General features: G+C 49.1%; 4 protein-coding genes across 10 annotated transcripts; 3 read left to right on the top strand and 1 right to left on the bottom strand.

Annotated features, from left to right (window-relative positions):
• The first annotated feature begins 9,386 nt into the window (after positions 1-9,386).
• Positions 9,387-17,472, top strand: ZBTB39 (zinc finger and BTB domain containing 39). 3 transcript variants are annotated; one of them, XR_006819721.1, is made up of 3 exons: positions 9,387-9,499; positions 10,991-16,215; positions 16,657-17,472. XR_006819721.1 is itself a non-coding variant. In XM_046013241.1 (2 exons), the coding sequence occupies exon 2, from the start codon at positions 11,035-11,037 to the stop codon at positions 13,168-13,170; it is 2,136 nt and encodes a 711-aa protein (XP_045869197.1). In that variant the 5' UTR covers positions 9,387-9,499; positions 10,991-11,034; the 3' UTR covers positions 13,171-17,472. The 3 variants fall into 3 exon arrangements, 1 of the variants encoding a protein (XP_045869197.1); XR_006819720.1 differs by having other exon boundaries at positions 16,504-17,472; XM_046013241.1 differs by having other exon boundaries at positions 10,991-17,472.
• Positions 17,473-18,407: 935 nt separating this feature from the next.
• Positions 18,408-21,930, bottom strand: GPR182 (G protein-coupled receptor 182). The gene is made up of 2 exons (XM_046010788.1): positions 21,800-21,930; positions 18,408-21,279 (listed from the first exon to the last, which is right to left on the bottom strand). Exon 2 carries the CDS (start codon positions 21,261-21,263, stop codon positions 20,118-20,120), a length of 1,146 nt encoding a protein of 381 aa, XP_045866744.1. The 5' UTR covers positions 21,264-21,279; positions 21,800-21,930; the 3' UTR covers positions 18,408-20,117.
• A 9,359-nt stretch (positions 21,931-31,289) lies between these two features.
• RDH16 (retinol dehydrogenase 16) lies at positions 31,290-39,488 on the top strand. Its single transcript, XM_046010775.1, has 7 exons — positions 31,290-31,544; positions 31,684-31,782; positions 33,915-34,249; positions 36,247-36,505; positions 37,981-38,144; positions 38,670-38,905; positions 39,273-39,488. Exons 1-6 carry the CDS (start codon positions 31,534-31,536, stop codon positions 38,885-38,887), a joined length of 1,086 nt encoding a protein of 361 aa, XP_045866731.1. The 5' UTR covers positions 31,290-31,533; the 3' UTR covers positions 38,888-38,905; positions 39,273-39,488.
• A 172-nt stretch (positions 39,489-39,660) lies between these two features.
• SDR9C7 (short chain dehydrogenase/reductase family 9C member 7) lies at positions 39,661-49,946 on the top strand. 5 transcript variants are annotated; one of them, XM_046013977.1, is made up of 6 exons: positions 39,661-40,833; positions 40,924-41,076; positions 43,041-43,247; positions 46,585-46,843; positions 47,506-47,669; positions 49,281-49,946. In XM_046013977.1, exons 2-6 carry the CDS (start codon positions 41,073-41,075, stop codon positions 49,496-49,498), a joined length of 852 nt encoding a protein of 283 aa, XP_045869933.1. In that variant the 5' UTR covers positions 39,661-40,833; positions 40,924-41,072; the 3' UTR covers positions 49,499-49,946. The 5 variants fall into 5 exon arrangements, 4 of the variants coding, with proteins under 4 accessions (XP_045869933.1, XP_045869932.1, XP_045869934.1 ...); XR_006819774.1 differs by lacking the exons at positions 39,661-40,833; positions 40,924-41,076 and adding an exon at positions 48,131-48,299 and having other exon boundaries at positions 42,428-43,247; positions 49,281-49,316; XM_046013976.1 differs by lacking the exons at positions 39,661-40,833; positions 40,924-41,076 and having other exon boundaries at positions 42,428-43,247.
• Positions 49,947-69,066: the final 19,120 nt, after the last annotated feature.

Raw genomic sequence — 69,066 nt, 5'->3', positions numbered from 1 at the left:
CTGCCTACTTGTGATCTCTCTCTCTCTCTGTCAAATAAATAAATAAAATCTTTTAAAAAAAATAAATGAACAAATTTGGAAGAAGGTTTCTAGCACTTACAGTCTTTCACAGACTAACTTCAGATAAAGGAAAAACGTACCCTAAATGGCTTGTCCGTATTTCGAGGATGAGCCTAGGAGATGTCAATCCCTGAATCTGACTCTACTTAGAGAGGGGCGGAGGGTGGGGGTGGGAGGCAGGGTTGGGCAAGGACCCAGCCCCAGAAGAGGACGAATCCATAGAGCCGCACCATTTCTCTGTCTGTAAATGTCGAGCAGGGGTCCTGTAACAGGCCACAGGAGGAGAGGGTGACCCATATACAGTGTTTATTGTGTAGCAGGGCTGCGGGCAGGCAAACAAAATTTGGTCTTGCCAGGATGGGGTATGATTGAGGAAGTTCCTGCAAAGACCAGGAAGGGAGCAGCTAAGCTTCAGTGTTAACTGGCTCTCTTAGTTATTTTAAAGGGAAAACATTTGTTTCAGATTCCTCTGCCATGCAACCATACTAGACCTTGCAAGGTTGGTCTAGCAGTCCACAGGATCTGGAAGGCACTGAAATGAGGTGTGTGAGTGTCTTTTATTTATCTGATGTGCCACCTATCATAGACCAGGGATCCCAAGGGGTGTTCTGTATCCTAAAGGAACAGCCTGAGAAATTCCCAGATTCCTTAGTTCAGCTGAGTGCGGAGCTAGTGCGGAGCCTGGCCGTCCCCTTAAACTGATACTGCACTGTCCCGAGGCAATGTAGAGACAGCATCATGGAGCCAGAGGTGGCCTCCTACAGGTCCTTCACCCCTGCGAAAGTTCTCTCTTCCCAGAACCCGCATGGGGCAACTTTGGACCCACAGCTGCACCGAGGGAATGGGGGAGGAGAGAAAGTTCAACTCAGTGTCCCTTGGGTCAGGTTTTATTGCTAGAGGTCAAAGAATGTTCTTACCCGAGCCTCAAGCCTTTCTTCAGTGAGTCATCGTGTTGGCTTTTCAAAATTATCTATCTAGAGGGTTTAAAAGTAGGGTAACACTTGCAGAGTCTGGGGCATGTATTTGGGTCATGGAAGCTTCAAGAGTTGGTTCTGCTCAGACTTGGGGGATGGGCGAGCCTGCGGAGATGACTCAGGGGCTTTGCCAAGTAGGAGCATAAATGCAGAAAGGTTGCTCTCTGGTGGGACGGACAAAAATTGCAGGCCTGGGGCTCACAAGAAAAATGAAGCCAAATTTTAAGCTGCAGTCCTGTTTTTGTGCTTGAAGGATGTGTAAAGGAATCCCTGCTCTCCTCTTCCTGCTGTAAAGAAGTTGGGGCCTAAGGAGACCTAGCTAAAAAGAATACCTTGACCGAATTTCTGGCCCATCTGCATTTAGCTTTGTGTGTGTGTGTGTGTGTGTGTGTGTGTTACTGGGATTGCATGGCGATTTACTTTATTTATTTAAAAATATTTTATTTATTTGACAGAAAGAGAGAGAGAGCGCATGGGCACACAAGGGGAAGGGGAGCAGAGGCAGAGGGAAAGGGACAAGCAGACCTCCCGCTGAGCAAGGAGCAGGATGTGAAGGCAGGGCCCTGAGACCAGGATGTGAGCCAAAGTTAGACAACTGAGTCCCCCAGGAAGCCTGCACAGTGATTTACTTTAAAGATTTCAGTCTTAGAAGTTCTGGACTAATTCTAATGTGTGCAGAGGGTTGGTTTCACCACTCAAACAAGCAATTCCGTGATACTATCTACCCAGAGATGATAACAGACTCCACAGGGGAAGGGCTCAGTCCTGTGAGGCCGCGCCTCACACTTCAGACGCTGTCTCAAGTCCAGATTATTTCCTGTGCTTCTGACCTACCACTTACAGACTGGAGGTTCCCATGCCTCCCCCTTTAGGTTTGATTAATTTGTGAGAGTGGCTCACAGAACTCAGGAAACCTGCTTACTTCCTAAATGACCAGTTTATTATAAAAGGACACAACCCCAGAACAGTCAGATGGAAGAGATGCATAGGGTAAGCCACAGGCAGAGGGGTGTGGAGTTTGTACATTCTCTTTGAGGGCACCACTCTCCTCTCCCCAACCCAGCACATGTTCATCAACCCAGAAAACTCTGAGATTCCCATCCTTTTGGGTTTTTATGGAGGCTTCATGACATAACTGGGATTGATTAAATCACTGGCCATTGGCAATTGATTCAACCTCCAACCCACATCCTTAGGTGCTGCCCCACAGCTACTCAACAACATGACAAAGGACACCTTTGTGATAGTCATCACTTAGGACATGCCAATGGTTTTAGGAGCTCTTTGTCAGAAATGGAGATGAAGACCAAATATATATTTCTTTTTTTTTTAATTCTTTTTAAAAATTTATTTATTTGACAGACAGAGATCACAAGTAGGTGGAGAGGCAGGCAGAGAGAGAGGAGGAAGCAGGCTCCCCGCCAAGCAGAGAGCCCGACGTGGGGCTCGATCCCAGGACCCTGGGATCATGACCCAAGCCGAAGGCAGAGGCTTTAACCCACTGAGCCACCCAGGCACCCTTCAAATATATATTTCTTATTGTAAATCACATCACATGTAGAAATGTATGAATTTTACACCATTGGTGGGGTTTCTTAGCACCTGAAGTGCACGTGGTGGGGTCATCATTCCAGAGATGGTTAAGACAGTTGGCTAGGAAGGTGGGGAGGCCCACGACTCCTGTAGCCTCACGTCGCGGAGTCATGCTGGAGGTTTTGAGTCTACTGGCTGTGTGAGGGTCCACTTTGGGGCACACTCGGTCACTTCTTCCAGCTGTGGGGGTTGGGCCTGCCGTTGGAACAGGTATCAGCTTCTAAATGACCCTTTCATGAGAGAGCTAAGGGAGATCACCTGTCCCCCCAAACTATAAGGAAGTCTGTTTTTGTATTTCCTTGCTAATAAATATTACATGATCGGCACGCTTTGGTGTAACGCTTGCTTTCACTCTAACCTACCACCTATTAGTGAGGTTGTAAAACCGGGGACTCACAATCTCCCAAACGCATGAAGATAACTGATGGTTGCCAAATTGGCAAACTGTCTTAGATCAGTTGGCAACATCCTGTGTGTCTTCTTCCCATTCTCCGGTCAAGGAATTACTGAACGCTACTGTGTGCCTGCCTTGAGGGTTTGTGCCTGGCCACCTTCTATCACCCAGCAGGGATCAGAATGTGATGGGAGAGAGGCTGAAGCAGAAGCACCCCTTCTGAGAGTGGGGTGACTGTGACTTCTAACGTCTTTGGTGGCTGTGGTGGTGGGAGTGGGTTGCAGGTAGGGCCTGTATTTGTGGTTTGATGACGATCCTTGGGCAGGAGCATCTGAGGATAGGATCTGGAGGGTCACTGCAGTGCTATGGGAGAAGGGTGGGGAGAAGCAGCACAACCGAGGTCTAGAAACAGTTGGTGATGTAAGGAAGGAAAAATAATTTTCCCTCTATCCTTCTTTTTTTAATTAATTAATTAATTTGACAGAGAGCGAGTGAGAGAGAGCAAGCGCAAGCAGGGGGAGCAGCAAGCAGAGGGAAAAGGAGAAGCCGGCTTCCCACTGAGCGTGAACCAATATAGTCACCCAGGCGCCCCTACACTTTTTTCCCCCTTCCTTCCTTCCTTCTTTCCTTCTTCCTTTCTTTCTTAAGATTTATTTATTTACTTAAGAGAGAGCATGAGTGTGGGGAGGAGCAGAAGGAAAGGAAGAGAGAGGACCTCAAGCAAACTCCCCGACCATCATGAGTGTGGAGCCCTATGTGGGGCTGGGCCCCAGGACCTGAGATCGTGACCAGAGTCAAAACTGAAACCAAGAGTCACACGCTTCACTGACCGAGACACCCAGGTGACCCCCCATACCCTTCTAAGTTGTTGGCTGTGACCAAGCCATCATAAAAGACAGATTAACTAGAGGAAAACAAACAAGTTCAGTAACAAGTATACTTCCTGCAAACACAGGAGAAGCTCAGGACAACCGAGTAACTCCCTAAAACCGCCTGAGCCACCGCCTTAAATACCATCCCCAGCGAAAGACAAAAGAAGTATTGGGGGTGGGGAGCCAGTTATGGGGGGTTTTCAGGCCAAGCCCGGTAAATAAGGGGGTGACTGTTATGCATATTGAAGTCCCTGCCTTCTCCACTGATGAGAGTTTCTGGAGATTTAAGTCATCCTTGTCTTCCTAGTACAGAAAGAGACACCCGTGCAGATAAACGTTTCCCTTATAAATGTAACTTCTATGTTTCCAGAGCTTCTCCCGTGTCTCCTGTTTTTTTTTTTTTTTTTTTTTTTTTTTTATTTGACAGAGAGAAATCACAACTAGGCAGAGAGGCAGGCAGAGAGAGAGGAGAAAGCAGGCTCCCCGCGGAGCAGAGAGCCCGATGCGGGGCTCGATCCCAGGACCCTGGGATCATGACCTGAGCTGAAGGCAGAGGCTTTAACCCACTGAGCCACCCAGGCGCCCCCCGTGTCTCCTGTTTTAAAAAAATAAGTAGCCGGGTGCCTGGGTGGCTCAGTGGGTTAAAGCCTCTGCCTTCGGCTCAGGTCATGATCCCAGTATCCCGGGATCGAGTCCCATCTCGGGCTCTCGGCTTAGCAGGGAGCCTGCTTTCCCCTCTCTCTCTGCCTGCCTCTCCGCCTACTTGTGATCTCTGTCAAATAAATAAAATATTAAAAAAAATAAGTAGCCAAGGGGGTGCCTGGGTGGCCCAGTGGGTTAAACATCTGCCTTTGGCTCAGGTCACGATCATGGAGTCCCAGGATACAGCTGGGGGCATGGGGCTCCTTGCTTAGTGGGGTGTCTGCTTCTCCCTCTGCCCCTCATCCCACTCTTGTGCTCTTTCTCTCAAATAAATAAAATCCTAAAAAAAAAAAAAATGCAACCTAAAATAATCCTTATGCCAAAGAGGCATTTGGGGGTGATAAATTCTGCTCCCCTTCAGGGACAACAGGCTGTAGGAAACAGGTTGGGCTCTCAAGGTGTAGTGGGAGCCTGTGAATTCCTCTCTCTGGCCACCCAGGTGGGCGGAGGGGCAGCAGTGATTTTTCAGACGGAGTGTACGGGATAGGGGGGGCACAGACCTCAAATACTTGTTTATACATTTGTTCATTCAGTCAAGCAGGCTTTATTTTATTTTTTTTTTCAAGCAGGCTTTATTAAGCACCTGTCACAGGACCAGGTAGTGTGTGGTGAACCATGCCAGAAGTAGAATCAAGAACCACAGAGCCCTGTCTTCAGGAAGCCCTCAGCCCAGAGCGCTCAGAAGTTCACAAACAACCTGACTTCATTTTTACCTTTTTCTGCAACATTTGGAGAAGCTTCTGGGATGATAAGACGTAGGACAGTTTAGAGTCGGGATGCCATGCCCCAGGGTGAGGAGGGGATGGCCCTCCACCCAGTGGATGAGGGCAATTCAGAAAAACCGGGACTGCGGGGGTTGGGAACGTCCCCGCAGCTGCTCCTGCTGCAGCCAGGCCGGCGGTCCCCGGGCCACGTGGGAGTGGTGTGGAGGCCGAGAAAAATTAACGCCATCCCATCTCAGGTTTAGCCTTAGCATAAGTACAGCCATCTTAGCTCTGGCAGCCATCTCAGACCCCTGTGCCCAAGGGCTGAACTTTCCCTTACTTTACTTTCATTCTAAGAACCCCCACCCTGCTTTGGTTCCAGAGACCCCCACCCTGCTTTAGTAACAGGAATTCCCACCCTGCTTTAGTAACAGGAACCCATAAATACCCCTGCCTTAACTAAGCTCGGAGTCCAAGTCCCTACTCCGCTGTGTCGGGTATACATGGGTCCAAGCTTAAGCTTGTCGAATAAACCCTCGTGTGATTGCATCGGTGTTGGCTCCTTGGTGGTCCCTCGGATGCGAAAACTCGGGTGTAAAATTTGGAGGTTCCACCGAGACCTGGGAGACTCCCGGGACCCCAACCCGGGTTTTGCGCCGGTTGGTGAGTGCATTCGTTTTTATCTATTTGCACGCATACTTTGAGAGCTCCAATCTGCATTTTTACCCATAGGAATTCCAACTTGTATCTGGGTCGACATTGGCTCAAGCGGATGCGTGGCGGGCCGTCGACCAGGGGTCTTGGGAGACGTCTCTTGCCCCTGCCGGGGGTTCGAGCCCCCTGCCATTTCAGGGTGTTGGAGTCACCAGGGGTTTGCAGTCCCCCAAGGCAGCCAGGGGGTTCAAGTCCCACTAGGCGGTCATGCGTCTTGTTTTTGTTGTCAGTTGTGCTGTTTGTTAAATGTATGGGGATTTTGTCTGTTGTGCTGGTTGTTAAGTTTATGGGAATTTTTGGAAGAGGTGTCGCTTACTCCCACCGGGAGGACAAGATCCTCATCTGTGAGGAGAGCCAGCTACCATTGCAGTCGGATTCTCCCTTAACTTCCTTTCAGTTTTGTCTTTGCGGCCACGCGGGATCATTTGTCTGTGTGAGTGTGTTCTTGTTAATTGTTGTTACGTGTATGTGCCTTGTTGTGGACTGAAGGCGTGATGGGACAGACACAGGCTACCCCTCTGTCCCTGATGATTAACCACTTCTCGGACAGGGAGAGAGTTCATAATCTGAGCACAGATGCACGAAAGGGAAAGTTTCAGACTTTTTGCATGTCTGAGTGGCCAGCTTTCAATGTAAAATGGCTCCGGGAGGGAATCTTTCAACTGCTTATTATCCTACAGGTTAAGGCCGTCATCTTCAGAGAAAAACCACACGGCCACCCTGACCAAATACCTTATATACTGGTCTGGTAAGACATGATAGAGAATCCTCCCTCCTGGCTTAAACCTTTTCTCCCTCCTGAAGCAGGACCTACACCCAAGATCCTGGCCCTGTGGAAATCAACTCCTAAGTCTAACAAGAAAGTGGAGTCCGAACAAAGACTCCACTTTGCCTGGTCTTCCAGGACACTCCCACAGAGGACCTGATTTTTCCACCGCCCTACCAGGTCCCCCCCACCCCTGGTCTGCCCCTCCAGCAGAGGCATCAGGGGCTGTTGAGGGAGTGCCACCCCCACTCCCAGATGGAGGGGCCCCCATGCATGGGCCGGTGGCAGGGACACGTGGACGGATGCATCGAGCTGCCCCAGCCTCAAACCTGGGACCCGCCAATTCCACTGTCCTTCCCCTCCGTGCCATGGGACCCGCCGATGAAACAGAGGGACGACCAATGTTATACTGGCCATTCTCTGCTAGTGATTTATACAATTGGAGAACTCAACATGCAAAGTTCTCTGATAACCCAAAAGATCTGATTGGTTTTTTGGATACTGTTCTTTTCACCCACCAGCCCACCTGGGATGACTGTCAGCAGCTCTTGCAGGTCCTCTTCACCACTGAGGAAAGAGCGAATCCGAAGTCCATCCTGGATGACGACAGACAGCTATCTCAGAACTCTGATCTCATAAATGCAGCTTTCCCCTTGTCTCGCCCCGCTTGGGACTACAACTCAGCAGAAGGTAAGGAGAGGCTCTGGGTCTTCCGCCAGACTCTAATGGCAGGTCTCAAGGCTCAGCACACAAGCCTACCAATCTGGCCAAGGTATATGATGTAAAACAGGGTAAAGATGAGAGTCCGGCGGCATTCCTAGAAAGGATCATAGAGGCGTTCAGACAGTACACCCCTATGAATCCAGAAGCCCCAGAGACCAAAGCTGCCATAGTTATGGCTTTTGTTAACCAAGCCGTTCCGGACATTAAAAGGAAATTACAGAGGGTAGAAAGACTAGGAGAGAAGAGCCTACAGGATCTGATAGTGGTGGCAGAAAGAGTCTACAATAACAGAGAGACCCTGGAGGAGCAACAGGCTAGGATAAGTGACCGTCAGACTCAGAACCTGGCTAAGATCCTACTGGCTATGACCATGGATGGCCCACATGAAAAACAGAGACGTCTCAAGAAACTGGCTTCAGGAGAAGCTTGCCCTTGGCCCCAAAGAGCCAAGACCTCTTCGCCTTTGAATGGGCAGACCAGGAGAAGGGCATCAATGGCCAATTCACCTGGACTCGACTACGGCAGGGATTCAAGAATTCGCCCACCATCTTCGACGAGGCACTGCACGAAGACTTAGGTGAGTTCCATGCCTAACACCCTAATCTGACTCTATTACAATATGTAGATGATATCCTGTTGGCAGCAGAGATTGGGTGACTCTCCTCCCCTTCGCCCTATATAGGGTGCGAAACTCCCCATATAAGATGGGACTTGCTCCCAATGAGATCATGTTCGGTATTCCTCCACCTATTATTCCCAATTTAAAACCTGAAGTGCTTGCTGAGTTTGATGATCACCAACTCCTTTTCTCCCTCCAAATGTTACAACGAACCCATGAATAGGTGTGGCCTAAGCTGAGGGCCCTCTACAAGACTGGGCCACCCCCGGACCCCCATTGATATCAGCCCGGTGACTGGGTGTACGTTCGGAGATACCAACACCAGACACTTCAGCCACTCTGGAAGGGACCCTACATCGCGATCTTGACCACTCCCACTGCTCTCAAGGTCAACAGGATTACTCCCTGGGTCCACTACACTTACGTCCAGTCAGCTGACCCACATGCCGTTCTCAAGGACTTCATCCCAGAATGGAAAAGTCAGCCCGACAAGGACAATCCCCTAAAGCTAAGACTGCGCTCACTTACCCCACTAATGTTGCTTGCTTTTGTCAAAGACAGAGTCAGTACAGTTCAGCTCACGGTACTCAGACAGCAATACCAACCACCCGACCTTGTTCCTGAGACCAGCCTGGACCCATGACTGGGTCCTTCCTTAGGTTCCTCTGAGAGGGAAAGTGTGGAGGCCGAGAAAAATTAAGGCCATCCCACCTCAGGTTTAGCCTTAGCATAAGTACAGCCATCTCAGCTCCGGCAGCCATCTCAGACCCCTGTGCCCAAGGGCTGAACTTTCCTCTACTCTAGTTCTAAGGACCCCACCCTGCTTTGGTTCCAGAGACCCCCACCCTGCTTTAGTAACAGGAACCCATAAATACCCCTGCCTTAACTAAGCTCAGCATCCAAGTCCCCACTCTGCTGTGTCGGGTATACTTGGGCCCAAGCTTAAGCTTGTGGAATAAGCCCTCATGTGATTACACTGATGTTGGCTCCTTGGTGATCTCTCTGATGAGAAAACTTCGGTATAATAGTGGGAGGTGGGGCCTGGGCGGGGGTCCCCAGGGGCACTGGAGGAGGGCGGAGTCGCCAGACTCTGGCCCGGCCCACCCAGCTCCCAGCCCTGCCGTTGGGGGGCGCTGCCTCCTCCCCGGCGGCTGGGGGCGCTGCGGCCAAGCGGCGGGGGGCGCTGCCTCCTCCGGGACGGCGGGGGGCGCTGCGGGCCGGGCGGCGGGGGCGGCCCGGGCCGGCGCGGCGAGCGGCGCGGCGGATGGAGAGTCTGGCCGCGGCCGGCGGCGCCGCCTCCTCGTCGGGCCGGGCACGGCGGGCCGGGGCCTTTGTGTGAGGCGGCGGTGGCGATGGTGCTCGGGCCCCGCGGAGCCGGGTAAGCGCGGCCGGGCCGAGGGCTGCCCCCGGTCGAGGCCCGACCCCCGTCCCGGCCTTTCTCTCGCTCTCGCGGGGCTCCCTTCTGCCCGCTCCCGTCTGCCGGACCTATCGTACCCGGCCGCGCGCCGACCTCGGCCGGTCCTGCCGCCCATCCTTTCGCTCCCGTCTGGCCCGGCGCCCCCGCAGACGCCCCGGGGGGATCCCCTGCCGCTTGGGGATCGACCGAGCTGCTCGGTGGCCCCCAGGTGGAGCACCCCGGCCCGATCCAACGCCCTTCTTGCTGGGTTTGACCCTCCAGAGGGGAGACTGCGGCACCACGGGATTCTTGGGGTGCCTTCTCGGAAGTTCCCAGTGTGCCCCCCCTCCCACCCTCCACTCAGGCTTGCCAGTGCCCCGACCTGATGTGTGGCCGCCAGGGCCCGGGAGACGCTTCCCTGTATCCCAACAAAGCGCAGAAGCTTCTTGGACCCCAGAAAAAGTTGGGAGTTTGTAGAGGTGGTGAGGTGGAGAAAGGGGCTGTGTTGCGCGGGGCGAGTGCTGAGACTGAAGGTGAATGCAACTAGCTTGTCTTCCTCACGCATGCAGGACTTGAAAAGGCGGGGAAAGTGGGATCCAGCAAGCCTTTAGGAGTCTTGCCTGTATAATTAGATGCCCTCTTAGGGCATCAAGTAAGTCTTTTCGTTCTGATCAGCATATGCATAGATCCCAAAAGGGTGATTTAAAATAAAAGGCATATATAAGTAATAGTAAATGCTACAGTGTATCCTATTTTGCTTTATTTCTTTGGGTCTTGAGTGTTTTAGCTTAATCTTAAGCATGCAGAGGAGGAGACAGCAGTATCTGGATGGCTCTGCGTTTCGGTAAGACAAGAGACTAGGCAGGTGGCTTAGGAAGGGAGAGATCAGAACTCATTAATGAGCAAGAGGTCTATTTACGGACTGGAAGGACAGAGCATTGATAAGAAAATAAAAGAGCAACCTTCTCTTGCCCTCAGCAGCTAATGGAACTTTGGTAATGATGTTCAAGTACTTTATGGCGTTTGGTGTTGTAAGAGAAGTGAAAATACTGAACGAGATAGGAAAGCTTGTATTGGGGAAAAAGTTAGGAGATTCATCTGAGCTCTCCGTCTGGTAATGAAGTGAGGGATTGTGTCCGAGAGGTTGTCTCTGACTTGGCCCTAAGGTACTAGCTTCTGTCCCACCAGGGTTACTCCCCTTTCTTATTGACTCTCACAGACAGTGCTATCAGATTTTTTTCAATACTTTCAGGTTTTGTTGTGACTGTTCTGTCTTTGGGAACATGCAGGGGGAGAGGTCATTGTCCCGTCACTTGTCCTTGCTCCCAGCAGCATGGAGCAGCACGGTGTCCCTTGGCTCCTGCTCCCCGCCCAGGGCTCGCAAACACTCAGACTGGCGGTATTTTCTTCTGCCGAGCTCCTCGAGTGCAGGGATGTGTTTGTCCATCCATCTCTTCCGTTTACTGTCCACAGGTGAACCGTGCTGATACAGAGGCAACGTCCTAGGAGCTGCTAAGATGGGCATGAGGATCAAACTGCAAAGCACCAACCACCCCAACAACCTGCTGAAGGAACTCAACAAGTGCCGGCTCTCGGAGACCATGTGCGATGTCACTATTGTGGTGGGGAGCCGCTCCTTCCCAGCCCACAAGGCTGTGCTGGCCTGCGCGGCGGGCTACTTCCAGAACCTCTTCTTGAATACAGGGCTAGATGCTGCCAGGACCTACGTGGTGGACTTCATCACCCCCGCCAACTTCGAGAAGATTCTGAGCTTTGTCTACACGTCAGAGCTCTTCACAGACCTGATCAATGTTGGGGTTATCTATGAGGTGGCCGAGCGCTTGGGCATGGAGGATCTCCTCCGGGCCTGTCATTCGACCTTTCCTGACTTGGAGAGCACCGCCATGGCCAAGCCCCTGACCAGCAGCGGGGAGAGCCACTCCGGTACCCAGAGTTGTAGCTCAGCGGAACCTGCCTATCCGCTTGGAGACCTCCGGGGGGGTGGGGAGCACTTCGGTCCTGATAGGAACTATGTGTTACCTAGTGATGCTGGAGGAAGCTGTAAAGAGGAAGAGAGAAATGTCACCGGTGACACTAACCATAGCTTGCCTCTGTCGCAGCAGCCCATGCCGCCGAAGACGGAAGATCACGACGGCCCTGCTCCTTTCACCCCCGTCCCTAGTCTGGTGACTCAGCCGGTCCTAGGCGCTGTCAGCATGGGCATCCAAACCAGCACGAGCTCCTGCCAGCCGTACAAGGTTCAGAGCAACGGAGACTTCAGCAAAAACAGCTTCTTCCCCCCTGACCGTGCAATTGACATTACCCCTGGGACCAACTCGTGTCTGAGCAATAGCGACCACTCCAAAGATCCGGGCTTTGGGCAGATGGATGAGCTCCAGCTGGACGAGCTGGGGGATGATGACTTGCAGTTTGAAGACCCCACCGAGGAGATAGGCACCGCCGAGGAGGTGATTGAGTTGAGTGACGACAGTGAGGATGAGCTGACTTTTGGTGAGAGTGACAACCGGGAGAATAAGGCCATGCCCTGCCAGGTGTGCAAGAAAGTTCTAGAACCCAACATTCAGCTCATCCGACAGCATGCTCGGGACCATGTGGACCTGCTGACGGGCAACTGCAAGGTCTGCGAAACCCACTTCCAGGACCGAAACTCCCGGGTGACCCACGTTCTGTCCCACATCGGCATTTTCCTCTTCTCCTGCGACATGTGTGAAACTAAGTTCTTTACCCAGTGGCAGCTTACCCTCCACCGACGGGATGGGATATTTGAGAACAACATCATCGTCCACCCCAACGACCCCCTCTCTGGGAAGCTGGCTCTCTTTTCTGGGGCAGCCGCTGCAGAATTGAAGTGCGCTGCCTGTGGGAAGGCACTGGCCAGAGATTTCCATGCAGTCCGAGGACACATCCTTGACCATCTGCACCTGAAGGGCCAGGCCTGCAGCGTCTGTGACCAGCGCCACCTCAACCTCTGCAGCCTCATGTGGCACACGCTGTCCCACCTGGGCATTTCCGTCTTCTCCTGCTCCGTCTGTGCAAACAGTTTCGTGGACTGGCACCTTCTAGAGAAGCACATGGCCGTGCACCAAAGCTTGGAGGACGCCCTCTTCCGCTGCCACCTGTGCGGCCAGAGCTTCAAGTCGGAGGCCGCCTACCGCTACCACGTGAGCCAGCACAAATGCGGCAGTGGCCTTGACGCCCGGCCCACCGCGGGGCTGCAGCACCCCGCTCTCCAGAAGCGGAAGCTGCCGGCGGAGGAGTTCCTGAGCGAGGAGCTGGCTCTGCAGGGCCAGCCCGGGAACAGCAAGTACAGCTGCAAGGTCTGCGGCAAAAGGTTTGCCCACACAAGTGAGTTCAACTACCACCGGCGCATCCACACGGGCGAGAAGCCGTACCAGTGTAAGGTGTGCCACAAGTTCTTCCGAGGCCGCTCGACCATCAAGTGCCACCTGAAGACGCACTCGGGGGCCCTCATGTACCGTTGCACGGTCTGTGGCCACTACAGCTCCACACTCAACCTCATGAGCAAGCACGTGGGCGTGCACAAAGGCAGCCTCCCACCCGACTTCACCATTGAGCAGACCTTCATGTACATTATCCATTCCAAAGAGGCGGAGAAGAACCCGGACAGCTGACTGGGTCCCTGCGGAGCCAAGGGCAGCTCCCAGGCGGCAGCCAGGACGTTGATTTTCTAATGGCTGTTGGGCCCTCCGCAGCCGAAGTTTCAATTTGGCCTTGCTAGGAAATTCTGTTCTGTCTTGTGTTGAAAGAAGAAGAAAGAGCACACGAGCTGTTACTGTTTTTGAGAAGCAACGGCCCTATCATGTTTACCTCCTTACCTGTTCTTGCTCACGGAGGGCTGTGTTTTTGAGTCTTCGGAGGCCGGGCTTGGGATCTGGTCAGGCAGTTGATGCCAACTAGATCCCCTGACTAGATCTCCTCTCCGCGCCTCTCAAGTTTTAGTTTACTGATAGGTATTTATGCTGCTAAGAATCCAACCAACAGCCTCACTGAATAGAGGAGGTGGAGAGAGGTTTTCACTGTGGGTATTATTGCCAGATTTCCAACTGGGATGCCCAGCAGTGAGAGAGATTTGGGGAATGAGGTCTTTCAGAAAAGACTAGTCTGCAGGGCAGCTCACTTCAGGCGCCAGGCCCGGCCCTCAGCAGGGAAAAGGCAGATGAGACAGCAGCGCCTGCTCATTTCCACGCTCTGATCTGCTGGGGGGACAGGAAAATCTTTTGGCAGCTAGATCCAAACTGGGGGCAGAGCTTTCTGTTTAGGTCAGAAAGCTTTGGGATGAATCCTTGCTGGTCAGAAGAGGTGTCCTCCAGGGCCACCGGAAGTGGCCGCCTGGATGGACAGGAAGGGAGGCTTCTCTTTTCTCCTCGATTCCAAAGAAATGCGATTTTATGGAGTTGTAGCCCAGGTGGTTGGTTAGGCCTTCCCTGTGGGGTAAAGAGGACAGGGAGCCACTTTGATACAGTCATCTGTCATATGGCTACCTCCCTCGACCTTGAGTTTCCTGGTGGAGAGGTGGGGATGTCTCTGACAGCAGCAACCTTGCCTTAATTTACATCCAGTCTCCCACCTAGAAGTGTGTTTGACCTGTGGTGTAGATGAGAAGACCCCACGGGGTGGCAGAGTGATGGACTCTGAGCCCTTCAGGATCGAAGGGACCCGAGTGTGTAGCGGGATGTGCGGTCCGGGATGTGCGGTCCGTCTGTCCCAGTCAGGTAACCTGTTGTTTACTTTGTGCTAATTGGCCAGGAGCTTTGGCAGCTCACCTTTGACCTGCTGGAATTTATCCTGATCTGTCATTGCATCGCCACCAGGGGGCGCTATTGGACGGCAGCTGGTGCAGGCCTGCCCCAGGTGGCTGGGATGCAGTCTGCCCAGCCCTTGGGGCTGGTTGCTCCATTCTTTGTGGCTTTTGGGGGGTTCTTGCCCAAAGAAGGCTTGAGGGAGAGGGCCTTTGGATCCCGCATATTCACAAGGTAGCACCTCAGTAACTCATACTACCTCAGCCTGCTCAGGTGAGCTCTGGGAGTCCCTGGCCTCCGCCCTGACACTGCCCTTGAGGGGGACTCAACAGCACCCGGGCTGTTTCACAAGCGAGTGGTTTTAATTAACTCACAGAGCCTTTTTGGACATTGATATTTATTTATTTTTGCTTTTATATACATAGTACCCAGCATCTCTTTTGGATAAGTGACTTAAGGAAAATGAGTTTCTCCCCAGAGAGTAGCCATGGTCCAGGGGACGGTTCTGGCCAGAGGTTTGGGAAATGGGGGCTCGGACTCAGGGAGAAGGTGTCTAGCCTTTAAACAAGCGACTCCTTTTCTTTCTGTCCAGATAGTCTCTTTCAGAATAAGCCCAGGGAACCCTTTAGGTGATGGATGTGAGTTCTAGGAAGTTGGGGCTTATTAAATTCCTCGGCCTTTCCTGCATGTGCTTGAGTAGATAGGGGACGGGGTTGAGGGGAACAAGTTAAATGAAGGACCTTTTTGCACATTTTCTCATCCTTCCTAAACTTGGAAAGCTATATTAAGACACACAGGCAAGCCAAAGTTCCGTCCCTGTCGGACTTGCTGCCTCTCTCTCTAGCCCTAAATTGGTAAAGCCTCCCAGTTGGAGTGCCTGGCTCTCTGGTGGGGTGACTGTTACATGAAGGGATTTGTACCAGTGGCCACTTTTCACCATCGAACTTGTTATGCGTCCCCTCAGGTCATTCTTGTCAAGAAAGCAGTGCTGAGACTTTCTGTCCCTGACTGGCTTCTCCCTTTCTTTTCCCGCACTGACTGTTGGAAATTTAAGAAGGCAAATGTGCGGAAGGCCGCCGTCAAGTATTTGCTAAGCTTTTGAAGGCTGAGTGATCCCTCCTAGACTGTCAATGAGGACCAGTTTCTGAACGGTCAGATTTGAGAGAGGTGGTACTTACTGGAACTCAGCCAGCTGGCCAAGCATGGATCAGTGTGCTAGAGAAACCCTTTTCCTTAACGGAGGGCATCGTGGATGCTGGGTAGTCTGTATACCTAACCTGAAACTGTGAAGTTTTCCCTTTTTGCCAGTAAACCAAAAAGCAAATCCTTGAACCTTGCCCCTGAAACACTAAACAAAAAGCTGCACTCACTGATCCTCCTGAGGCCAAGCACTTGATTGGGGGGTGGGGTGGGCGGGGGCGCTGGTTGGTTGCGGTCAGACGTGTAGCAGGGGTCAGTAGCTCATGAGGCTCACTGACCAAACCCCATTCCTCTGCTTGTTCCCATATTCACACCTGACCCCTCCCCCTGTTTAGAGTCATGTTTGCGGCCTCCACCTCCAGCTCACCCTTTTCCGAACTGTTTTACTTGAAACTCTGTGTTGTGGCAAAGGGCACTCTGGGATCCCTGGTCGAAGGTATTCATTTTATTTTGAGTTTTTTAAACTTTTTTTCCGCCTTCTGTTTTGTTTCCCCTCTGCCTTGGAGCCCAGTTTAGCAGTCTGCTGTAATGTTCTGAGGTTTTTTCTGACCCCTGAATGTCTTTTCTCCTCCCCCTTCTTCTCTGTTGTTCTGTACTCAGGACCAGCTACATAATTTGCAGAGTCCTTTGTTTAAAAATGAAGAATTTCAAGATGGCGACTGTAGAGCATTAAACCAGGCACGAGGCTATTCCTGACCTGTTTCTTAAGGGAAGAAGGTAATACTTGCATAGCACGTCAGAATAAACAGCAGAGGCTGCTTTGGCCACAGGAAGGGGTCCATCTCCCACCTCTCCTGTGAGCCAGTGCCGGCTTGCTGATGCTGTAGTGCTTGCTGGGAAGCTCTGCTACATTTTAGTATTTGGTCCTACATTTTAAGACCCCAGGGAGTCTCTGTAGTTTATGGCTAGGTGGAAAGAAAGGAGGGGGTTGGGCCCCGGGTGACCCCTAAGGACCAGGAAATGGGTAAAAGTTTTTTTTTACTTTCTTCTCTTCTGATCCATCAGCACCCCTTTGTCTCCAGGACAAACCTTTGGGCCTAAATACCTTCTCCCCAGTCAGGTTTTGCTACTGATGAATTTTCTTCGTCTTCTGGCCTCTTACTGTGCCCTGTTCCTGAGACTACTCAACTTTGGAAGTGAATTTAAGTCCTTTTCTAGGTGGACACTGATTTTGTTGGTGTGGGAGTGGGCTGTGGAGAAGTCTGCCCGTCCGGATGTCCCCTCACGTTCTTTTGCTTCAGTCCTGCCCTGAGTCGTCAGGAAGCTGGGGGCACACAGCATTCATTTCACTGTCATCACTCATCGGCAGACTTAACATCAGAATGAAAATGAAACTGTTTTGATTTTGCTGTTTCTTTAACATCCTTCCCCTGTCCAGTCCACCCTTCCCTCCCACCTCTGCTAGTGAAAGTCTCTTATGAAACCGAGAAGAGTTGTTGATGCCTAACTTCCTTCCATTAAATTAATAAGTACTGACCTCCTAATATTTAAGTGTTTACTATCTATTGCTGTAAAGTTTTGTATATTTTGTAAACTTCTTTTCCCAAATAGTAGATGTCTAAAATCGTTGTACATCTGATTCTTTTATATTCCATTGTTCGGCACAAAGTGTGGTTTTTATTTAGAATAAAAAAAGGAAACTTGAAACAGGAATTCTTTTCCTCTTGACTGGGGTTACTCTGTCACTTGAGTTCAGAAGATCGGGGCCCAACACCTGGTAGTGGCAGCATTGTGCTCAGCAGATGTCAGGATTCTTTTTAAAGGGTTTTCTTTATTAGAGAGAGCACGAGCAGAGGGGAGGGGCAGAGGGAGAGGGAGACTTCCCGCTGAGCCCAGAGCCCAACTTGGGGCTCAATCCCAGGACCCTGAGATCATGACCTGAGCTGAAGGCAGAAGCTTAACCCACTGAGTCACCCAGGCACCCCCAATGCCAGGATTCTTTTGGGTAGCACAGTTTCTTTTCCTTTTTTTTTTTTTTTTAAGATTTTATTTATTTGAGAGAGAGAAAAAGCACAAGTTGGGAGGGAGGCAGAGGGAGAGAGAGAAGCAAGGTCCCTGCTGAGCAGGGAGCCTGACACAGGGCTCAATCCCAGGACCCTGAGACCATGACCTGAGCTGAAGACAGAAGCTTAACCAACTGAGCCACCCAGGCGCCCCCACAGATTTCCTTTCCTGAAGCTGGAATTCCCCAGGATTAACCTGTTGACCTGTTTTTAGTGGCAAACAAGTCAATAGCCCAACCTTTCCAGGGAAAACCTCCCCGGGGGTATCTGTTGGCCCAGAGAGTAATGGACTTTGCTCATGGCTAGTTGGGCTAGGGGTTCAGCCTCAGATGGTCCTGCCAGTGCCATCTGATTCACTGATGTGGCATGTCCGGGCGGACAGAGGCAGACTCAGAGGAGGTGAAAGTTTGGCACGGTCTCATGGGGTCGTTAACAAACGTACCTCCACAAGGCCGGAGCTAGACATCAGAAGTTGGGGCGTGACGCGCTCCATCTGGTCTCCACACGTGGGTCAGGAGTAGCGCCGGTCAGGGCTCAGGGAATGCCGAACGGAGCAGCCTTGCCGCTGTCAGCACACCCTGGGCTCTGGCCTCCCAAGCCCCTAAGGAGGTATTCCTGCCGCTCAGGGTGACAACGTGATGCCAAAGAAATCCTTGAGAAGAGTGAGCCCCTGAGGGGCTGGTGTCCCAGGTAACCCAGGAGGTGACAGATGTGACATTGGGTTCCCTTTAGGAAACTTGTGGAGCCTCAAGTCAGCAGAGGCAGTGATAAGGGCATCAGATTTGGGCTTGGTTTTTATTTTTATTTTTATTTACTTATTTTTTTAAAGATTTTATTTATTTATTTGAGAGACAGAGATCACAAGTAGGCAGAAAGGCAGGCAGAGAGAGAGAGGAGGAAGCAGGCTCCTGACCAAGCAGAGAGCCGGATGCGGGCCTCCATCCCAGGACCCTGAGATCATGACCTGAGCCAAAGGCGGAGGCTTAACCCACTGAGCCACCCAGGCGCCGCTGGGCTTGGTTTTTATATGGGCACAAAGGTGGAAAGTCTTTTTTAATGCACTTTGTGTATTGTTAGGTTAATCCCTTCCTACAACCCCAAGTCACGACCCGGACTGTCCTGGCTGAAAAAGTCTTCAGCTCTGTGCCACAGAGTAGCTATCTGTCGCTTAAGACCCTTTCGGATTTGGGTTTGGCGAGTGGGACTGCAGCCGCATTTCCCTCTGTGGCCCTGACAGACAGGTACATACACTATCGGAGCACGTGTTGAGTGCATCAGATAAACGCGGTTCTCAGATTTCTAAAAGCGGGACGGCGCTCCAGGTCAGTGAATGGATATTCCAAGTGAAACATTCCAGAAATACTGAGCTCTTGAGCAGAGCAGAGGCCCTCAGTGAGTATGTTCACAAGCCCTTTATTCTGCTCGGGTCGGGGTTAGGACACCAAGCACTTGGAACTAGTGGACTGGGGACAGGTTCTTAGACTTTTTCTTCATGGACATGGTCCTAGATTCCCAAACTGATAAATGAGTCTTTTCCAGAAGACCTACTTGTCAACAAGAAGGCTTAGGACAAGCGTGAATAGAAGTAAGTTGCTGGACAGGAAAATTATGGAAGACCTGGCCAGGGAGAATGAAGTTTAAGGGTGAGGACTGACTTAGAATACCAGAGCTCTGCCTTGTGACAGAATCGGAAAATTTCTACTTCCCCATCCCCTACTCAGGGGACAAGGGCTGAGGGACAGAGCCTCCGGGAGCGTCTGCCACTGCCTCTCCCAAGGTCTGCTCTCAGAATGAATGTCCCTTGATATTTTCCAAGATCTAGAGAGAAAGGGAGGGATGGGGGCGGATTTCTGATAGCATCTCTTCCTAGAAGTCTGGAAATGTCCTACATCTGAAGGCGGGAGCAGGTGGGCTCCGAGGAGCATTGACTCTGGGATGGCTCCCTGCTTCGTGGGGAGGGAAACAGGATGGATGAAGGCGAGAGTATCAACAAGGAAATGGAGCCACTTCCTGGATGGTGGGGGTGGGGCACCAGACCTCTGCTTCACCCCCTCCATCCATCATATCACCGAGGATGCTAGGAAACTGCTGAGGCCTCCTGGTTCCTTGGCCTCTGACCGCTTGTCCTCACAGCCTGCACAGTGTGCAGGGGTGGGGGGTGGGGGAATCAGCAAGCACACAAGCACAAAAGGAAAGTTGTGTGAGGTCCCCACAGAGCACACTCTTTCCGGCCAGGGTGATTGTTGAAATGAGTGTGTCGAGTTTCTGCTGAGCCTCTCTTTAGCCTATCCCAGCTGGAAGTACAGATTTTGGAAAGAGCCAGAGTCACGGCTGTCTCTGTTACTTATTTCACCATTTTTCCCGAGTGTCTTCTTGAGTCCCAAGGATTGAAACGAACAGGACACCACCAAAGACCTATTCTCTGCCCCTCCCTGCCCCCCGCCTCCTCCCCATCTCACTTTTATAAGACACACTCAAAATTGGCGGTGAGCATTTTGGCCCTCCCCCCACTCCCCCCCAATCTCTCACCTACACCCGCAGCTTTCTTCTTCACTGATGGAGAGTGGAATCTACACTGGGGTGCGGAGAGGGGTGAGGTTGTTGGCGCCTACCGGTTCAGGCTTGGTGGTTCTGGGGGCCTGCCGCAGCAGGCTGGGCGCCCTCCTTGGTGATGATGATGGAATGCTGAGTGGAGGAGGAGGACGACGAGGAAGCCCGTCTGTCCGCCCTGGCCCGGGCCTTGGGAAGGTAATGGACCACGGCGCTCAGCAGCTGGTCCCGGAATCTTGGGCTGAGGAAGTTGTAAAGGATAGGGTTGACCACACAGTGGAGCATGGCGAAGCAGTCGATGACGTCGTAGAAGAAGTACAGCAGGTGGACCAGGTAGCAGTGGAGGACGATGTGGGTCCCGTGAAGTGTGAGCAGGAGCAGGGTCACGTGGTAGGGCAGCCAGCAGATGGCGAAGATGACCACGTAGGCGCACACCAGTATGCAGTGGCGCCGGCCCTCGGGCCATCCCGCCTGCCGAAGTCGGCAGGCCGTCAGCACGTTGAAGACCACCATGAGCGGGAAGGGCAGTAGGAAGCCCAGGATGGTGGTGCACATGGCCACCGCCAGGGCCCACGTGCTGTAGGTTTCAAAGGGCGCCATGAAGAGGCACATGGGCTCGGAGCTCTCTACCAGCTGGATGTGCACCACCTCGGGCAGTGGGATGATGGCCGAGAGGACCCAGACTCCTGCGCACACGGCCCGCCGCATTCGGTGCTGGTGGCGCTGCCAGGAGGGTGACGTGCTGGTGAGGGTGACGTAGCGGTCGATGCTGAGGCACACCAGGAAGAAGATGCTGCTGTACATGTTGGCAAAGTAGAAGTAGTGCGTGAAGCGGCAGGAGAAGCTGCCCCAGAGCCAGGTGTAGTCCAGCATGACCTCCAGCATCCACACGGGCAGAGACAGGACAATGCCCAGGTCTGCGATGGCCATGTTGAGGACGTAGAGGTTCATCAGCCCCGCCCGGCCCAAGCAGCGCCAACTGACCCATATCACCAGGAGGTTCTCCACCAGGCCCACCACAAAGATGGCCAGGTAGAGGACAAAGAGGATCACCTGCTTGGTGTCCTCTCGGAGCTCCATGTGGCACTCGGGCAAGGTGTGGTTGAAGAAGGAGAGCAGCTCATTCCAGTTGTGGATCTCTCCAAAGTCACTAGCAGGTGCCGTGGTGAAGCCTTCTGTGGGGGCAGGCGCCATGTTGTCCTTAACCGACATTAGCACTGGTGTACGCCTAGTGGGGAGAAGAGAGGGTTGGAAGATAAAGGAGACCTCGAAAGCAGCCTTAGATCTCAAGTTAGCGGGCCACAGCGACCAGGATGCTTTGGGAAAGGATTCTGGGTCTGAAGAGGCAAGAGAGAGAGTTTTAAATTCAGACTGTGGAGAACTAGTACGCAGCTCCCTTGCCCGCCTTGACCTGTGAGCAGAGATGTTTTGTTAGGACTTGGTGGCTCGAGAGACTAGAGCTATTTGTGCCCAGCCAGATTCCTTCCCAGCCTGGGGGGCCCCAACATAGCTCGGGCCACAGGCTGGCTCCGACCTCTACTTCTCTCCCGAACCTCACCTTTTAGCCCTTTCACCTGGGCCTTCCTTAGGAAGTCTACTCTGTCTCACCTTCGGGCTATGGATGTGGGACACACACACACGTACACACACCCCTCTCATTTATCCCCGGGGACATCTGTGGGTCATGCACAAAAGTCAGTTTGTCTTCAAGCCCTGATTCCCTTCTTTCCTAAGAGGGAGACACCCACCTGCGTTTCTGTCAGGAGCGCTTCTGGTCTGGGCTGTTGCAGAGCCGTGAGGAGACTGGAGGGCCGGTGGCCGTGGGGCTGGCTTCGCTGTGGGCTTCAGGGCCGTCCTTCTCATCCGGGAAGCAGTATCACTGGCTGAGGCTCCGTGGGAGAGGGTCAGGGTTTTTCCTGCCTTCCCCCAATGCAGATAGAGGGGAAGTCACAGCAGATGACCCGTGTGCCAGTGGCAGGGAGGAGTCAGGCTGCAATCACGAAGATCCCGACTCCTAACTCACCAGCTGTGTGAATTTACCTCTTTAAGCCTCAGTTGTCTCCTCTGCAAAATGGGACAATACTGTCTACTAATAGGGGTATTGTGAGAATTCAGTGAGCCCACAAGGTGAAGTGTTTAGCACAGGGCCAGGCCTGTGGTAAATGCTTTACCTACGTATGTGTTTTCCACTCTGAGTGGGCTTGGAATCCTGCTCTCCCCTGTCTGTTGATTCCTACTAAAGCAAAACTGGATGGGGGTGGGCAGGCGAAAATAAATCCGAAAATCAGCCAGACTTTCAGTCATGCTGCCTTTCCCCACTGCCTTGCACCCACCCTGCATTTGGGCTCTGAGGGGGAGAATCTGGAGAGAGAGGGAAGACTGAACGGGGGGTAGGGGGTGGAAAGGGGGCTGCATTGAACTTCAGGGAGTTTCCTAGGTAGGGGGGCAGGGAGAGCAGCATCCTTCCCCTGCTGCTTCACACTTCTCATGAGGTGGGTGGGTCAGGAGAGGCAGGTAGACACCACGCTTCCCTCCTTCCAAGCCACGGGCGAAGGCTCAGAGCCCGTGGGTTTGTGTTGTCTTGTGCCAGCAGAGCTTCCAGCTTCTCGGAGCATTTTTGCTGCTGTTAAGCATTTGATCTCTGAGATACCTTGTTGTACCCCCTGTGGGGATGAGGGGTGGGCTTCCTTATCCTCTGTTTGTTAAGCACAGAGAGGCCACCTGTCACACACAGGCCCACCGGTGCAGAGGGCAGAGTCCCCTGGAGCTAGGCCCATGCTCTGTGGCCTGTAGGGCTGAGGGTGTGCTGGCCCGAGGGGACTAGGTGTGCATATTTAATCAAAGTGAAGTTCCCATACCAATGTCAACCAAGAATACAGTTCAGCGGCACTCAGTACATTCACACTGTTGTGTAACCACCACCTCTCCGTAGGTCCTCACGTTTTCCCAAAAGAAAACCCCACACCCATGAAGTACTCCCTGTTTCCCTCTTCTCCCAGCCCCTGGCAGCAACCATTCTGCTTTCTGTCTCTGCGAATTTACCTGTTATGGACATTTGATAGAAGTAGAATCATACAAAGTGCGACCTTGATGTCTGTTTCATTTTTCACTTGGCAGTGCTGGGGAACTTCATCCACACTGTGGCAGGTATCTGCACCTCCTTACTCTCTGGTGTGGCTGAGTAATACTCCATGGCCAGGCTACACCACATTTTGTGTATCCATTCAAGAAGGGGATTTCTTTTTCAGTTTAATAATTAATTTTTTATGGTGGTTTAATAAACATAACATCAAATTTACCATTTTAGCTATTTTTTAAAAGATTTCATTTATTTATTTATTTATTTGAGAGAGAGCAGAAGCAGAGGGAGAGGGAGAAGCAGGCCTCCATGTTAGCTATCTTTAATTATACAGTTCAGTAGCCTTAAGTAAGGGGTGCCTGACTGGCTCAGTTGGTAAAACATGCAAATTTTGATCTTGGGGTGTGATGAGTTCAAGCCCTACCACTGGGCATAGAGATTACTTAAATAAATAATAAAATATGTATGTTCAGGGCGCCTGGGTGGCTCAGTCACTAAGCGTCTGTCATCGGCTCAATTCATGATCCCAGGGTCGTGGGATCGAGCCCTGCATCAGGCTGCCTGCTCAGCGGGAAGCCTGCTTTCCTTCTCCCATTCCCCGTGCCCATGTTCCTGCCCTCGCTCTATCTCTCTTGCTGTCAAATTAAAAAAAAAAATCTTAAAAAAAATACATATGTTCACACTGTTGTACAACCATCACCACCAATCATTGCCATGAGAAGGGATATTTTTAATTTTGCAGTTTTCCTAAAGCCTCCTATAGAAAAACAGGTTCTCTACGCACAACACTTCGGACACCAAACATGTAGGGGTAACCAATTTTCCAACCCCCTCCCCCGGACACCAAGTGGGTATCCTGAAATTTATCATTTCTGACACCAACCTGAAGTTAGTGTCAGACTCCACAAGTTCAAGGGCTCAGTCCCACACAACTGTTCTCATTTCAGAGGCCAGTGACAAATCATTGGTCCCTAAGGTACTCACAATTCTGTCCAACATGGTTACAAAGTTCCCGCAATCCCTCCCCACCTCAGTTTCAATACTTGGTTGGAGTTTTTCACAAAACTCAGAGAAGCGTTCACTGTGTTTACTGGTTTATTGTAAAGGATACAAATGAACAGCCAAATAAAGAGATATATAGTGTGAGGCTGGGAAGGTTCCTGAGCTTTGTCCCCGTGGAGTTGGGGTATGTTGCCCTCCTGGCATGTAGATATGTTCATCAACCCAGGAGCTCTCTGAACCTCATAGTTCAGGCATTTTTGTGACTTCTTCAACACATAGGCGTGATCTATAATTAATTTAATATCTAGTCTCTGACCTCTTCCCAGAGGATGGGAGGTGAGGTTGGAAGTTCTAAGCTTCTAATCAAGTTTTGGTCTTTCTGGGAACCAGTCCCCATCCTGAAGCTATCTAGGAAATTTCCTAAGGGATTTAGGAGCTCAGGAATTGGGGGCAGATACATTTCTTATTATGTCACACTTCTCCTCCCACATCAGATGGCCCCTAGATCAAGAATTCCGTCATGATGAGCTCTGATGACGTAAAATGTGGTTTACTTTGATTTTTTAAAAAGATTTTATTTATTTATTTTGCAGAGAGAGAGATCACAAGTAGGCAGAGAGGCAGGCAGAAAGAGGAGGAAGCAGGCTCCCCGCCGAGCAGAGAGCCCCATGCGGGGCTCGATCCCAGGACCCTGGGATCATGACCAGAGCTGAAAGCAGAGGCTTTAACCCACTGAGTCACCCAGGTGCCCCTACTTTGATTTTTTCCCCAACAGTTCTACACACACTCTCTCTCTCTCTCAGATCTCAATTTCTATCCTATAGGTATCATTTTTCAATAGGAAGTCTTCTGAGGATTCTCCTTTCCTTCCCCATACCTTTGAGCCATGCAGAGGGAGGCTCTGTTGGACCAACCCTCCAGGGAGACCCTAGTTCTTGTCGCTGCTCTCTCTACACATTCTGACTCATCGCCATTTCCAGTCTTCTGAAGACTACATTTTAGTGGCTCCTGTCTCCGGGGTCTCAGACTCTTCCACCCCCCGACCTTTTCCCTCCCATACAGAGACATCACCCCTGCAGCCTCACCTCCACCTGCTCCCAGGCCCCCGGCCCTCACATCACTGACTGTGTATTTGCGGCAGGAGGAAATGCTGGCGGTGCCTTCTGGCAGAGGCTCAGAGGGAAAGCTGCTCCCTCAGGAAGAGATAAGTGACAGCTCTGCAGTTTTCATGGCCTGTTTTTCTTTGGAGGGAGGAGGTGTGCAGCTGGAGAGAGAGAGATTGGAAGGAAGGGAAAGACAGAGGGGGAGGACCCAGGCTTTTTGCCAACCTGAGGAGGAGGGGGGTGGCAAACAGCTTTGCTCCAAGTAACAGGAACAGCAGTAGCAAAACAATTCCTGGAAATTTGCTCTTTCTCCTTCCTACCCACCCCCCCCCCCAGTTTTTTTTTTCCTTCAAAAAATGTAGACAAGACATTGTAATCAACAATCAGAAAGGAAGGAAGGTACCAGGGAGGAGTTATTGGAGACAGAGATAAAAGCAGGCAGCTTCCCAGGGTCAGGTGGGGGCCAAGGGCTTGTGCCTGGACCCCAGAGGAAGGGGCTGGGCAGGCCAGCCCAGGCATTCCCCCATTGGGCTGGCTTGTGTGGCTGAGAACCTCACTTCATGTGTGGAGGGCAGATGGATTGTGGATTGGTCCAGGCTGAGGAGTTTGGCCAGCTTCCCGGAAGTCCCCGGGTGCAGAAGCCCAGCCCAGCAGCAGAAGCCCTTCTGCCCTCCTCCCACAGCTTCCCCATGCCAGAGAGGCAGCCTTGTCTGCCCAACAGCACCAGATAAGGAGCTCCCCAAGGTTCCGCAAAGAAGGATGTGGTCCGGTGGCCCTGTCCTTGGTTCTGCTCAGGTCCTTCCTGCTCACTCACTCTTCACTGAGACACGGTGGAGATAACACTTTCTTGGAACCAGACCTGGCTTTGACACCTGTTTCTCCCACTTAGGAGCCATGTGACTTTGCACAACCACTTTACCTTTCTTTTCTCTCTCTCTCTCTCTTTTATTAAAGATTTTGTTTTTGGGGCGCCTGGGTGGCTCAGTGGGTTAAAGCCTCTGCCTTCAGCTCAGGTCATGATCCCAGGGTCCTGGGATCGAGCCCCTCAGAGGTCTGTCTGCTCAGCAGGAAGCCTGCTTCCCCCTCTCTCTCTGCCTGCCTCTCTGCCTACTTGTGCTCTCTGTCTGTCAAATAAATAAATTAAAATTAAAAAAAAAGATTTTGTTTTTATTTATTTGACACACAGAGAGAGCACACAAGTAGGGGGAATGGCAGGGGGAGAGGGGGAAGCAGACTCCCCACTGAGCAAGGAGCCTGATGGGGGGCTTGATCCCAGGACCCTGAGATCATGATCCAAGCCAAAGGCAGATGCTTAAGCAACTGAGCCACCCAGGCAGCCCCACTTTACCTTTCTGAGTCTCAGTTCCTTTATATGAAGTGAGGATAAGTGTTATTGTATGGGAGGCCAGAGATGAGATATGTACAATGTGTGGCATAAGCATGTCCCTTACCCGCTTTCTAGGGGTGAGGAAGAGGAGATCCCTTCTTGTGGAATTACCTTGAGATACCTCTCCTTGGTCCCACCACCATTTTTCTTTGCACTGGGTCAACACCAGCTTCCTCTTTTATTTAGTTGTCTGGTGTTGTGTTTCTTACATAGAAGGTCAAGAACATCCTCAATGGTGCTATGAACTACCACAAAAGAGATGTAGTAATAGTAACAGTTAAGATTTATTGAATACTTACCATTTACCAGGCATGACTGCGAGGTGCTTGACGTCACCAGGTGCCGCCTTTAATCCCCGTAACAACGTAAGGAGGTGGCTACTACGAGAGACAAGGCTTCTACCATAGCGTGAGGCACAGGGAGGTCAGACAACTTGCCTGAGTCCCACTGCTGTAGTATTTCAGTAAACCCGTATTGCGGGAATTCTTGACCTAGATTCCTGGCACCTAATGGCTTTAGGTGATCTGGGAACCCCCTGAAAAGTATATTCAAAATCCCATATGTTTTGTTAAGTCATTTTTATGGGGATTTGAGTCTTCTTGGATTCTTAAAAGGGTCCATCATGTCAAAAATGACTGCCCTGAAGCACCTCTCATGGATGGGGCTGGAATAAAAAAAAATAATAATAAGTGGGGTATGCTATAGGCTTCTGTGGAGGTGACTCAGCCTGTGAAATTCTGGGATATTTCTTGAGTGAGGGTGAACTCTCCTTCATGGGATGACCTGGGGAGGGGTTGAGAAAGGGGAGGAGAATTGTCTTTGCTTCCACAGGATGAAGAAGAACAACCATTTCCTCACTGTGGTTTCCCAAGAGAGTGTATGTGGAGGTGTGTAAGGTTAGTGCAAGGAAGAGGAGAGACTGAAGGCTGGGAGGTCCCCAGGGAACTGGGACCCCCCAGCAGCCTCCAGGCATGCCTCAGCTCTTCCCTGCTCTGCAGTTTCTTATCCATCTCCTGGCTTCTGTTCCTCCCATAGAATCCCCCCACTTCCTGATCTCCAGCACCTCCCCTGGGGGGCTCTGTAGATGTCCTGACAGTCCCTTGCTGATTCCAGATTTCTTCTGTTGCGCTCACTTTGGTTGAGCGCCTGATGGGTGCTGGGCAGAAATGCCCCTTGAATTCTCCACTGTTTCCAGAGGCCTCGACTTCCTAGGATTCCGTCTTGATGACAACATAGGGGTTCTTAAACTCATGAGACCCTCCCAATCCTCCTCCCTCGTTATAAAGAAGAGGGGATGGAGGTTCTGCAGACTCTCACATGGTTAGACACTGTGAGAAACGCACTGTGAGAATGGAGCACGAGGTGGGGTGTGGCAGTCACCTAGCTCTGCACACACTTCTCTTGCAGGATGTGGGGCACTGCCGGGGGCTAGACCCATCCCTGCCCCCGAGGGGCTGCAGTCCTCAATGCTCTAGGGGTTTAGCACAATGGGGTGCAGCCCACATTGCCTCATTCACATGAAGTCATTGTGTCAGGCTGCACCTGGAGCTTCCGGATTTCCACCATTTCTCTCCCCCTCAAACAATGATCATCCAGCCATTTTGTGGCCCCTTGGGGAAGGACGTTCAAGAGGTTGGGGAACCACGTCTAGATGTCCTTTCCGGAGTGTCAGGGAGCTGTACACTGGCTAGGGGGTCTTATTTCTGCTAGTGCTTCCTGAAGGACACAAACACTGAAGCTTGCTGAAGGGCCCTGCCCAGGGCTACAGCTCAAGGGCCCGCCATGATGGCAGGACAGCTGTGTGGATAAAGACAGCCAAAATGAGCCAGGCTCAGTATTCTTCTGAGCTTCTGCATGACTCACCTCCCTCCCAGGTCTCTTTTCTGGGGGAAGGTGGCTGGTGTAGTCCTGTGGACGTAGGCATGGACCTGAGCCCAATCCTGTCAGAGGCTACTGGGGTGCCCTGAGGAAGCTGCTCAGCCGCAGCTCTGTCCACTCTCCTTTTGTGGAAGTGGGGTCCTCCGCCTCACCCTGAACCCCCTCCATGGACAGCTGTTCTGACCGGTCTCCAGTCCCTTCTTTAGTCTGCTGAGGGGGCAGTTACCGCCTCCTCCCACCATCACCCAGACACGCACCGAACGAACGAACATCTTTGCGGTTACACAGGCTTACAGCCCTGCCTGCTTCGGTGGGGTTTAGGACACCCCCTCCCTTGGCCCCTATGCAAACCGGTCTTTTCTGTCTTTGGAGTCTGTGTCTGGGCTGGAATCTGGCTGTGGGAGGGCAGAGCACAAGGCAAGCAGGCGCCCCAGGCCAGGGACGGGGCATCTCCTCGGAGTGAGACCCGCTTGGCCCACGTGTTTCCTTTCCACCCTCCTAGTGACTGGGAGCCGTGTCTCTCCTGCGTGTGCTCACCCCCATTCCCTTCTCCCATCTCCTCGCCTCTGAGGTCAGATTCCCCTTCAGGGTCCTGAACATCTTTCTGCCTCAGAGAACTAGTGCAGCGGGAGGGGACCTTCTACTCTGTGCCTTCTCCTTTCTGAGGACTGAGTTCTGTATCCTGAGCCCAAGGAGGAAACCCGGGCTCAGGGAACATGTTGAAGGCAAATATGTCTTTTTTTTTTTTAAAGATTTTATTTATTTATTTGACAGAGAGAGATCACAAGTAGGCAGAGAGGCAGGCAGAGAGAGAGGAGGAAGCAGGCTCCCAGATGAGCAGAGAGCCCAATGCGGCACTCGATCCCAGGACCCTGGGATCATGACCTGAGCCACAGGCAGAGGCTTAACCCACTGAGCCACCAAGGCGTCCTGGCAAATATGTCTTGAATCAAAGTGTAGCTTCCTTACATTATATGTTAATTTAAAAGAACAACACCCCCACCCAAAAAAAGTGTATATTCCTAGTAAGAACCTTCCTGAGCTGGGGAATCTCCAGGTTCAGCATGTCAGCAGACAAGTGAAACTGTTCTAAAGCTGGAAGCCAGAGCAAAGTGGTCCGTGTCACTCGGTGTGGTCACATGGGTCCCGAGAGCAGAGTGCAGTGGAAGGGTGAGGGGGCACTGCACTCGCCATGTTTCCTTTCTGGGCAGGACTGGGGCTTTTCAAGGACATATGTCAGCACTTATAAAAGTAGTCCAAAGAGCAGACAGGTTGGGGGTAGGGAGAAATGTTCCAGAAAGACAGTGATCAGGAGGGAAATGAAAGACTTCAAGATGCCAGAGAGCCAGGAGGCCCGACTGCCTTCACAGCCATCTGGATTGAGGAGGCCAGACTTCTGATCAGAGCTTGTCCATCTGTTCCCCACAAAGCCGTGTGCTTGCACCTGGCAGCCGTGTGGGCCTCTACTACCTCCTGGGCTTGTATCTCCGAGACAAGTACATCGTCATCATGGGCTGTGACTTGGGCTTCGGGAACCTGCTGGCCCGGCAGTGGGACCTGCGAGGCTTGAGGGTGCTGGCCTCGTGTCTGACGGAGGAGGCAGCCCAGCGTCTGAGAGGCCAGACATCAGACAGGCTGGGGATGGTGATCCTGGACATCACCAAGACAGAGAGGATCTCTGCAGCCGCCCGGTGGGTGAAAGAGCGTGTGGGGAACAGAGGTAACACCCAGATTCATTTGTGTCCCTTCATTGCTTCTCTCTGTGCAAGAGAGACCTCTCTTCTGCTAACTGGGAAGATTCCCAGCATGTTTTCCAGAACTTGAAGTCATACTAGCTTTCTTCACCTCACCCAGCTTATCAGCAGAACCTCTTCTCTCCCCGCTGCCCCCCAACCTCGAGACCTTGGAGCTCTGGACTTTTGGGGAGAGTGTGACCTGATGAGGATTTGCCTTCCCAGAATTCCCCGTTACCGTGCCCTCTCTCTCTCAGCAGAAATTCTGGATTTCTTGATGCTGAGTGTCTAGGGAGGCTCACTTTCTGGAGGAGTTGCTGAGATAGGGGACCTGGCCTGAAGGTTGGCATCGGTGGCTGGGGACATTGCCAGGGCTGGGTCCTGCTCTCAGCACTTCAACAGTACCTCGTGGTATGCTGTGAAATTGTTTCTGACATTGTATTCATCTCATTCAATATACATAATGTCTTGGTAAACTTCGTTGTTGTGTTTGTCCCCAAGGCCTCCCAAGTCCTTGCCCCTCTGCCTGTCTGCCTTGCAGGAGGGAGCTCTCCTACTTCGGAGTGAAGATGTGATTGAGCCTGGTTAGTTCAAAACTAGTATCAGCAGCCCTGAGAAGATTTCTAGGGCCACCCAGGAGGCATGGGATCGGGCCAGCCTGGAGGTGAAGGAGATCTATAGGGAGAAGTTCCTGGCGTCTGGTGAGTGAGCTGTGCGCTAGGGAGAGGGAAGCAAACCTTTGTGTGGCTGTCCTGGGCCCATCCCTAGCGCCTCCTACCCACCCCGGCTCCTCCTCCAGGCTCGGAGTCCCCCACACAGAGGGGACATTTCTTACCATCCCCATGGTCCCATGTGGTTACCTGGTGACCTCAGGGAAGACACAGACTTGTTAGACCTGGGACCGCTGTTTCCTCTAATGCCCTGGTTGTTTGGGGAGGAACCCGAAGCCAGAGAGGGAAGAAGACAGACATTGATTCCTGGCAAGCCGGCATGAGAACCGCTGGTTTTCAGGTGTTCAGATGGCTAGTGTTTGTAGAGACCTCGGTTTCTGCAGAGCCCACGTTCCCATGATGGAGCCAGAGGGCGCTTAGCGTGGAGAGTTCCTGTGGTAGGAGGTGGGACAGGCCCCACTGAAATCCATGCGCCCGATCCTCACACTGAAGGCAGAGTTGTGTCTCTACAGTTTGGGGCTCCCACTCCGGGGGGCAGAGGGGGCATTCCTGTAGAGCTGGAAACACGCTTGCACAGCTAGTACTCACGCCTTGCCATTTCCAGCTCCTTTTCAGAGAAGCCACACTGGATGGAGAAAAGGTAACGGGGTGGGAGTCGCGCCGCTTGGAAGGTGGTCCCGCTGAGCCTCCAGCAGGGCACCACCAGGGGGCGCGCTCCTCCGTCCCAGCGCGCACTTGGCTTGCTGGGGCAGTCCTGGAGCCCGACTCTCCCTCCGCAGGGCGCCACTGGGGATCTCAGTGCAGAGATTCGCAGCGACCAGTCTCCATCCCCCTGGGGCCTCTGCAGGCTTTCTCATTCGGGCCTCCATAGCTCCCAGGTAAGTGAGGGGCACTCCAGCCTCTTTTTCTCTCTGAACTTCCTCTGGTTCTTCCCACCTGAATTGGATTCTGAAGCTCCTCACAGCCGCAGAGAGCTGCGGCAAGCGGTCACATTGCTTTGAGGATTTCCAAGAGTGCAGCAGCGCGCCTTGAGGGCTGGGAGATGTCTCTGCTGCCTGGCCCCCTTGAAAACTGGTGGGGAAGGCATTTGTGGTCACTGAGGAAGAAACCCTCTGGTTCCTTGCAAGTAAAGGAATATGGTCTGCTCCCTTAGTGGGGTTTGGTGTCCAGTTAGGATGTGCATGTTGCCTTGCACCCCTGAGTGTTTCCAGGGTTCCTTCCTTTCTCCTTGCTTTCTTCCTCCCCCAGCCTTTGGGCAGCCTGTGTAGGAGGGTCCTGGTGGTGACCCCAGGAAGCAGGGATGGTTTCATTTCTGCAGCCCTGTCCATGTTGCCACCGCCTCCCACCTTAAGAGACAAACACTTTAAGGACTGTAGTCAGCTCCCCACACAAAACAACTAAAGGCTTAATCAGTGCCCCTTCGTGTCTTTTTCACCTGCTGGGGGAGACTTGGGGGCAGGTGAGCCTCTGGTTCCTGTGGGTCAGCCTCTCTGCCGCTCCCCCCACCCTGTGCCTCTCCTATTTCTCATTTACCAGGCGGAGCTCTATAAATGTGGGTAGTGCAGGAGATACCCAGAAACACCCAGAGCAGTCCAAATGGCTTCTGTTCTTGTCCCAACTCTGTCCACTCTCCTTTTGTGGAAGTGGGGTCCTCTGCCTCACCCTGAACCCCCTCCATGGATAGCCATTCTCCAGTCCTTTCTTTAGTCTGCTAAGGAGCAGCTCCTGCCTCCTCCCACCATCACCCAGACACACACCGAACTAACACCTTTGCGGTTACACGGGATTACAGCCCTGCCTGCTCAGATGGGGTTTAGGACACCCCTCCCTTGGCCCCTGTGCAAATCGGTCTTTTCTGCCTTTAGAGTCTGTGTCTGGGCTGGATTCTGGCTGTGGGAGGGCAGAGCACAAGGCAAGCAGGCGCCCCAGGCCAGGGACGGGGCATCTCCTCGGAGTGAGACCCGCTTGGCCCAAGTGTTTCCTTTCTACCCTCCCAGCGACTGGGAGCCTTGTCTCTCCTGTGTGTGCTCACCCCCATTCCCTTCTCCCCTTTCCTTGCCTCTGAGGTCAGATTCCTCTTCAGGCTCCTGAACATCTGTCTGCCTCAGAGAACTAGTGTAGCAGGAGGGGACCTTCTACTCTGTGCCTTCTCCTTCTAACCCCTGGAGAGGCTGACAGTGGCTTAGATTTCCGAGGACTGAGTTCTGTATCCTGAGCCCAAGGAGGAAACCCTGGCCCAAGTGTAAGCCAGCAGGCCCAGGTCACACAGCTGGTTGGTAGCAAAGCTGGGTTTTAAAACCACATGTGGCTTTTTTTTTTTTAAGATTTTATTTATTATTTGAGAGAGAGAATGAGAGAGAGAGAGAGAGCATGGAGGGGAGGGATCAGAGAAAAAAGCAGACTCCCTGCAGAGCAGGGAGCCCGATGAGGGACTCGATCCTGGGACTCCAGGATCATGACCTGAGCCAAAGGCAGAGGCTTAACCAACTGAGCCACCCAGGTGTCCAAAAACCACATGCGTCTTGATTCACAGCGTATCTGTCATCTTTATAAGAATCTCCAGTAAGTCAGGGAGACCAGGGTTCCAGCCTTGAATAAGAATGAAGAAGACAGTTCTGAAGCATGAGATCTAGGACATAGGGGACCCCAGTGCGTGTGTGTGTGTGTGTGTGTGTGTGTGTGCACGCGCGCGTGTGTGTGTGTGTGAGAGAGAGAGAGAGTAAGTGGGCAGTGGGAAATGGGAGGAGCACAAGGACCAGGAGAAGGTAAAGCATCTGGGAAAAGCATCTCTGTATCAAAGGATTCTGGGTGAAATTCAGTGGCATCTAGTAGAAAGGGCGTAAGTGTACCAAAGAGCATGGAAGATGGCGCTGGAAGCAATAATACCCACTGAAGATGGCGACCGGGAGAAACTCGAGGACGCTCTGTCAGACAGCCTGGAGGCTGGCCAGCTGCATGTGTTCTTAAGTTGTCCTGCCTGACCACTGGCCACACTCTTGTTTCATTTCAGCCTGTGTGTTCCCTGCAAAGCCATGTGGCTGTGCCTGGCAGCCCTCGTGGGCCTCTACTTCCTCCTGCGCTGGTACCGGGAGAGGCAGGTGGTGAGCTACCTCCAAGACAAGTACGTCTTCATCACGGGCTGTGACTCGGGCTTCGGGAAACTGCTGGCCCGGCAGCTGGACCTGCGAGGCTTGAGGGTGCTGGCCGCGTGTCTGACGGAGGAGGGGGCCCAGCAGCTGAGAGGCCAGACGTCAGACAGGCTGGAGACGGTGATCCTGGATGTCACCAAGACAGAGAGCATCTCTGCGGCCGCCCATTGGGTGAAGGAGCGAGTAGGGGACAGAGGTAAGGCCCCGATTCCTGTTTGTGTCTCTTTGTTTCTTCTCTCTGCACCAGGGAGACCACTCTTCTGTGAAATTGGGAGGGTTCCTGAGATGTTCTGATTTTCAAAACGTCAAGCTCTGGAGTTTCCAGAGCAGAAGGCCTGCAGTGCCTGGGTCTGAGCCCAGGGTTAGATGAGCCCAGCCTAAGTTTAGGGCCAAAAGTCTGGAGAGGAGGTGTCGGGCCCTCGAGGCTTGTGATGGGGCAGCACAGGGCTGGGCCAGGCTGGACCCAGCCTCCTGGTCTCAGCAGGCACATTATTTCTGGATGGGGCCTTCACACCCGGGCCTCTGTAGGGCTTTAAGATCAGCCGCCCTTGACTTAGGAGGACACTGAGGCTCGGGGAACTGAAGGGACTTCTAGTCAAACATGGGTGAGGGGTCCTGCTCTTTCTCCTCTATTATGCTGCCTGCTCTTCTCGGGAAAGAGGACATCACTTATGTCTTTTTTTGTGATTAAAAGTGTAAAACACGGGGCACCTGGGTGGCTCAGCGGGTTAAAGCCTCTGCCTTCAGCTCAGGTCATGATCCCAGGGTCCTGGGATCGAGCCCCGCATCGGGCTCTCTGCTTGGCTGGGAGACTGCTTCCTCCTCTCTCTCTCTCTCTCTCTCTGCCTGCCTCTCTGCCTACTTGTGATCTCTATCTGTCAAATAAATAAATCTTTAAAAAAAAAGTGTAAAACACGCTCGTAGAAAACATAGATGAGGACTAAGATAAAAGAACATTTCCCAAAGCCCGGTTTCCATAGTCACTCTCTACATTATTATGTATCCTCCGATCAGCATTTTCATCATCAAATCTTTTCCAAAACGTTATTATTCAATGTCTGTATATCCAGCCATGCTACGAGACCACCATTCATTGGAGCCATCCTATAACGTTGTCTGCTGATGTGTGTTTTCCACTTTTGCTGGCAGAAACAATGTCTCAGTGGAGATTTCTGTACGAAAGCTTTGTTTCCATTCTCAGTAATGTTAAGTAAAATACAAGAATTGGATCAGAGAGCATGCATTTCTTTAAGGCTGGGGAAGGTTTCTGAGCAAGGGAGGGATGAGTATCACAGGGGGCCTTCTTCCCTTTCCAGTATCCCCAGGGTCAAACCCCCACTCCCCACCTCTTCCTACCACCGGCCCTTTGTCACTGAGGACTATTTCACATCCCTTGTGTGTCTCTTCTCCCCATTTCTCTCCGGGGAGCTTTCCTGAAAGCTGAGGCGGCTGGGGACTTAGGAGGAGGGGGCGAGAGTGACCTTTTGGGAGGGTGAAGGAGAGGGCGACCCTTCTTGGGGCTAAGGGTGCAGTCTCACCTCCTCCAGAAGCCTGGCCCAAGCTCACTGTGGGGGGACTTTGGAATTCCTTGGCACAAAGGCCGGCCTTGGCTTCCTGACAGATACAGCCTTGGATGTGGTGCAGGTGTCCGCAGGTGTCCAGGGCAGGCCTGTTCTTTAGATTACCCTGATGCTGAAATTTCAGGTCTGTCTTTCCCAACAGAGATTGGGCAATCAGTTTTCATGTGTTTTTTCTTCCTTTCAGTTATTTTTAAATTTTCTTTTCCTTTCTTCGCTGGTTTCCTCTTCATTTTTGTCACTTAGCCATTCCTGTCTACCTCTTGCTGTTCTTTTCTATGAGAGCTGTGAACGCCGTGCTATTATCTGGAACTCTGGCCATGCTCTTCACCAAAAGGGGTTTATTACCTCCTATGTGCCAGGTCTGTAGGAGCAGGAAGATGAGAAGGAGCGTTCATTCTAGCTCAGTGGGCATCCAGAAGCTCAGTGTGCGTGTAGACCCTGGCCCTCTCGTAGCCACCTTGTCCCCAGGTCCTCTCCTGCATGCTTGTCCCTTGTACCATGTGGTCATGGTTGTTGGTTCTGTAAAAAAGTGAATTGGGAGGTGACTTGGGACCATAGCTGCATCTCACTCAGGCACACAGAAAATGTTGCTCTCTCCCTGCCCTGTGCCCAGGACTCTGGGGCCTGGTGAATAACGCTGGCGTCTCTGTGCCCACGGCACCCAATGAGTGGCTGACCAAGCATGACTTCATGAAGATACTCGACGTGAACCTGTTGGGGTTGTTGGAGGTGACTCTGAGCTTGCTGTCGCTAGTGAGGAAGGCGAGGGGCCGCGTGGTCAATGTCTCCAGCATCATGGGCCGGCTCTCCGTTTTGGGTGGGGGCTACTGCATCTCCAAGTATGGCGTCGAGGCCTTCTCAGACTCCCTCAGGTATTGGACTGGGACAGAGGCCCTCCCTCAGTTCTCCTGCTTCTGTGCTTCTGGGGGAGGATTTTCTAGGGCTTCATTTCCTCACAGCCTCAGAGACTCTTCCTTCCAGATGCTTCTTTCTTGCTTTGTGCCAGACATTCCCTGGGAAGCACCATCCTGTGTTCTGGGTGTTGGAATGGGCCCCAGGCATATAGAACTGGTTTCACCCACCACTGCCCGGGGGGAGGACCCATAGTAGGGAAGTGTCTGAGGCAGCATTGGACCTGAGATCGTTTGGCTACAGAGCTCATGTCCATAATTCCTATAATATTCAGCTTTGGGGGGCCTTTCACGTGAGGGGTTCAGCATTTGACTTCGTTCAATAATTACTTCTTGGCACTTCTGTGAGTATACAACATATGTGTCTGATCTAAAAAGTCTGACAGCTGAGGGGCGCCTGGGTGGCTCAGTTGGTTAAGTACCTGCTTTCAGCTCAGGTCATGATCTCAATGGTCTTGGGATTGAGTCCCATGTCTGGCTCCGGGCTCAGTGCAAAGTCTGCTTCTCCCTCTCCTTCTGCCCCTCCCCACTCTTTGTGTTCTCTCTCTCTCTCTCTCAAATAAATAGATAAAATATTGAAGAAAAAAAAGTCTGACAGCTGAGAAAAGGGGCAAGAGAGACACAGATGTTGTGACCATCTGTCATGATGGTTGTGACCAAGCCAGTTAGCCATGGTGGTGGTGGAGGCTAGCGGAATGAGGGGAGGGTCCTGGAGAAGGGCCAGAGCTGAGGACTGAAGAAATGGATTTGGCACCCAGGCAAAGTTGAATGGGAAGGCCTGCTGTGTGAGGGAACCACTCGAGCCCAAGCCCAAGCCCAAGGTGAGTCATGGCTGCCTCCCTACGCTGCCAGGTCCTCCAGGCTACGGGACAAAGCCTGGCTGGACAGGGGGCCTGCTGGGCACGTGGGCATGGGGACAGGGCGGGGATGGGGGTCCAGACAGGTTGCAAACCTTCATGCTGCTGGGAGCAGGACTCCGTGGAATGTGTTTATTCAGGTTTGTCAAATCAACCTCTGGTGAACCAGGCAGAAGTTGGCTCTGGGTCTGAGGGAACTGAGATGCAGGCTAAGGTGTTCCTCAGAGAACTGAAGGCAGAAGAGGGAGGGAGGGGGTCTGAGGAGGGGTGAGCTGGAGTAAAATGGGCCAAGTCTGGAAATGGATTGGATGTGAGGGGAAACAGGAGGAGATGGCCTGTGAATAGTGTCCTGCAGCAGCCGAGGTGGGACGTGAGCTCAGGAGTGCAGACAGTGCTGGGAAACACATGCACATTATACACGGACTACGCTGATCATTATTTTCTCTCCTTGGCCACTGCTTTTGGAACCTTCCCAAGCTTTTGAGTTGATCTCACCCCAATGCTGAGTTCGGTGTATACCAAGTTTGTTTGTTTGTTGTGTTTGTCCCCGGGGCCTCCCAAGTCCTGTCTGCCTTGCAGGAGGGAGCTCTCCTGCTTCGGAGTGAAGGTAGCTGTGATCGAGCCTGGTTACTTCAATACTAACATCTGCAACCCTGAGAAGATTTCTAGGGCCATCCAGGAGGCATGGGATTGGGCCAGCCCGGAGGTGAAGGAGATCTATGGGGAGAAATTCATGGCATCTGGTGAGTGAGCTGTGGGCTGGGGAGAGGGAAGTAAAGCCCATCCTTAGCGCCTCCTACAGACCTGGGCCCCTCCTCCATGCTCGGAGTCCCCCACACAGAGGGGACATTTCCTTCCTTCCCCATGGTGACCTCAGGGAAGACCCAGTCTTGTTAGACCTGGGACCACTGTTTCCTCTGATGCCCTCATTGTTTGGGGAGGAACCCAAAGCCAGAGAGGGAAGAAGACAGACATGGATTCCTGGCAAGCCGGCATGAGAACCGCTGGTTTTCAGGTGCTCAGATGGCTAGTGTTTGTAGAGACCTCGGTTTCCACAGAGCACACGTTCCCATGATGGAGCCAGAGGGCGCTTAGTGTGGAGAGTTCCTGTGGTAGGAGGTGGGACAGGCTCCGCTGAACTCCATGGAGTCAACCTGGGGGTGACCTGGGAGCGGTGGGGAGGTGGGGCGCTTTTGGAAACTCTTTCCTTCAGTTGATCCTGAAGCAAGAAGACTGGAATGTGAGACTATGTGGTTCTTTTTGGACAGTCAAGAAATCAATCGAAAAGCTGGAGTCATCGTGTTGCAACAACCTGTACTTGGTGACAGACTGCATGGAGCACGCTCTGACCGCCTGCCACCCCCGTACCCGGTACTCCCCGGGCTGGGACGCCAAGCTCCTCTATCTCCCCATGAGCTACATGCCCACCGTGCTGGTGGACGCCATCATTTCCTGGAGCGCCCCGAAGCCCCTTAAGGCTCTGTAACCCAAGCTGCGGTGCATGGTAAGAGGGAGTTGGGTCCAATGTGAGGGCGGGGATGCCTCAGGGGGAGGGAGAGAGATGAGAGAGGGGGGATCTCATGTCACCAAGGACACCCGCCTCACCTTCCTCCCCACCTCCTCCCCAGGCTTCCCTGGGACATTACTCAGGACTCTGGAGCTATCAGGAGGAAAGAATCAAGTTTTGTGGCTGAGGAATAGGGATTCCAAAGCACACACCCCTGTCCTGTTCCTTGAATGGCTTCTGAGCATTTTTGGCCCTCCTGCCACCTTGAGGAATCCATTCTCTTGGCAGTGTCAGCAGCAAGGGGGGTCTCAGCCCCCACCTGCTCTGCCTCTGTCCCCCTACTCAGGGTGTCCCTCTCCCACAGGATGGACACAGCCTGGGGGAGTTAATGTCCCTCTCCACTGAAGATACCTGTGATAGAATGGAGATGTGTATGATGACCCCAGCCTGCGCCATCAGCCTGAGGTGCCAGCTCCCAGACCTTGGCTGAAAGGACATGTCTATAATTGGGATCATGACACAGGACACAGAAACCAGCTACCGGCTTTCAGTTGGTTGGCTCAGTGGGTTAAGTGTCTGCCTTTGGCTCAGGTCATGATCCCAGAGTCCTGGGATCAAGCCTCCCGGTTGGGCTCCCTGCTCAGCTGGGAGTCTACTTCTCCCTCTCCCTCTGCCTGCCACTCCCCCTGCTTGTGTACTCTCTGTCTCTCAAGCAAATAAATAAAAAGAAGGAAAGAAAGAAAGAAAGAATGGAAGGAAGGAACGAACGAATGAATGAACCAGTTGTTGAGTTGTCGTGAAACCTTGATGTCCATTGATTATTTTGACTCAAAAGTTGGAAATTTGCCCAGGTCCAGTGATGGGAACTGTGGCCTTGGGGAGTAGTGGGGTGTGAGTCCACGAAAGGAGGAGCCCGGTGCCTTTACGGAGATCAAGGGAGCAGGGGGATAACCTGAGGGGGATTTCAAGAGGGGAGTTAGATCACCCCCTTCCTTCCACAGAAGTGGGGGGGGGGGCAATGTTTCCTTTCCAGGATTTATCAAGTAACGTGGGGTTGCAGGAAACCCATGGGTGGACAGACAAGGAGAAGTCGCTAAAGCACTGGCAGGCCCCGGTCCCTTTCCCAGGGACATCAAGCCTCTTCCCTCAGCAGTATCCTCTCTGCAGCCCTCTGTCCCCTCCTTTAGATTTATGCCCCCAACTGCGGCCCTCCCCAGCTTCCACAGCCCACGTCTCCCTTCCCCCATCCTCCAGGGGAGGAGAGTGGGAATCACTTCTGGACCCCAGTCTTTCGTTTCCTGCTAACCTTTGCTGAGCACCTACTGTGTGCCAGGCAGGAATTTCCTCAGTTACCCAGCGCTTCCTGCAACCGGGGACTCTCTATGTCCCACTGGTCTGATGATGTTCTGAGTAGGGACTGAACAGAGAAAGCATTTGCAGAGAGTGGTGTAGGTTGCTGAGCTGAGGACAAACGAACTGGGAGCTGTCTCATCAGGTGTCTTAGTTTTCTTCCCTCAGATTCAGACCAAGGCCATGGGGCCTTTAGGGGGATCTGATACTACAGAATGACATCAGTGTTCTTGGTGAAAACAGAGAGCGAGGTCAGAATGTTGCTGTGTCATTCATTCTCACCCATGCAGTAGGTGCTAGAAATGGTCTGGAGGAGCTCGAGTCCCCTCTCTGCTGACCATACTAGTGAGCAGAGGTGTGGATGGAGCCCAACCACCGGCCTGACCTGTCAGCCTCAGGTGCCTACTCAGCAGGGGGACTGTCATCGGAGAGTGGGGCATTTCGAGCCCTAGGAAAAGAGCCCTTCTCTGTGGTTCCCATTCCCTACTGCACGACCTGCTTTTCATAGCAGTTGGGAGTCTGAACCCAGGGGAGCACTGCCATGACCATCCGTCAGCACAGAGGCCCATGAAATGGTGAGTCAAGCTGGGTCCTGTGTTGGAGTCGTTCCAAGTCATCCTTTTCTAAATCCAAAGACAACCCCTGATGTCACCTGTCTTCTTAAGGACTAGGATACTCCTGGGACTGCTCAGCCCTTGAGCGACATTGTCGGACTTCCCTTAGCCAAGATTGCTCTATTCACCTACCCGGGAGCCAGAGTTGGGACATATCTCCCCAGCTGAGCGTGGGAGTTGTGCCTTGGGCTGGGTGTGCCATGGGTAAGGTTTGCCTCCACCACTTCCCATCTCTGTCCCACACAGGGTTTGGATCTGCACCCCAGGCGTGTGCCCATGATCTGACCTCTCACTCCCACCATCCTTGCTATAGAATGGCCAAGCTCTCTTGTCTTTCCGGAGGCAACATGTACGTTGTTTGATTCTGAAGCTCACTAACCTTGGTGGATAGTGGCGCATAGAAATGCTTCTTTGGCTCTTCACCTTGGGAAATTTGTGGCTGTCAGAGCCTTTGGACCCAGAAGATGTGGGTGGCTGGCCCCCAGTCCCTCAGGATGAGCTGGTGGCCAGGGTCATCTTGGGGAATGGTGTCTCTAGAGGTTTATTCCAAGAGCTGCCATAGACCCCAACATCCTTCCGTCCCTGCATCTTAGGGTCCTAGGTGTGGCTCCTTTCTCTCATCTCCTACTTCTTTTACTTTATCAGCTTCCCTCCTAACTTCGGTGAGTTCTTTCCTCAATTTCCTGGACTCTGTCCCTACTCTCCACATCCTGACCCTGAGAATTTTCCAAGTCTCTGACTCTAGTCCTCTGCTTTTCCCATATGTCACCCCTTCTCAGAGCCAAGATTTGGCCTCAGGTCCTTCCTGCATCTGCCCAGGGATCTCATGGCCTGTCCTCATCATCTGGCTGGACTTCATCTCAACGATGTTCATATCATAACTGTCTCTTCTCCTGCCTCCCTTCCCTATGCCCAAAGCATCCTTGCCCCTGACTTCTCTTGCCACTTATGGTTCTACCTGTTATCAGCCCCATACATTATTCTAATGAGGTTCTCTAAAGGGATTCTCCCCTTGATTTCTGGTCTCCCCAACCTCTGTACATCCTATTAGCCACTGTGTCAGTTGACTGCATAATCCCTTCCTTCCACTGTCACAGACCCCCGCCAGGTTTCTCAGCTCACCAGATCACCTAGTGTGTGCCTAGTCCTAGAGGTGGAAGGAAATGCCCACTGGGGTCCCTGCCCTGGGGTAGTTATTTTGTCTTCTGTCCTTAACTTTGTGTATTTGCCTGGTCACTGGTTGAGGAGAGATGCGCCTGCCTGGAGTGCCATGAGTTTCCTCCTTGGTATCACCTCCTAATGACACAGGCCTGGAACTTCTCCTCTTTCCAGTTTTCAGAAATAGCCTCTCTGTAGGCAGGCCCTGGAGGGAGCCTCAGGATCTTGGAGGCACATCTACTCTGAGGGTGACCCTTTCTTTTTCTTCTTCTCTTATCATGGAGATTCACCTAAGGGCAGAGAATTGCAAAGAGCTAGTAACCTAAAATTCATTTCTTTGGGGGTTTTGGCGGGGGTGGGGGGGGTGGGGTGGGCAAAACCAATTCTGTTTGTTTTACATTAATGGATTTGTCTTAACTTTTTCCCCTGAAAATAAAAATTAAGTTTATCGACATGTCTGCCCTCATGACAAATGATTTCGGTCCCCAGGCCAGAGGTGGGGATTTCCAGGGAGGCTTTCTGGGCGGAGTTCTCCTTTCTCACCCGCACTGCTCAGACCACCCAGGACGAGCCCCGTCTCAGCATCAACCTCACCAGCAAGGTCTTTCCCATCCTTGGCAGCTGCCCCCATCAGGGCTGGGGGAGAGCGAGAGGCAGCCACCAGGACTGTCTGAGGTCACACAACTTCAGGTTGGACTTGAATTTCTTGCATCTAGGCTAATTGGTGTGTTGATGCATCCACCTCTAGAAATTATAAAGTGGCTCACCCGGGAGCCCTGGGTCTGTTGCCAGTGGTAGAAGGGAGGAGAGCTCTTCTCAGTGGGTTCCAGCAGACTGCCAGCCGGGGCTCAGAGGACCAGCCTCTCCCACCGTCTCCTGAGCCAAGGCTTCTTGGCCGTCACCTTCCCCTTGCTCCATGGCAGCTATCACGGATCTCTCCTTTATGTACCGCTGGTTTAAGAACTGCAATCTGGTGCGCAACCTTTCAGACAAGTACGTCTTCATCACAGGCTGTGACTCGGGCTTCGGGAACCTGCTGGCCCGGCAGCTGGTGGATCGGGGCATGCGGGTGCTGGCTGCTTGCTTCACGGAGGAGGGGGCCCAGAAGCTTCGGCAGGATACCTCTTACCGACTGCAGACCATCCTCTTGGATGTCACCAAGACTGAGAGCATACAGGCAGCGACCCAGTGGGTGAGAGACCAAGTGGGCGAGCAAGGTGGGGCAAATCGCATTCTTCGGCTTTCTCAGTGTCTCCTTCTCTCTTTCTCCCCCAGATGTCTGACAGTGATCAGGGATGCTATTGTTCAGATGCGGTGGGAGGAGATGGAGAGAAGGGGGCTGGGGCTCTGGCTCAGTGGGATTGGAAACCGTTGTGTGGTTTGGTCAGTTCATATGAAGGGGTGATTTCCCAAGGAAGTTTTCTCTGCCAGAGACTCAGAGGGGTGGAGGGAGGCTGCCATAGGAGGTGGGAGAAGGAAGATGTGTTCTGTACGTCCAAGGCGCTAAAGATGGAGTTGCCTTTCCAGGACCTGGGAAGTCCCAGCCATCAGCTCCTATGGCAATGTGAGCACGTTTCTTCTTGGGATTGGGCTGGGGGGAGGGGAAAGGGAACACGAGGTTGGACTCCCTGAGTGGGGGTGTTTGTTCTCCTTGACTTTGTCAGGCTAGAAGGCAGGAGAGAGAGAGAGATCGGTCCTCTTCCCCACATCATGGTGGATGTTGGGTTGACCTCAGGTTAAATGCTGACATCAGAGTGACCACACCTTCTGGGAAGAGAGACTGTGGGCTGGCTGGCTGGGCTACCCAGGAAGCTTCCTGCACGCAGGGCATGGACACAGGAACAGGAGGAACGGGATGGCTCCGGTGTGGAACAGCAGCCCAAGGGAAGTTCTGACCCACAAGGGGACTGGTCTGGGGGCCCCCACAGCAGGTGGGGGCCAGAGACCCCTGGGGCCCAGGAGGGGCCAAACAGTAACACCCTTCTTTGCCTTTCTCCTTAGCATTTACCACTATCCAATATACAACTTACTTATTACAACTTACTTATTGTTCATATTTATTGTCTGTTTTCCCCTGCTAGAATAAAGTTTCCGGGACAGGGCCAGGGGTGGGAGGGGGAGGGACTTTCTGTCTCTTTTCCTTATCTATCCTTAGTAGCTAGGCAGTGTCTGGCATCTAGTAAGGTGCTCAGTAAATTTTTGTTGAATGAACTAATTGATGAATAATTCCATGAGAGTCCGTCTCTTTCTTCAATAGGCTGCCTTGCCCAGTGCCCTACATTCAGCCTTGAGCCACTTTGTTCATGAGTCATTGGGTATATTAGGTTCTTGTTCCTGCTGTAATAAATTAAAGCAGTAACTTAGTGGCTTAAAACAACACAAATTTAGGGGTGCCTGGGTGGTTCAGTTAGTTAAGCATCTGCCTTCGGCTCAGGTCATGATCCCAGGGTCCTAAGACTGAGCCCTCCCACCCTCAGGCTTCTTGTTCAGCGGGGAGCCTGCTTCTGCCTCTGCATCTTCCTACTGCCCCCCAATGGTTGCTCTTTCTCTCTCTCTCTCAAATAAATGAATAAAATCTTTAAAAATATATAAAACAACACAAATTTATTAATTTATACTTCTAGAGGTCAGAAGTCCAAAATGGGTCTCACTGAGCTAAAATCAAGGTGTCCACAGAGGTGCATTGCTTCTAGAGGCCCTAGAGGAAAGTCCATCTCATTGCCTCTCCCGGTTTCTAAAGGTTTCCTGCATTTCTTAGCTCATGACCCTGTTGCTCCATCTTCAAGACCAACAAGGTAGGGCCAAGTCCTTTTCACACTGCTCTCTCTCTCTGGTTCTCTCTCCTACCTCCTTCTTCCACCTAAAAAACTCCTCTGATTATATTGGGCCCACCAGGCTAGTCCAGAATAAGATCAGGTGATTAACAATTTGACTTCCATGTTCTTTCTTAATTCCTTTTTCCCATGTAACCCACCCTCTTCATAGGTTCTAGGGACTAGTATGGGGACATGTTGGAGGGGCTGTTATTCTGCCTACCCCAATGGGCAACATCCTCTGTCTAAAAAGTACTGGGAAAGCGAGGGGCAGGGTTTCTGGCATGCTTTCTTGTTGTCCCTGAGATCTCTGGGCATCACAGGTTGGCATAGCCTTAGAGCTATTCACACCGCTCTGATGGTTCTCTAGCTGTTCTTTGAAGGAAAACAATGAAGGTAGTCCTGGTTTGCCAGCGGGCAGAGCTATAGGCCAGGGTGATCACAGGTCGTGGCAAGTGTGTATCCCTTCTCCACAGACAGAGACCACTTGGGTTTTATAGTCTTTGGGTCCCAGGAGCCTCATTGCCTCGTCTGTAAGACAAAAGAGTCTCCCGTAGCTGGGAAGGTCCGAGTCCTACCAGGCAGCTGGTCTCCTGGCATCTCTCTAGTTAGAGGAAGGCAGGAAAGTATGGTGGGAGCATGGCTTGTGTGTGGACCCCAGGCCTAGGATGAGGGGGTGGACCACGAGTGATGTTTACAACTAGACCTGCCATCGGAAGAGTGGAGTTTTGCTTGGAGGGGAATCTTGAGGCTGCAGGTGTCAAGGTGGGCTGGTGGAATGAGGGGAGGGGAAGGGAAGGGAAGGAATCAGGACAGTGAGGTTTACAGAATCTTTGAATGAAAGAGCTGGAAAGTGTCCTTCGGTATCATTTAGAGACTTTCCAACATGTTTTCAGCATCAAACATCTTCCTCCAAGTGGAATTTCACTTGGAAAATCAGTGTGTAAAACAAATGAAAGTGAGGCCTCCCCCTGCGGGTTCTGGGGTTTAGCCTGGAAGAGTCTCCGGGTTGCAGACTGCAGGCTGGAAGCAGATGTTCTGTCCCAGCGATGAAGGACCTGAGGCCCAGAGAGAGGAAGTGACTTGTCGGGAGCTGGAGGTAGAACCAGGACTAGAGCTTGAGGCCCTTCAAGCGTGGGTCCTTGCAGGACCTTGAATGACAATATTTAGCATTATTTCTCTCCATTTACACCAACTCAAATTAAATATCTGAAAGAGAGCCCTTATTACATTTCTTTCATGTTTTATTTAATGTTTCATGTTTTATTTAAATGTGTTACATATTTACTTATGAATATTATTAATGTCCTCTCTGGACATTAGACATAAAGTGAACAAGACAGGGTCTTATCCCCCAAGGAGCTCCATCCTTGAACAAGACCCTGTCTTGTTCACTTTATGTCTATATCACCTTCCCCTGTAACTGACCGAGACTAGATAATGGAGGGATGAATGGATGGATGTGGGAGTGGATGAACAGAGTTGGTAATGTGCAAAATGGAGTGGGTTTCTTACACTTAGGTGAATAGAGAGGAGGAAGCATGAGGGCTGAAGGACTTTAGGAAAACCAATTAGTAAAAGGTATATCTTCCTCTGGCCCATCACAACTCCCCACCACAAGCCACCAGCTGGACCATCTTGTGCCCTGGCAGCCCTGGGCTGGTGGGTGGGGGACTCTGATGCTTTTCCAGAGACGTTAATGATTTCTGTGTGGCTCTCTCTCCCTGCGTCACACCCCCAGGCCTCTGGGCCCTGGTGAACAATGCTGGTGTAGGCCTGCCCAGTGGACCCAATGAATGGCTGTTGAAGGAGGACTTCGTGAAGGTGATCAATGTGAACCTGGTAGGACTGATCGAAGTGACCCTCCATATGCTACCCCTGGTCAAAAAAGCTCGGGGCAGGATCGTCAACATGTCCAGCTCTGGAGGTCGTGTGGCTGTCATTGGTGGTGGCTACTGTGTCTCCAAGTTTGGTGTCGAGGCCTTCTCTGACAGCATCAGGTGACTGGGCCCCAGGGCCAAACCTGGGTGGAAGTCCTGCGGGTTTCACCTTAGGAAGAGAGGGCTAGGGAGGATGGCATGTGGGCAGGGGAGTTCCGGAGGTGGGGAGCTAACACAGTAGCAGGAAGAAGCCTAGTCCTCAGGGGCCTTCCCCAAGGACCAGGAGAAGGAATGAAGAGAAGAGGGGGCTGGTGATGGAGGCTGTCTTTCTGCCCTTCCCTTGAGCTGTCCCAAAGCGACTGAAACTATGTTTGGGCTTATGGGAGTAGGAGGGGGAGTCTCTCATGCAGACAGAGAAGTCTGGGGGCAGACAGGCCCAAGGGAGACCCTCAGAGGAGGAGTCAGGCCTTGCCCAGACCCCTCATTCCCTTTGCCATGTAGTTGTCGGGTATGGGGCCGAGTGGGAGGAAACTTGTAGGAGGCAGAGCTTTGGTCTAGATTCACCATTGACTTCTTTCCTGCTGCGTTTGCCTAATGCAGATTGCTTGGGAAAGGGCTGAGGCCCTTATTTGCATGAAGGCAGTGCCAACCTGGTACAGGGGTGGGGGAACAGCTCTAGGTTCCTGGGGAGGTAAGCCCCTGTAGAGGGGTCAGAAGTAACTCTCCCAGACGATCCTTTGTCATCTTAGGGCCCCAGACTGAGTCCAACTTTTCTTTCCCAGGCGTGAGCTCCACTACTTTGGGGTGAAAGTCAGCATCATTGAGCCCGGGAACTATCGAACATCCATCCTGGGCAAGGAGGGCCTGGTGTCCCGCATGCAGAGGCTGTGGGAGCGGCTGCCTCAGGAGACCCGGGATAGCTACGGGGAGGAGTACTTCCACAACTGTGAGTTCTCTGGGAGGGAGAGGGGGTCTCTGAGAGGAACAGCAGGACCTTGGGGATCATTGACTCATTTTCATCGCAGAGTTAAGGGCATGGAGACTCAGAGGGGTTAAGGTCACACAACTAGTGGCAGGGCTGGGATTTGAGAATTGAGACCAAGGGGGGCAACTGCTCAGAGTGGCAGAACCATAGCCTTCGTGGGGAGAGGAGTGTTAGGGGAGATATTGCCTACTCCTGACCCCTGGTATTCATTATTCTGTAAGCAAACAGGTGAAAATGCACTACCATGAGTGCAGAGAAGTTATTCAGAGCTCAGTGGTTCACTGCAGTAGTTTTCTCTCTAGGAAACAAAGAGGGGATTCATTGGCATTGGGGGGTGAAGTGTACTTAAACTACACTGTCCTGCCCTCATCAACCACTCACCAGGGTCTCGCCCAGAAGAGGTGAATTCTTTGTCTTCCTAGACCATCCCCCAAGTTGGGCCAGCTGTTGTTCCTGTGGTTTTCAAGTTTTAATCCCTTATTGGCAAGTCTGACTCTCAGGCACCATTTCCTCCGGAGTTCTTGGGGCTCTCACTGAAGCAGTCCCAGTGACTTGCCGGTGTCCCAGGCAAAGGTGTACATCAGGGATCTTGTAAGTGTACCATGTGGCTTGTCTCCTATTTGTGTTGTGAGCTTTGGCAGACTTGGACCACTCAGATGCCTTGCTCCCATCCTCATAGCCTCATGCTTGTGCACAAGATGCGAACAGAATAGCCCCTCATGTTTGTTACAGCCTTACAACAGACCAGTCTGTGCCTTAGATCATATGAGCCCCACAGTGGTCTCATGACCAAGGCCAGGGCCTTAAAAAAAATTATTTTTAAATCTTTAATTTTTTTTTAATTAAAATTTTTAACATTTTAAAAAATTAATTTATTTCAGAGAGAGAGAGCGTGCACACGCATGTGCACAAGCATAGGAGGAGGGGCAGAGGGAGAAGCAGACACCCCGCTGAGCAGGGAGCCCCACCCCAGGGCTCCAAGATTATGACCTGAGCCAAAGACAGATACCTAACTGACTGAGCCACCCAGGCGCCCCTGTTACTATTTTTTAATAACATTTTTTTTCTTGCATGCTTTTGTAGAAGATCTGGGAACTCTAGGACCTATATAGGAGAAAAAAGAGCCTCCCGTGACTAGGAATCCCACCAGCCAGACAGTATTTTTACTTATTTCTCCCAATATTTCCCATGCACTTGTATACACTTGTTTTCTATTCTGTCCTCCCACATCGCCTACACTTCATCTTTATTATTCTCCAGAGCAGGTATTGTTATTCTCATTTTACAGATGATGGAAGTTTAAGCTCAAAGTCACACAACTAATAAGAGGCAGAACTGGACACAGTTCTTCTCATTGCTAATTCAACACACAGTTGCTGAGTTCAGGAAGAGAAATAAGATTATTTACAGGACTTTTGCCTAAGGGACCTCCTGGAGGGTGCGGTAGATCTGCCTGAAACGTGAGATCAGGGATCTGATGGAAAAGGAGTTTGGATAGAATTCAGAAGAAACCATGTCTTATGAAGAGTAACAGAGCCGTTGACTTTCCTTCCCTCTTGTGCCCTCAAACAGATACTGACAAGTTAAAAAACATGATGCAACTGGCAGAGCCAAGGATCAGCGAGGTCACCAACAGCATGGAGCACGCCATCATTTCCCGGAGCCCCCGCATCCGCTATAACCCTGGCCTGGATGCCAAACTGCTCTACATCCCATTAGCTAAGTTGCCCACCCCTGTGACAGATTTCATCCTGAGCCGGTACCTTCCAAAGCCAGCAGACAGTGTCTGAGCTGGGGAAGTCCAGGGGTGGTCAGTAGAGTGCGGAGGAGGGAGGGGGGTGGGAGAAGAGACTGTAGGGTCCCAAGAGAAGGTATCAGACATTCTGAGGGACGCTCTGCTTGGCTGACACCCACTGCCAGAGAATTTATGGATAACTTCTAGCAGAAGACAAGTGCCTCTTCCCACTTACTGGGACTCTACAGAAACCCCAGGTGGCCTTTGCAGATGCAAAGACCTGCAGCATGGCCCCAAGAACATCTGTGACTCATTAGGGATATGGGTTTTTCTGGACGTGAAAATATCAAGAGGAGGAATCCGAGCTCCTGCTGAATCATGAGCCTCTGTCAGTTATCACCACCACTGGGAAATACTGCAGGATAATCGAGCCCACAGTAGCATCTCAACAACTTTCCTACTGGGTCTCTAAATATGCATTAACTTCATTCCCACAACCCATTATTTAAAATATGTAGTAGAGCAGACAGAGAGTGCAAGATTGTGTCAGGTAAAAGTTTATGTTTTCTTTCTACATAGATCTCTCTGTTCATAGGTGATTGGGATCCACATAAAATAACAGTCATTTATTTAATCACCATTGATTAATTTTTCAAGTATTTATTGAGTGCCTACAACATACCAGGCACTATGTAAGTGCTGGAAGGATGTAAAGAGGATTAAATCATGGTCTTGGGTTTTTTTACTTTTTATTTTGTGGTTCTGTTTTTTAACACAATATCTAGTGGCAGAGATAGGACAAACAGTGACAGAAGAAACAGAAATCAGAAAATCACATTTTTAGCTATGAGGAACCCAGAGGCCATCTAATCCAGTAGTTCCCTGTACCTCATAATCGCCTGGTTAGTTAAAAATACCGATTCCTGGCCCCAATGTTAGATTATCTGATTCAGTGCCTTGGGCTGGGGCCCAGGAATCTGTGTTTGTAACAAAGTGATGATTCTGTTGTCCTTGGGTGCATGGAAACCACCGATATAGCTCCACAGTATACTGAATGCTCAGAGGAAGAAGTGACCTATCCAAGGCCTCCCAACGTGATGGCCAAGACAAAACCCAGTGTTCAGATTCCCAGAGTTATAGTTATAGAGAATATATTTTTGACATTAGTAACATTGTCAAATAAGCCATGAAACTAAATTAAAAAAAAAAAACACCAAACTTCTAAGTCATGTGAAGTTCTAATGAAAAGACTTTTTTGATCTTGAGAATGGTTATGTAATAAAGGTCAAATGTGAATTTTTAAAATTAAAATGTCTTTATTGGTGTCTCTTCAACATCTGGTTGAACTTGAAAATAACAAAATGAATGTTTAATTACCTCTGCAGAGACCCCTTTTCCAAATAAGGTCACATCCACGGGTTCCAGGAATTATGGCTTTAGCGATAAAGAAAGGACAGGATTCAGTGTTTGAATAATGGCATCGAGGATACAGATTCTTTCTACTTTGCTCTGCCATCCAGTTTTGGCTTTATCCCACTTATCTTTATTGTTGTGGTGTGACTGCCGGTGGCACTGGGAACTCTGTGCTTTTCCATTCACAATTTACTTGAGAAGAAAGAGCCTGTTTTTCCATGGCATTAAAGATTAAGGAATTCTATTTCCCAGAGCCCTCACCAAGACTCTCCTTGAGACACAAATTTGTCCCCAGTTGGCTTAGGTTTGTCCATCCCTGAACCAATCATGGACAAGGGGGTAAGTTGCCATGAATAGTTTAGATTAATTGGGACATGGTAGGGAGTGAGTCATAATGCCTACTGCCCAGGAAAATTCAAAACATAGACTCTGTTATTAAGAGAGTTGATTCTAGATCAAAAACAAATTTTCTTTCCTGAAGATACAAAAATTTACTAGGGATAGACCATGACTAGGTAATATTTTGAGATATTAATTTCTACATGTTCATTTTTCCCTGTTTTCCTATTTCTCCTTTCCCTACTCAGGTAGGGAGATAATTTAGTACTGCTTTACCTACGGTGAGATACTTGAACAAATACATTTCCTGCACCTTCTCCAGCTTTAGTTTCTTCCTCCAACCTTAATATTTTTAGAGAAAACACTGGAATTGGGGAAACAAACAAAAGGGAATATGACTTGTGGTTGTACACAGTGTCTCAGAGAAACAGGCTCTTTTCCCCAAGACAAGGAGATTCACTCTGGCTGATAAGTGAATGAGGTTTGGCTCTTCCAGAGGAGCCAAAGTGAATTCCAAAATTCACTTTGTGGAAGAACCTTGGGGAGGTGGCAAGACTCGAAAGAGTGACAGCTTCATTGTGTATTTAGGTAGATGAGACCCTGGGTCACTTCATGTAAGACACCTGTGGCCCACCATAGCAGGAAGGCAGTAGAGATTCACCAGGTGTAAAGAGTATATAAAGAGCATATAAAGACTGGGATGGCAGACACTTAAGAGGTAACCTATGCATACAGAAGTCTTGATTTTTTGCTCTAAGGGCTATCCCCGCCTCCCACCCTATCATTAATGGTTAAGGTGTTTGCTTGCTTCTTTTAAATTTGTGGACTGAGGGGCACCTGGGTGGCTCAGAGGGTTAAAGCCTCTGCCTTCGGCTCAGGTCATGATCTCAGGGTCCTGGGATCAAGCCCCACATCTGGCTCTCTGCTCCTTAGAGAGCCTGCTTCCTCCTCTCTCTGCCTGCCTACCTGTGATCTCTCTCTCTCTGTCAAATAAATAAATAAAATCTTTAAATTTGTGGACTGAGATTAAAATCTGCTCCAGTATTACAAGTCTAGTTTCTTTCATATTAGGATTATAACTTTTCTTATATAGCTTTTGTATTTTCCTGAAGTTTTAAATTGCCTTTTTTATGCACTTACTCAGCTTCTTAATTAAATTATCTCCACATGTTTTTGTTTTGTTTTGTTTTTATTTCAAGCAGAGAAGTAATATGATCTGATTTAAGTTTTGGAAAGGGCTCTGTGGAGACTGAAATGAGGGAGCAATGGTGGAAACAAGGGGACCATTGCATAGTCCAAGAAAGAAATAATGGTACTGTAGGTTAAAGTGGTGGTCGTGGGGATAATGAGAATGAATGAAATCAGTATATAATTTGGAGGCAGAACCAATGAAGGATTTTAATCAGTTACTCTGTCAAAGAAGAATTTATCATGCTTCTATTATGTGCCAGGTATAGTTCTAGATGCTGGAGTTAGAGTGGTAGACAAGACTGAGTCCTTGCCTCCAAGAAGTTTATATTCTGATGGAGTGGAGGTGCTGGGCAATACACAAATAAAAAAAAAATAAATGAAATAATTTTATATACTGATAAATGCCATTAAGCAGAGAAAATTTAGTAATGTAATAGATGACCAAGGAGGTTGTTTACCTTTTTTTTTAAACCAATGTTATTGAGATAAAATTTATATTAAACAAAATACATTCTTTTGACTATAAAGTTTGATGAGTTTTGATATAGATATATCTGTGCAGCCACCCTGCCAAGATATAGGACATTTATCTCATCCCAAAAATCTCCCTGGTGCCTCTTTGCGGTAAATCTTCCCTCCTTTCAATAACATTGGTTTCTGCCAAGTCTCCATACCACCAATGATGAGCCTGCTGTCTCTATAGATTTGTTTTGAGGATACTTATTTTTATTCATTTCCTTTAAAAAATGTTTACTTACATTCAATTTAGTTAACATATAGTGTATTATTAGTTTCAGGGGTAGAATTTAGTGATTCATCAGTTGCATGTAACACCCAGTGCTCATTACATCAAGTGCCCTCCCAAATAAATAAAATCTTAAAATAAATATAAATAAAAAATAAAATAAAATCTTAAAAAAAATAATGCCCATCACCCAGTTGCTACATCCCCCCACCCACCATCCCCTCCCCTCAATTTGTTTCCAATACTTAAAAGTCTCTTGTGGTTTGCCTCCCTCTGTTTTTATCTTATTTTTTTCCTCCCCCTCCCCTATGTTCATTTGTTTTGTTTCTTAAATTCCACATATGAATGAAATCATATGATAATTGTCTTTCTTTGACTTATTTCCTTTTATTATTATTATTATTATTTGAGAGAGAGAGGGAGAGCATGAGACGGGGGAGAGTCAGAGAAAGAAGCAGACTCTCCTCTGAGCAGGGAGCCCAGTGCGGGCTCTGTCCCAGGACTCCAGGATCATGACCTGAGTCTAAGGCAGATGATCAACTGAGCCACAGGCACCCCTTCTCTGACTTATTTCACTCAGCATAATACCCTCTAGTTCCATCCACATCATTGTAAATGGCAAGATTTTTTTCTTTTTTTTTAAGATTTTACTTATTTGGGATGCCTGGGTGGCTCAGCCACTTAAGCATCTGCCTTCAGCTCAGGTCATGATCCCAGGGTCCTTGGTTCAAATCCGTCATTGGGCTCCCTGCTCAGTGTGGAGCCTGCTTCTCCTTCTCACTCTGCCTGCTGTTCCCCCTGCTTGTGCTCTCTCTCTCTCTCTCTGGCAAATGAATAAATAAAATCTTTTTAAAAACCTATCTTTTAAAAATAAGATTTTATTTATTTATGGAGGGGGGCTTGTGAGAGAGAGTACAAGCAGGAGGAGGGGCAGAGAGAGAAGCAGACTTCCTGTTGAGCAGTGAACCCTACTCCGGGTTAGATCCCAGGACCCCGGGATCATGACCTGAGCAGAAGGGAGGAGGCTTAACTGACTGAGCCACTGCAAATGGCAAGATTTCATTCTTTCTGTTGGCTTAGTAATATTCCATTGTGTATGTATACCACATCTTCTCTATCCATTCATCTGTCGATGGACATCTACGCTCTTTCCATATTTTAACTATTTTGGACATTGCTGCTATAGACACTGGGGAGCATGTGTCCCTTTGAATCACTATTTTTGTATCCTTTGGATAAACATCTAGCAGTGCAATTGCTGGGTCATGGGGTAGTTCTATTTTTAACGTTGTGAGGAACCTCCGTACTGTTTTCCACAGTGACTGCGTCAGTTTGCATTCCCATCAACAGTGTAAGAGGGTTCCCCTTGAGGCTACTTATTTTTAAAGAAGATCATTTTTGAAGCCATTAGGGAATTAGTTGGAATGAACCTGGTTGGAGGGATACAGGTGGAGCAAGAGTAGATACGATGAGAGAAATATACCAATAAAATAATAGAAATAGAAATAATTAACATTTATCAGACATTACTCAGTCCCAAGCACTCAGTGTTTTAAGTGCTTAGTGTTTTAATTTTAATTTAATCTCCCTAACAAGCCCTTTGATGTTACCCCTATTTTATGGAGGAGGAAACTAGAGTTTGGAGAGATTAAGTCATTTGCACAAGATTATACAGCTAACAAGTGGTAGTCAGGATTCCAGCCCCCACACAAGAGCATACACTTACATAGAGCTTCCTACCTGCCAGGCATTGTTCTAGGCACTTTGATCTTCACAAGAACCTTCATAGATATTATTCCAGTTTTAATGAGGCCCAGAGAGAATAATTACATACCCTATAAGCAATTGGCAGAACAGGTCCTTCTAGTTCTAAAATCCTATCTTTGAATGTGTCATTGTTTATTCATCCCAGGGAACATCTCTGTGCCCACACATCTGGAGCAGGGTTTTCTAGCCAGGAGTAGTGACGTGGCTTGCTTCTGTTCCCATGAATCTTTGGAAACCTCTCCTAACCAGCTTTACTTGGGCCTCTCTTCCAGCTCTTTCCCTGTGAAGGCAGAGGAACCTGTCATCCATAGGTCTCCTCTTCTACATGACTTTCGCCTGTCTTTCCCCTGAGGCTTGGCAAGCTCTCTGATCTCCAATGAACCTCAACCCAGAAGCTGGGGGAGGTGGGAGGAGAGAGCATAATCCATAGTATCATGGGCTGCCTGGTCACTCAACTATCACCTGGCCAGACTGTCTGAGACATTCTTGAAGAATAAAAGTGTAAATACTGTATCTGGACCAGATGCAGTATGGATACAGAGAATTTTAATGTCAAACTTGGAACAACAAACAAAATGTTCCTTTGGCAATGTCCAACAGAGGAGCAGGAGGTATAAGCATCTTCAAAATTGTTTGTGCGTTTTTTTTTTAAAATAGTCAGGGCAAGTTTCAACCAGGATATGAAAATGAACTGGAAATAGACAGCTTCAAAGGCAGATTGAGACTCTCCTTAGAAACCTTGTGAAATCCCCTGTCTTGTGCAATTTCAAGAGCCTTTCAAAATAAGGACAGAAATGCCAGCTCTTCTAAGTTTGCCAGGGAAGGAGAGGTCTGAATTTCTCCTTCTACTGAAGAATGAGGAGCACCCTCCCCACACACTGCACCCCCCTATCCCCCCATAGGGCTCTACCACCTTCCATACCAGTACCAAGAGAGGCAGGTAATGGGTTGGCCACGTCCAAGACAACAATGGCTTAATTATTATGTGTGACTCGTGCTTCAGGAACCTGTTGGCCAGGCAGCTGGACCTGTGAGGCTTGAGGGCGCTGGTTGTGTGTCAGAAGAAGTTCCAGCATCTGGGAGGCCAGATGTCAGAGAGGCTGGAGTCAGTGGTCCTGGGCCTCCCTAAGACAGAGAGCATCTCTGCAGCCACCCAGTGGGGGAAGGAGTATGTGAGGGAGGTATGACATAGATATATTTCTCTTAATTTAGATGTCCTCTTATTCCAAATACTGGTCCCACGAGAAGATGACACCAGCCTGCTAAATAAGAGAGAGACACTATTAAATTGTAAAATTTGCTCTTAATTACCTACTTTGGCAGAAAAGAACAATGATTTGGATCCAAGACAGCAGCTAATTCTACTTAGTATAGTCTATGGTACGTAGCCATAGGTATATAAACATGCTTCCTATTAGTAAAAACTATTTAATAACAAGTAATCTTTGTATAGTACTTCATAATTTTATCAAAAAATTTTTATATACCCTACGTCCTGTTTAAAAAAGTTTTCTTTCACCTCAGATCATCGGAACATTTTTTAATGGGTCTTGCTTGTCCACATTCAAGGTCTTTGCCCAGAGCTCCTGCACACGCTGGTACAATGGAGCATATGGGAGTTGGAGTCTGGATACCTGCAAAACATTTCAGCTCCACTCTGTGTGACCTCAGGTAAGTCATCTAACCTCTCAGTGATCCAGTGTTTTTTCCCAGTAAAGTAGGACTGTGATAAAGCATCCCTGAGATAATGTACATGAAAAACTTTGAAATGGAGAGATTGAGTCAGATAATGGACCTGGTGAGTGAGTCACAGGTCAAGCTAGAGAATGAGTATTCTGTCTTCTGTGCAATGGGGAGCCATAGCAGTTTCTGGGAAAAGGCGGTTCTTCTGATCTTTCCCAAATTTCATTTGTCCATTCCGAATCCACCTAATTTCTTGGACTTTGGACCTCTGTCTACTGCAGTGTCTAGCAGAGTCTTACTGTGAACTAGAAAAAGAAGGAAACTGTTGGCAAGCAGCTGCAGGAATCGGGGCCCTGGGAAAACCAGGAGAGAAGATAAGTTCCCAAAAGACAGAAGAAGAGGACCTAGGGTGCCTCTTTATAGGGGCTTCTCATGAGCTCTGTGCTAAGATCTGGAACTGGGAGCCTGAAGGAACCTCCCCTCCCATGTTCGAGTGGCTTCAGTAGTTGCTGGGATTTCTCACACTGGCTTCTGTTGTCCTTTACATGAAGAAAGAGAAGTTTACCAATCATAACCGTCCTCCCTAGGTATATAGTGGTCTCCTTGTTGCTCAGCAAGAAAATGCTTCAGATGGCAATGTTGGATAGAAATCTCTGCCCCGCCTCTACTCTCTCCTTCTTTTCCCTCCTCCCTCTCTCTTTCTTCTTTACTTCTGAATGGCTAATGGATCCATTTGAAAATAACTGACACACTCGATAGCCTCTGGATTGTATACAAAGATCATATTCTTATTGCAGACACCCAAATTAAGAGCGGATTACACAAGACAGGTATTTCTTTTTTCCCTCATGGAAAAACCTGGCATGGTATCTTCTCTCTATTGAACCGTCAGGGGCTCAGAGTTTTTCATTCTTCCCGCTCTGCTATCCAGCAGTCCAGGATGGCTCTAGCCAGCTGGAATGGGGGAAAGAAGGACAGGGCTCTATTGTGTAAGGGTACAGCACAGATATTTTGCACATCTTGCTTGTGCTCAAGTACATTGGCCAGAATTTAGTCACATTGTCAGACCTAGCTGCAAGGGAGGTGGTTCTCATTCTGAGTAGCCATGGATTCAGCTAAAAATCCAATTATGGTGGATAAAGGAGAGAATGTATATTGTGGGAAAGCTAGCAGTCTCTGCCACACAGAATAAGTCAATTCTTTTGGGGGATCTTTAGCAATAGCTTCTTCCTTTATAGTCTTTGGTATTTGACAGGTTTAATAATTATACTTCTGAATCTTTAGGTCAGATGATAGGGACGTGTCTATGAAGACTCCAGGAATTCTCCTTTTCTTAGGAACCCAGGCCTCTCTTAACAGCAGAGAATTGAGAAGAGTTTGGAGACATTTGTAAGAATCAATCAGCTTTGGTCTTCGGGTTGTTTCCTTTGCAAGATAGAGATACTTACCATTGTTTTAAAATAGTTTTGTTGAGATATAATTTACAGAGTTCACTTATTGAATTTTATGTAACTGTATAGCTCAATATTTTTTTTTACTAAATTTATACAATTTGTGCAACCATCGCACAATCCACTACTGAAAAAATTTTCTTCATCCAAAATGTTCTCTTGTGCATGAAATTAGTTCCCACTTCCATGGATTTGTTTTCTGTCTCTATAGATTTACCTTTTCTAGAAATTCTATTTAAATAGAATCCTACAACATGTAGTCTTTTTTTTTCTGGCTTTTTTTTTTCTACTTAGAATAATGTTTTTGGGTTTACTCATGTTGCTGCATAACTCAAGAGTTCATTCTTTTTTATTGCTGAATTGTATTCTATAATATGGATATACCACATTTTATCCATTCACCAGGGATGGCCATTTGGATTGCCTCCAGTTTGGAACTAATATAAAGAATGCTACTATGAAATTCAAATAGACTTCATGCTTTCATTTCTCTTGAGTAGATACCTCGGAGGGGAGCTGCTGTATCATATGATATGTTTAACTTTTTAAGAGGCTGCCAAACTGTTTTCCAAAGACATTTCATCATTATACATTCCCATCAGCAATGTGCAATGTGTGAGAGTTCTGTTTTCTCCATACCCTCAACAGCCCTTAGCATTGTCAGTTTTTTGGATTATAGCCACACCACTATGCATGCAGTGGTATCCCTTTATGGTTTCAATTTGCATTTTCCTAAAAAAAAATTGTCCTTCCCTGTTATTAATGATACTGGGCACATGAAATGTTATAAAACTTCCTATAAACACAGCTTTAGTTGTACCCTATAAATTTTGTTTTCATTTCACTCAACTCAAGATCCTTTCTGATTTCCCATGTGATTTTTTCCTTTGCCCTAAAGATTATTCAGATGTGTCTTAATTTCCAAATATTTGGGGTGCTTTCAAATTTTTTCTTGTTGAATTCCAATTTAATTCCTCTCTTTTGTATGACTTCAGTCTTTTAAATTTTACTGAGATTTGTTTATGGCCTCATATATTATTTACTCTAGAGAATGTTTCATGTGTGCTTAAAAAGAAAGTTATTCTAGGGACGCCTGGATGGCTCAGTCAGTTAAGCATCTGCTTTCAGCTCAGGTCATGATCTGAGGGTCCTGCAATTGAACCCCACCTAAGCCTCCTTGCTCACTGGGGAGCCTGCTTCTCCATCTGCCTGCTGCTACCCCTGCTTGTGTTCTCTCCCTCTGACCAACAAATAAATAAAGTCTTTTTTTTTTTAAGAAAGTTATTCTGTTTGTTGAGTAGAGTGTTCTATAGCTATTAGTTAGGTCAAGTTGGTTGATAATGTTCAAGTCTCCTTAACTTACTTATTTTCTGTTTTATCAATACTCAAGAGAGGAACACTTAAATCTCCAGCTATAATTCTTGAGTGGTCTGTTTTTCCTTCCAGTTCTGTTAATTTTCTCCCTGTTATTTTGGGGGTCAGTTGTTAGGTGCATGTATATTATAAATTTTATACCTTCTAAAGATATAATGACATTATAAAATGTCTCTATCTCTAGTAATATTTGTATTCTTATAGTTGATTAATACAGCTACTTAAGTTCTACAATTACTATTTGTATGGCAAAACTTTTTTGATCTTCATATTTTCAATCTGTTTGTGTTTGGGGATCTAAAATATGTCTCTTCTAGGGGCATCTGGCGAGCTCAGTTGGTAGAGTGTGCAACTCTTGATGCCGGAGTAGTGAGCTTAAGCCCCACAATTGGGTGTAGAGTTTACTTAAAAACAAAACAAACAAACAAATAAAACATGTCTTTTATAGACTGTATTGTTAGGTCTTGTTTTTTATACAGTCTCACAAGTTCTACCTTTGATTTGAAAGTTTAGTTCATTTACAGTAATGTAGTTATTAATGTCATTAGTTGTTTTTTTTTTTGAGAGAGCAAGAATGAGCGTGAGTGGGGGGGAAGGGCAGAGGGAGAGGGAGCAGACCTTAAGCAGACTCTGCCCTGAGTCCAGTACAGGGTTCAACCCCATGGCCCTGAGACCATGAGTCAGACGCTTAACCGACTGAGCCACCCAGGCACCTTAATGTCATTGCATTTGTATCTGTCACTTTGCTATTTATTTTCTTTTCTATTTTGCCATTTCTATTATCATTTAATTTATAATATTTTCTTATTAATTTACTTTCTTTAGGTCTTACATCATTTTTCCTCTGTTCCTCATTTACTGCCATCTCTTACATTAAAAAGTTTCTAGTAGACCATTTTAATTCCACTCTTCATTTTTAAGGCTTTTTTAAAAATGTTATTTCCTTAATACTTGGAGCAGTGGTTCTCAACTGTGAGCAATATTCCTTCCCCATTCCTGCTAAAGGATATCTGGAAATGTCTGGAGACATTTTTCACTGTCACAGCCTGGCAAGGCATTCAGAGTTCAGTCAGTTCTCAAATTAGCGGGGCTTTAGCTTTCGGCTGGGCTTCCCCGGTTCACTGTTCTTCCTGTGCATGTGAAGAGCGCTCTAGGCGGAGACCTACATATGAAAAGCTCTTTCCAGTCTTTCAGTGGCTCTTTTATTTCCAGGACGTCACATCTAAATTTCTGGTGGGTCGTCTGCTTGCCCCAACTGGATCCATAAACTGAGGCTAGAAGAGCTTTGAGTTTTCCCCTCTCCCTGTCCTACTGATGAGGGAGCAGAAGACAAGCTAAGGGCAAAACACGAGATGACACTCTGTAACCCCCCTTCCCCATTGGGTGGGACATGCCTGATATTCCTGCAGGCAGCTCACAACCCTTTTAATGTTAATGCCTGACTAGAGGGGAAAACTACCTTAAAAATGGGAAGGCCAGGGGCGCCTGGGTGGCTCAGTGGGTTGAAGCCTCTGCCTTCGGCTCGGGTCATGATCTCGGGGTCCTGAGATCGAGTCCTGCATCGGGCTCTCTGCTCAGCAGGGAGCCTGCTTCCTCCTCTCTCTCTGCCTGCCTCTCTGCCTACTTGTGATCTCTGTCTGTCAAATAAATAAATAAAATCTTAAAAAAAAAAAAAAAAGGCAAGGCCCCTGGTATCCTGTGAGTCTTTTAACACGAAAATCCTTTGGAAACCTCCCTTTTCCTTACCTCCCTCCGCTCCCAAGTATATCATCATTTGTCTCTCACAGCCCCAGTGCAGCAGCTCTTTCTGCTCATGGGTCCTGTCGCTGTGGTTTAACAAAATTACCATTGTGCACCAAGGACATCTCAAGAATCTTTCTTGACGGTTGGCCCCGGACCTCACCCACCAAGACTCACCTACGTTCCAAAACTACATCACTAATTTTGCTGCTCTTACTGATAAGACTGTGGTGTGTTTCCATCTTCTGCCTGAAATTAAGCCTGCCCCCTCAGGCACAAAGCTGCTAATTTTTCCAAGTAGCTCTGCCCTTCTTGCCTGTTAAGCTCCAGTGGGGATAGTGGAATGACCCTAGTCAAGGAGATCACAGTTTCCTGCTGATCTCATTCGAAGAGCTGGCAGTTTTTCATGACTAAATGATTCTCAATTTGTTATTTACCTTTGGTTAATTTCCAGAGAACTTAAACCATTGCTTCTGACAGTTCTGTCCAATTTTATACCTGCTTTTGGACAAAAGGATTTGCTGATCTCTTCATCCCATAGTTGGAAGTTCCTTCACTACCTTGGAGTTAAAGTTTGCATCATAAAACCTGGCAACCAGGGCACCTGGGTGGCTCAGTGGGTAAAGCCTCTGCTTTTGGCTCAGGTCATGATCCCAGGGTCCTGGGATCGAGCCCCGCATTGGGCTCTCTGCTCAGCGGGAGCCTGCTTCCCCCCGCCTCTCTCTCTTTGCCTGCCTCTTTGCCCACTTGTGATCTCTGTCTGTCAAATAAATTAATAAAATTTAAAAAAGAAAATCTTTTAAAAAATAAACTAAATAAACAAATAAATAAATAAAATAAAACCTGGCAACCTTTGGGTAGCCCTTTCACCCCCAAAGGGTAAACAGCATTCTTGGGAGGGAAAATCTGGGTCCACATTTCTCCACAAGGCAGAGAAAACTAAAGGTAGAAGTTCTTTGAAAACTGTAGGCCATCTCCTACCAGCAATCAAGTATTTTTTTTTTAGAGGAGGGGAGGGGCAAAGGGAGAAGGAGATAGATAACCTTAAGGGAGAGCTCCATCTCACAACTCTGAGATCAGGACCTGAGCTGAAATCCAGCTGGGACACTTAAGTGACTGAGCCACCCAGGTGCCCCACTCAATATTTTGACCTTTGGTTCAAAACAACTGATTCTGAGCCCCAGCCAGGGCTCTGATCCATGTGGTGTGTTTTTTTGAGGAGCAATGTTGTTGGGGTCTGGAGCCAACTTGAGATGTCTTTGGTGCAAAAAGGTGGTTTTATTAAAGCATGGGAACAGGCCCCATGGGTAGGAAGAGCTGCAACTGCCCCCCCCCCCCAGATTTTGAGGAGTAGCTGATTACATATTTTGGGGTTGAGACAGTAAAGATAAGGGAAGTTTCAAAAGATTTGCATAGGCTAAACAAGACTCACAGGATATTGGAGGCCTTGTTAGTGTCAAAACTAAGGTGGTTTCTCCCTCTAGCAAGGCATTAACAAGAAGACGGATGTGAGCCTCCTGGAGAACTGTACTCTGACTGATTCAAGTATTTGTCAGTGGGAGGCAGGTTATAAGGACCTTTCATTCTATCTATATTTCCTTCTGCCTTTGTTTCCTACACCGCAGGTAGCCCAAGTCTCTCAACCGGCTGGTGTAGTCTCCAGAGAACCAGCTTCCTAAGGTCTGACACTGTGGCAGCTGCTCTCCTTAACGTGCTGGTTTCCTGCATTAGCCTCTCTTTCCCACGAGACCCCAGAGGGGTGCAGGGCGTTAACATACCAAACACAAGGTCAGTCTGTGCGCGCAGCTGAGATAAGGCCAAGGTCTGGTCTGGGTCAGCTCTCAGCATGTACTGCTTCTGACACTGAAGCAAGCAAAGGATCTTGGTTCTGTTTGGAGATCCCTTGGGCAGAGCCTGGGGTGGCAGCTGCCTTTTTCAAGTGGTCAGACATAGGTGGGTCAGGTCCGAAGGGTCTGACAGTTCGCTTCCCAAATTCTCCCCCTTTTAAAGTGATTTCATCAGTTTTGGTGTCTTTGTCAACCTCATCTTGTTCTGCTTGTTATCAGTTCTGGGGTGTCAGCTGACCTGGGTCCCGGCCATCTCCCCTAGCTGCAGTGTCTGATCTGCTTGACATTCCTTGACACAGGCCCCTGCTTGACATCAGAGACTCCATTTCGCCTTCTGCACTGAACCAAGTCTAAAGAATGAGTCAGGCAGGCAGCCAAGTTGACACTGTGGATTAATCACTGATGTTCCAGCCGAGGCAGGTTTAACTCAGCCTCCCACCCAGTCATCTTACTTCTAGTTCACCCTCAGCCTCCTCGCTCCACCCTGCCTCTGTAATTTGCTTTGGGTTCTTCCAGAATTGCCAACTTATTTTAATATTTATTCAAGCCAGGTAGATTTGGACAGATCCGTATGCAGCAGTTACAACCATCTTTGACCTGACATTGAGGAACAAAAGCCCAAATTTCCTGGCAGCCCTGAGCATGTGATGTAAAACCAACTGAGCATCTAAAGAAGAGATTTGTGCCCCCGATGGGCGTTGGGCAAGAGGACCCTGAAATTCTAGTTCTGGTCTACCACTGATTGACTGGGTGATATGGGGCAAGTTTCTTAACATCTCTAGGCTCCCTTGGGTTTAGAGGTTTGTTTGTTTGTTTGTTTGTTTGTTTGTTTTAATTAGTACAAAGAGAGGGGTAAGTCAGTCCCCAGTTGCCTTCCTCCTCTAAGATGAAATGAATCAGGTGATTTTGCAAAGCTAACTAGAAATGATCTAGAATAGGTGGTGTCATGAAAAGCAAGCTGAAGTCCCTACTCAAAAGAGAAAGCATCTACCTACAGTGCCAGACTGGGGTTTAGGAATGAAACTCCAGGGCCTGCAGTCACCCCTGCAGCTCTCAGGCTTACCCCCCACCTTCCCCAGAGGTCTCTTTCCTGCATGTTGTTGAAGAAGGCATCGATTGCATCCCTTGTACCTATTTATAAATGTCATTGATTGAAGCAAATCTGTCTGTAGGGACAGACAGCAAGGGACCTATATTGACTGTTTCATATCCCAACCTTCACTACTCTACTAAGTTATGTTACATCAATTTCTTGTACTAGCTTTCTCGGAAGAACCCCTGTGTCCAACTGGAACTAGGAAAAACCTATAGTAAAGTGAGTAGACCCACTCTAGGGTCCCTCTGGGGACCATACATGGCAGTTTATGCTAGATGCACTGGTGACACTAATTCCAATACAATGTCAAGTCTTGACAAATCCCACAACAGACAGGATTCAGAAAACTGACTGAATATGCAGGTCTTAGTTAAGCTTGAAGACTCAACCCAACATTTCCATTTTCCAATTTCTAGTTTTAGAATTCAATGGCTTCCCTTTTAACACTCCTGCTGGGAGTGAAAAATGGAGACAACCTTTTCATTCAGTGTAAGCTCAGAGGTCTGATATGATCCAGGGAGCCAGGGTGGGGTAGCCCGAGCATGTGAGACATCCATAGCCAATAATATGTGTTTGGGGGTGGAAGGAACAGACAGGCAATGTCAGGTCGGTTTTCCTTTCATTTGGGGAAGATTAAATGTGAATGACTGAGCTGTTCATAAGTGATAGAGGTATGAGGGAAATGTTTACCACAGACCCATTCTAACCTGCCAGTGGGGGTGTCTTTTTGACCCTCCAGTAGGAAAGAAGGATACCTTAAAGTTAGTGTCGGGTCACCAGCTCTTTCAAAGTAGGAGTCTCCTACTGTCCTATTTTTGAAAGTCTTCAGTAAGATAGGAGAAAAAGAAAATAATACTAGGAACCAGCATTTGCTGAGCCCTTTCTATGTACCAGCTGCTGGAGTAAGCATTTACATACATATGTTTACATACATTATCCCCTTTAGACTTAGGAAGATTCATTTCTCCTGTTTTGGAGGAGAGGAAACAGACTCCGAGAGGTTACATAACTTGTTCATAGTCATGCAGACAGTACCCCTGGTCAGAGTCAAGTTTGTCGGGATGGCATTCTGCCCTTTGATGGTGAGCAAACACAGGGATCACTGTCCTCTCGGGACTGGAACACCCCATTGCTCAAGAAGCCACTTCCACCTTTCATGAGGGCTCATGACACCTCCTCTTTGCAGACCGTGTCCCACACGTCACCGTGACTACAGTGAGGATAACTATATCTTGCTTCTCAGAGTCATTTCGAGGGTAAAGAGAGATCATGTTAGCAAAGAGTTTTCCTCAGACCAGAGCATCATGATAAGCTTGGGCTAAATGGTAGTTTTAAACACAGCCAGTCGTATTCCTGATTCCTTGAGGCCTCTGCTACCTGTATTTATTTGTCTCTACTTCTTTTTTTTTAAGATTTTATTTATTTATTTGATGAGAGAGATACAGTGAGATAGGGAACACAAGCAGAGGGAGTGGGAGAAGCAGAAGCAGGTTCCCCGCTGAGCAGGGAACCTGATGTGAGGCTCGGTCCTGGGACCCCAGGATCATATCCAGACCCAAAGGCAGACACTTAAAGAATGAGCCACCCAGGCGACCCTCTGTCTCTTCTTTTCTCTAAGCCAGTTCCCCATGGAAGTTACGATCTCAGTTTCTTTTTTTAAGTAAGGGAAAGTGGGAGAGGGGCCGAGGGAGAGAGAGAATCTTAAGCAGTCTCTATACTCAGCTCAGAGCTCAATTTCACAAATCTGAGATGATGGCCTCAGCCAAAATCAAGAGTGGGTCCCTTAAACTACTGAGCCACCCAGACGCCCACCCTCCCTCCCCATCATTTATTTTAATTGGCCTTTGGAGCAGGCTTTTAAAAAGCCCAGTTGTTTGGGGGTGCCTGGCTGGCTCGGTCGGTGGAGCATGTGGCTCTTTAACTCTGGGTCGTAAGTTCAAGACCCATGCTGAGCATAGAGATTACTTTAAAAAATCTAATTGTTGGGGGGCCCGATTGGCTCAGTCATTAAGCATCTGCCTTCAGCTCAAGTCAAAATCCCAGGGTCCTGGGATCAAGCCCTTTATCGGGTACCCTGCTCTACAGGAAGCCTGCTTTCCCTTCTCCCACTCCTCCAGCCTGTGTTCCTGCTCTTGCTATCTCACTCTCTGGAAAATAAATTTTTAAAAATCTTTAAAAAAATCCAATTGTCTAACAGCTCACTGCACTCCTCTCATTCCCTTTTAACCAAAATGGCTTGCAAATGCACAATATGATAGGATCTCCATTGCCCCTCTTTCATTCATTTGCTTTTAGAAAGGTTGTTGATGGGAACCTGGGGAGACAAAGAGTCCTATTTCCATAAGACAGATCTGCAGATCAGATTAGAATCATCCTCACCTTTCAGTCTATTCTGGAGATTGAAAACTATTCTAGGCAACATTTCTAGAAGGGAAAAGTATGTCCCAGAATGTCTTCGACACCCAAGCCATTCCCACTAGTCATTCAAGAGTTTCTTTAAGCATCATCTCCTCCGGAAAGCCTTCCCCAGATCCCTCCCCTGTGAGGTGATTATTCTATCCACTCCCACAGCTGCATGCTTGCCATGTTTTATTGATATGCCTGAAGCTCTTCCTCCATAGACTCTGGGCTCCTTGAGGTCAAGGGCATTGTTTTCATTTCTGCACTCCACCCATAGCACCATGTCCTGCTCAGAGGAAGTTTTCGGTTATGTTTGTAGGATAAACATCACATTTAGGTTGCTTTCTGAGGGAAAGGTGCATTTGCCAGGTGTATTTCTCCCTTCCAGCAATGTTTGTGTTATTTTTGGACAGATTTCAAAGTGAGTGCTCAATTATACATATAGTAAACCTTCCCTGTGCTGTAGGTCCTGACCTCTCATCTGTTTCTCCCTTTTTAACTTAAGTTTTGTTCATACCTTGACACGAATGAACAAACAAGCCAAACATACACACAGTTTTATTGTTTTTCCTTATTATATAAGCAATATAGGCTAGTCATAAGACATCATAACACATGAAAAACTCAAAAGGAGGAAATGATAATGAATGTAATTCTACCACTGAGAGATAACCAGTCTTAATTTTTTTTCATGCAGACTTTTCTTTATGTATGTATATGCAGACTTCTTTATGTATGTATATGCTTTTAAAATGGGTCATAGTATTTATATACTTTTTTCTTTTAATATACATAGAAGTGCTATATATGTTTTATGTCATATTTAGATCACATCACTTTTATTCTGTTAACATGTCACATTTTATTTATTCTTGGCTGGCTGCATTCTCTCCAATTCTTAGCAATTATCCACAGCACTGCAAGGTGGTTAAATATGTAAGTTGTTATTTTATTATTACCTTAAGATAAAATTTTGAGAATAAAAATACTGGTCCATACATCATACCATCCATATGGGCATACGTAATTTATATGGGTTTTAAAAATTTTTAATGAGCTACCAAATTCCCCTTAGGCCTCAGTGCCTAAGTACCCAGGCAACCTGAGCTCTTGTTAACCTTGGACACCCACATTAAAAAAAAAAAAAAAAAAAAAACCAAGATACTTGGTCATTGCAAAGTCATTTTTTGTTTTAGTTGGCATTTCTTTAACCACTGGGGGAGGTTATGTTTCTTTTCATATGTTTATTGATGTTTTCCTGATTTGTAAAGTGAGTGTTCTCATCTTCTGTTTTTCTTTTTTTTTTAATATTTTATTTATTTATTTGACAGAGAGAGATCACAAGTAGATAGGCAGGCAGAGAGAGAGAGAGAGAGAGGGAAGCAGGCTCCCTGCTGAGCAGAGAGCCTGATGCGGGACTCGATCCCAGGACCCTGAGATCATGACCTGAGCCAAAGGCAACGGCTTAACCCACTGAGCCACCCAGGTGCCCTCATCTTCTGTTTTTCTATTGAATAATTTGAATGCCTTGTTTCACATAGGAGTTAGATGACTGCCCAGGAACCCGTGGACTCAAAGCCCATTTTGTAATGATAAGTCTTACATGAGGTTTTGCAGAAAAGACTTTTCTGGGATTATTTTTGATGCAGGAAGATTGGGTCTGAGCACTCAGAAGGGGTTTCCACAGGACCAGCCTAAGAGGGTTCTTGGCTTCTCCCAGGTTAGAAATCCAATGCGAGCCGGAGAAGTGAAAGCAGAGTTTCTTGAATAGTGTGAGTGACAGAGAACAGCAGATAATGTCTGAGAGACTCAGAAAGGAAAGGAGAATGAGTCTCGTCATCGCTTGAGGTTAGGGGTTTATACTGGAAAGGGGTCTAGAGTACATGTTCCTTTAGGAATCCAGGGTAGGGTCCAATCAAAGGCAAGTGTCGAGGGTCAGACAGGTGTTATCTCATGAATCACTGAAGGCCGGGGGAGGGGTTGATGCCAGCATCAGCCAAGATTTTTTCAAAGCTAATGTCCTGGAACGTGCCTGGGATCTGGCTCTTCTTGGTTGGTTGATCGATTGATAAATGTTGTTATCAGGTGTTTGGGGCATAGGACAAAACTCAGAGAATGACGAACTTTCTTGCTTCTGCTTTGAAGTGGGAACACAGCTTCTTTGGCTTCTTTGGAGGCTAAGTATAGAACAAGAGTAATGGGGCTTAGCAGAAAACTGGCAGAGATGGAGTCTTTCTAAAACGGAGTCCCTTCAGCTTCCCCACTTCACTTTGATTATTAAAATTAATGTCTGATTTACTAAAGTTGTAATAAAAGACATTATTCTTTAATAATCTGTTCAACTTATAAACCTGATTTTATCCATAAAATTTAGCAGATTTTATCAGTTTTTAAGGGGGAGTTCAATTAATATTTGGTTACGCTATTTAAACTCCTTTGAGAAACTTAGACTTTATTTATTTATTTATTTATTTTTTATTTGTCAGAGAGAGAGAGAGAGAGCGAGCAAGCGAGCACAGGCAGACAGACTGACAGGCAGAGGCAGAGGGAGAAGCAGGCTCCCTGCCAAGCAAGGAG

This window comes from Meles meles, chromosome 7 (assembly GCF_922984935.1).
Source record: "Meles meles chromosome 7, mMelMel3.1 paternal haplotype, whole genome shotgun sequence".
NCBI lineage: Eukaryota > Metazoa > Chordata > Mammalia > Carnivora > Mustelidae > Meles > Meles meles.
Note: the sequence above shows the minus strand (reverse complement) of the source record. Positions and strands in the feature narration are given on the sequence as shown.

Bases quoted from the DNA above. Each gene is read 5' to 3' on its own strand.
- ZBTB39 (XM_046013241.1), top strand. From the start codon at position 11,035: ATGGGCATGAGGATCAAACTGCAAAGCACCAACCACCCCAACAACCTG.
- GPR182 (XM_046010788.1), bottom strand. From the start codon at position 21,263: ATGTCGGTTAAGGACAACATGGCGCCTGCCCCCACAGAAGGCTTCACC.
- RDH16 (XM_046010775.1), top strand. The intron at 31,783-33,914 runs GTAAGTGAGGGG...GTTTCATTTCAG, and splicing joins CGGGCCTCCATAGCTCCCAG to CCTGTGTGTTCCCTGCAAAG. The intron at 34,250-36,246 runs GTAAGGCCCCGA...CCCTGTGCCCAG, and splicing joins GGAGCGAGTAGGGGACAGAG to GACTCTGGGGCCTGGTGAAT.
- SDR9C7 (XM_046013976.1), top strand. From the start codon at position 42,947: ATGGCAGCTATCACGGATCTCTCCTTTATGTACCGCTGGTTTAAGAAC. The intron at 43,248-46,584 runs GTGGGGCAAATC...TCACACCCCCAG, and splicing joins AGACCAAGTGGGCGAGCAAG to GCCTCTGGGCCCTGGTGAAC. The intron at 47,670-49,280 runs GTGAGTTCTCTG...GCCCTCAAACAG, and splicing joins GGAGGAGTACTTCCACAACT to ATACTGACAAGTTAAAAAAC.